Source organism: Pan paniscus, chromosome 15 (assembly GCF_029289425.2).
Source record: "Pan paniscus chromosome 15, NHGRI_mPanPan1-v2.0_pri, whole genome shotgun sequence".
Classification (NCBI taxonomy): domain Eukaryota; kingdom Metazoa; phylum Chordata; class Mammalia; order Primates; family Hominidae; genus Pan; species Pan paniscus.
Genome location: NC_073264.2, coordinates 317,567 through 389,655, shown reverse-complemented (window position 1 = coordinate 389,655; position 72,089 = coordinate 317,567). Strand labels below are relative to the sequence as shown.

Genomic DNA, 72,089 nt, shown 5'->3' with positions numbered 1-72,089 from the left:
ACCTGCAGCCTGCTAAGCGTTTTCATTGTTTCACAGATGGGTCTAGTAATGGTAAAGCTTCTTATTGTGGATCAAAAGGTAAAGTTTTCCAGACACCCTATACTTCAGCTCAAAAGGCGGAGCTTGTAGCTGTAATTGAGATGTTGACTGCTTTTGATATGCCTGTTAATGTGATTTCTGATTCTTCATACATGGGTCATTCCACACAGTGAATTGAAAATGCTCAGTTAAGATTTCATACAGATGAACAACTGATAATAAAAACAAAAAAGGGGGAGAAACAGGGATTATGGGATAGCCCATACACAATTGAATCTTGCATTATTAACTTTCAAATTTTTGAGCCTGCCCAAAGGCCAGATGTGACCAGCAGCTGAAGAGCATCTACAGAAACCAGCTGCAAAGACAGAAGCAGAACAACTGGTTTGGTGGAGAGATCCAATAACAAAAACTTGGGAAATAGGTAAAATTATAAGTTGGCATAGAGGTTATGCTTGTGTTTCTCCAGGACCGAATCAACAACTGATTTAGATACCATCAAGACACCTGAAATTTTATCATGAGCCAGATGCTGAGGAAGAGATAAAAAGCACAATCATCATTGAAATTAGAGCTTCTGGCTGGGCGCGGTGGCTCACGCCTGTAATCCCAGCACTCTGGGAGGCCGAGGTGGGCGCTTCACAAGGTCAGGAGATCGAGACCATCCTGGCTAACACGGTGAAACCCCGTCTCTACTAAAAATACAAAAAATTAGCTGGGTGAGGTGGCGGGCACCTATAGTCCCAGCTACTCAGGAGGCTGAGGCAGGAGAATGGCGTGAACCCGGGAGGCAAAACTTCAGGTTTTGCCAAGAATGATACTGTAAATGAAACAAAGCTTCTGAGCTTGTTAGTGAACACCAAATCAGCTACTCTCCTGTATTCAGAGATCAGGATGAAATGAAAAGAACAAGCAGGCCGGGTGCAGTGGCTCATGCCTGTAATGCCAACACTTTGGGAGGCTTAGGTGTGCGGATCACCCGAGGTTGGGAGTTCGAGACCAGCCTGACCAACATGGAGAAACCCCGTCTCTACTAAAAGTGCAAAATGAGCTGGGCGTGGTGGCACAAGCCTGTAATCCCAGCTTGGGAGGCTGAGGCAGGATAAGTGCTTAAACCTGAGAGGCGGAGGTTGCGGTGAGGCAATATTGCACCATTGCGCTCCAGCCTGGGCAACAAGAGTGAAACTCCATCTCAAAAAAAAATAAAAAATAAAAAATGACCCCCAACCTTGTCTAGACTGTGGGGTTTCAGTTTCACCCCAGGGGGGTCCTGGTTGGGGTTAGAACCCTGAATCTGGTTTGAGTTCGTATCCTAAAGAATAAAGGGAATAAAGACTGTAGCCACTGAGCTACTCAATCTGGTCTGGTTCTGGCTTTTGTGTGTCTGTCTGTATTTTTGGTCTAAATATTTGGCCCAACAGAGGTTAAAGGCTTTGATGTTCTCAGCAAAAGCCTTGTGAGATCTCTAGTTTATCTGTGTGCTCAACTGGAACAAACTGACTCCATAAACTAGAAAAACCTAAAGAAAATGGCACGCGTGAAAAAATGAGAGCCAACTCCTGTTTGTTGTTCTGTCCACCTCCCTCTCTCACTCCTCCTTCTGCCTTTGCTGTGGTCCCATGGTGTTTCTGTCTTTCTGGGGACCTGAGATTCAGTGTAGGAGTGAAGTCCATGATTTTAAAGCCTTCATGTCTCTGCTTTTTAACTCTGCCTGCTTTGCTGAGCTCTTATAATGAGAAATAAACCATTCAGAACAGAAACAACAAGGCATCAGAAAACCAACTTCAGGCAGCGCTCCGGCAAGTACCTCCCTAGAGGGGAAGGGCCTACTAAAGGAGATTTAATCTTGAAAAGGCCAAAATGAGAAGCTCTAACCTTAAGCTTGCTAGGTTTTCTGGGACTCGAGCTGGCTATATATTATGGACCATTCTAGCCACACACACACACACACACACACACACACACACACACACACACACACACACACACTTTTTTGAGACAGAGTCTTGTTCTGTTGCCCATGCTGGAGTGCAGTGGTGTGATCTTGGCTCAATGCAACCTCCACTTCCCAGGTTCGAGCAATTCTCCTGTCTCAGCCTCCTGAGTAGCTGCGATTACAGGTGTGCACCACCATACCCGGCTAATTTTTGTGGTTTTAGTAGAGATGAGGTTTCACCATGTTGGCCAGGCTGGTCTCAAACTCCTGATCTCAAGTGATCCACCGGCCTTGGTCTCCTAAACTGCTGGGATTACAGGCATGAGCCACTCTGCCCAGCCTATACACACACACAAACACACACACACACACACACACACATATATATAGATACACTTTTTTTCTTTGTCTTTTTGACACAGTGTCTTGCTCTGTTGCCCAGGATGGAGTATGGTGGTACAATCGCGGCTCACTGCAACCTCCGCCTCCCAGGTTTGAGCGATTATCCTGCCTCAGCCTCCTGAATAGTTGGGACTGCAGGTGCACACCACCACACCCAGTTAATTTTTGTATTTTCAGTAGAGATGGGGTTTTGTCACGTTGGCCAGGCTGGTCTCAAACTCCTGGCCTCAAGTGATCCACCTGCCTCAGCCTCCCATAATGTTGGGATTACACGCACACTTTAAACCTGATGGCCAACTTACATGAAAGAAAATTCAGAACTCAAATAGTTACTATTTTTAAAAACCCTAAAATGAAAAATTCTCAGTTCTTTTGCCTATCTATTTTTTTTCCCTGCCTACTTTGAATCTGCTGATTTGTCTACTGGTGTTGAGATAAGACTTACTGTCTGTGGTGTTACCAATTCAAGGTTACTTGGCTGAAGAAAAACAAAAGAATGAAACAATTCTTTATTTTTTTTTCTCTTTTTGAGACAAGGTCTCACTCTAAGGTCTCACTCTGTTCCCCAGACTGGAGTGCAGTAGTGGGATCATAGCTCACTGTTATCTCAACTTCCCAGGCTCAAGCAATCCTCCTGCCTCATTCTCTCTAGTAGCTGGGCCAATAGGCATGCACTACCATGTCTGGCAATTTTTTATCTTATTCTTAGTAGAGATTGGGTCTCACTATGTTGCCCAGGCTGGTCTCAAACTCCTGAGCTCAAGTGATCCTCTTGCTTCAGCCTCTCAAAGTGCTGGCATACAGGCATGAACCACTGTGCCCAGATAAAAGAGAGTTCTTTTATAAATACAAATAATTTAAAAAGCATTGATAAAATAAAAATAGAAATGTCTTCAGAATTGTCAGCATACATTTTTGACTGTGTTTTATATTTACATTTGCTAGCTATTTTAAGGTGCTAGGGTTTGGCATGAAGGTTATAAAACTATAAACACAGGAAAAAAAGAATATTTGTTTATGTGATTTTTTAAATACATAAGACCAATTTAATACGGTTTGTTGAACAACAATAATGGAATCTTCTGAGTTATTGGTAAAATACCCATGTATTTAACTTTGAAGTCCTCACTTACGTGAACACCTGATATTCACAGGCTATAACATGGTTAACAAGAGAAAAACCTAGAAGTGATGACTAGCTTTGTCTAATACCTCAGTTCTCACAAATACTCTAGATAAACTGTCAAAAATAAGTAAATGTAAATGGATAAATGTCTATACAAGACATCTTAATGTATTTTTGAAATTTTTTTGAGACAGTGTCTCTGTCTGTCACCCAGGCTGAAGTGCAGCGGCATGATCACAGCTCACTGCAACCTTGACCTCCTGCGCTCAAGGGATCCTCCCACCTCAGCCACCCAAGTAGCTGTTAATTACGGGTATGCACCACCATGGTCAGCTAACTTTTATTTTTTTTTGTAGAGTCAGCATCTCACTATTTTGCTCAGGCTGGTCTCAAGATACTCCTGCCTTGGCCTCCTAAAGTGTTGGGATTACAGGTGTGAGCCACCATGCCCAGCCTATTTTTGAAATTTTAGTTATATTAAATTAAATAATAGATATTCATTAAATATCTGGGTTATTTCCAATTTAAAACTTGTGTTTTAGCCCAGGCACTGTGGCTCACGCCTGTAACCCTGCACTTTGGGAGGCCAAGGCGGGCGGCTCACCCGAGGTCAGGAGCTCAAGACCAGCCTGATCAACATAGTGAAACCCCATCTCTACTAAAAAATACAAAAAATTAGCCAGGTGTGGTGCTGGGTTCCTGTAATCCCAGCTACTTGGGAGGCTGAGGCAGGAGAATTGCTTGAACCTGGGTGACGGAGGTTGCAGTGAGATGAGATCACACCATTGCACTCCAGCCTGGGCAACAAGAGTGAAAATCCATCTTAAAAAATATGTTTTAGGAACACATAATTCTAAATTATAAAATTATTCTCATATGTAAGATACTGCTATATGACAATTCAAGATTTCTTGCTTCCTAGATTTTTTATTAAAATAAGGGTTACTAAGTGTTAATATCTTGGTAGATATATGTGATTAAGACTACTAGATACAAGAGAAACAATTCTGTATGCAAAATGTATACCGGTTTTTGTTTCAGAAAAAGTAAATTCGCTTAGAGATTTTTAAGGATTATTTTAAATTAAAGGAATAAAAAAGATAGAGAAAACTAAATGTGTATAAAAAGTTGGGAAAGATGAAAAAATTATACAAGGTTATTAAAAGTTTATGTAAATCTTACATCGAGGTCAAAACTGATTGAGATCAGATAGATTGTTTATAAAGTTTATTTAAATTAGCTGTAATATTAAAAACATTAAAACTAAAAATTTTGGTTAAAACAACAAGGTTTTCTTAAGGTATTTATTTGCTCATAATAAGAGGTAATAAATATTGACTTTTGATCCTGAAATCTGTTACTATAAAAACTTTTCAGATTTGTATATCAGAAGTTCAACTTTTCCTGTACTTTCATGTTACACATGACTCACAGATCACATCATTGTCTCCTGTTCCTTCTTGAGAAGGAATAAAAGGCTTGGGTTTCCTGCTTGGCTGCGATGATAACTCCTTCAGGTTTTTCATCAGGTCTTATTTTGTACTCTTGGCTTTTAAATATGTCTTAATTACTTCATGTAACCAGGAAACTTCCATGCTATCATTGTGAGCTATAGATCCCCACTGCTCTATGCTCTGGTTTTCCTGTTTACATTCCTTTGTAATATTATGCTCACTCATGACCCTGGACACACTCTTTCTATGTCTAATTAAATTCAAGTCTCCTTATCATCGGAATTGACTTTCAAGTGATTTAAATTAGCTTCCTGTAAGAAGACACAGTTATGCCACAGGAGTTTTACTCTTTAAATGACTGGCCTGTAATAAAGATTTTAGGTTTTATCAAGATAATCCATGTGTTGCCTTTATTTTTTTTTAATTACTTGGGAAAACTGAGGGTTTTCAGTTTTCACGTCCATGTAACCTTCTATGTTGCTTTTGATGTCTTTTGGTTGTCATGCTAATTAAATGAATGACTGTTATTTAAAAATGACATGTGGCTGTGTGCAGTGGCTCATGGCTGTAATTCCAGCCCTTTGGGAGGTCAAGGTTGGTGGATCACTTGAGCCCAGGAGTTCAAGTCCAGCCTGGGCAAAATGGCAAAACCCCATCTCTACTAAAAATACAAAAGCTAGCTAGGTGTGGTAGCAAGTGCTCATAGTCCTGGCTACTTGGGAGACTAAGGTGGAGGATCACCTGAGCCTGGGAGGTTGAGGCTGCATTGAGCCATGATTTCACCACTGCACTCCAGCCTGGGCAACAGGGTGAGACCCTGTCTCAAAAAAATAATAAAATAAAAAACAATAAACTGTCATTCTGTTTTGGTCAAATGTTTTCAATTTTTTTACATCTTTGCTAAAACTTAGTTGATAACATTGTATGGGAAGCATTGGCAAAAGATAAGTCTAAATCTTCTTTTTTTTTTCTCTGAGACAGAATCTTGCTTTGTCACCCAGGCTGGAGTGCAGTGGCGTGATCTAGGTTCACTGCAACCTCTGCCCCAAGGTTCAAGCGATTCTCCTGCCTCAACCTCCCAAGTAGCTGGGACTACAGACACATGCCACCACGCCCGGCTAATTTTGTATTTTTAGTAGAGGCAAGATTTCTCCATGTTGGCCAGGCTTGTGTCGAAGTCCTGACCTCTGATGATCTGTCGAACTTGGCCTCCCAAAGTGTTGGGATTACAGGCATGAGCCACTGTGCCTGGTCTAAATCTTCTTTTGGTTACATTTATAGGTATATTATTAATATAAATATTTTAAATGTTATATAAATTATAAAAATCTAATATGGTATCAGTCATAATTTTGATGATGTTAAATATTCTCTAAAGTTGTATATGTATAGATATATTATTAATATAAATATTCTAAAGATTATATAAAATTTGTGGAAGTCTGATGGATCTGATGTGTTGCCGTCAGTCATGATTCTGGCTGTTATCTTAAAATGCTACATATAATAGAAATAACTAAATTTTCTCTCCAGTTGAGAACTTCCACTGGATTTTAACCAAAGGATATTCTAAGTTTTTGTCATCCACGGTGATTGTTTAAAGTTCTTCTCTAAAACCCTTTACAGGCCGGGCACGCTGCTGGAGGCTGTGCAGGGCACGGTGCTGGGCATGGTGCAGGGCATGGTGGCTCACGCATGTAAAAATCCCAGCAATTTGCAAGGCCAAGATGGGTGAATTGCTTGAACTCAGAAGTTTGAAAGCATCCTGGGCAACATGGTAAAACCCTGTCTCTACAAAAATACAGAAATTAGCCAGCATGATGGTGCATGCCTATGGTCCCAGCTACTTTGCAGGCTGAGGTAGGAGGATGGCTTGAGTTTAGGAGGGAGAGATTGCGGTGAGCCAAGATCATGCCACTGCACTCCATCCTGAGTGATAGAGCCAGACAATGTCTCAAAAAAAAAAAAAAAAGCCTTTACAATCAGCTATCATCTAAATTACTTTTAAAGGAAAGGACTCTGACAAGTTCTCTTAAATATGGTTTCAGATAAATTTGGGGATCATACTGTTGGACTAGGAAAATCTTCCAGGACTCTAAAAAGCTGAATGAGAATTTCCAATTGAAATCAAGCAAAACACAAAAAACTGAATGAGAATTGCTATTTGAAATCAAGCAGAACAAGATTTAGTTACATGGGATTGAACTTATAAAAGAAGGAAAAGATTTTATTCATGGCCCTTCCATTGGAAACATTGTTGATTCTCTTTATGTTTTGTTTTCCAAAGTCAAGAATTTTTTTCTTTTCAGCTATTTTTAACTTACAATACATTAGATAAACTACATTGTGAACAAAAATTTGAGCCATTTATCTGTCTCTCTAGCTGATTTCTCCAAAATTCAGAAGCCATTCGTGAGCATTCTTAAATTATGGCAATATAATTATTTGCATAATTTCAATAAGAATCTGTTTTTGGTAACAGGATTAAATTAGAGACACTGTTTGTTTTATCAAGGCTTTAACTTGAATGGCAGATACGACCAGACCACTTTAAGGAATTGAGGTTGACTTTATAGCACCAATACAAAGCCCCTTAGAATGACTGGCTTGATGTCCTGTCTACAAGGGTCCTTTACAAAGTTGCTGTCCTTGTGGTAAGAAGTAAAGAATGTCAGTTTCTGACGGGCCCAGGAACCTCAAGATATTTGGGGACCTTGAGAAGAGAGGACTACACCCACTCATTAAAGTATTACAGGAGAGCTGGCAAGATGTCTGAATAGGAACAGCTCCGGCCTGCAGCACCCAGTGAGATCAACACAGAAGGCAGGTGGTTCATGCATTTCCAACTAAGCCTCCACTGGTGATACCCATGCAAACAGGGTCTGGAGTGGACCTCCAGCAAACTCGAGCAAACCTGCAGCAGAGGGACCTGACTGTTAGAAGGAAAACTAACAAAGAGAAAGGAATAGTATCGACATCACCAACATCAAAGACCAAAGGTAGATAAATCCACAAAGATGTGGAGAAACCAGTGCAAAAATGCTGAAAACTCCAAAAGCCAGAATGCCTCTTCTCCTCCAGAAGATCACAACTCCCCGCCAGCAAGGGAACAATACTGGACAGACAATGAGTTTGACGAATTGACAGAAGTAGGCTTCAGAAGGAGGGTAATAACAAACTCCTCCGAGCTAAAGGAGCATGTTCTAACCCAATACAAGGAAGCTAAGAGCCTGAAAAAAAAGGTTAGACAAATTGTTAACTAGAATAACCAGTTTTGAGAAGAATATAAATGACCTGATGGAGCTGAAAAACCCAGCACAAGGACTTCATGAAGCATACACAAGTATCAATAGCTGAATCAATCAAGCAGGAGAAAGGATATCAGAGATTGAAGATCAACTCAATGAAATAAAGCAAGAAGACAAGATTAGAGAAAAAAGAGTGAAAAGAAATGAAGAAAGGCTCCAAGAAATAGAGGACTATGTTAAAAGACTGAATCTACGTTTGATTGGTGTACCTGAAAGTGACAGAGAGAATGGAACCAAGTTGGAAAACACTCTTAAGGATATTATCCAGGAGAACTTCCCCAACCTAGCAAGACAGGCCAATATTCAACTTCAGGAAATACAGAGAACACCACTAAGATTCTCCTCAAGAAGAGCAACCCCAAGACAGAAAATCATCAGATTCACCAAGGTTGAAATGAAGGAGAAAATATTAACGGCAGCCAGAGAGAAAGGTTGAGTTACCCACAAAGGGAAGCCCACCAGACTAACAGTGGATCTCTTGGTAGAAAGCCTACAAGCCAGAAGAGAGTGGGGGCCAATATACAACATTCCTAAAGAAAAGAATTTTCAAGCCAGAATTTCATATCCAGCCAAACTAAACTTCATAGTTGAAGGAGAAATAAAATCCTTTACAAGCAAATGCTGAGAGATATTGTCACCACCAGGACTGCCTTACAAGAGCTCCTGAAGGAAGCACTAAACATGGAAAGGAACAACTGGTAACAGCCACTGCAAAAACATACCAAATTATAAAGTCCATTGACACTATGGAAAAACTGCCTCAACTAATGAGCAAAATAACCAGCTAGTATCATAATGACAGGATCAAATTCACACATAACAATATTAACCTTAAATGTAAATGAGCTAAATGCCCCCAATTGAAAGACACAGACTGGCAAACTGGATAAAGAGTCAAGACCCATCAATGTGCTGTATTAAGGAGACCCATCTCATACACATAGGCTCAAAATAAAGGGATGAAGGAACATTTAACAAGCAAGTGGAAAGCAACAAAAAGCAGGGGTTGCAATCCTAGTTTCTGATAAAAGAGATCTTAAGCCAACAAAGATAAAAAGAGACAAAGAAGGGCATTACATAATGGTAAAGGGATCAATGCAACAAGAAGAGCTAACTATCTTAGACATATATGCACCCAATACAGGAGCACTCAGATTCATAAAGCAAGTTCTTAAAGACCTACAAAGAGACTTAGACTCCCACACAGTAATAGTGGGAGACTTTAACACTCCACTGTCAATATTAGATAGATGAGACAGAAAATTAACAAGAATATCCACGACTTGAACTCAGCTCTGGACCAAGTGGACCTAAAAGATATCTACAGAACTCTCCACCCCAAATCAACAGAATGTACCTTCTTCTCAGCACCACATTGCACTTATTCGAAAATTGACCACATAATTGGAAGTAAAACACTCCTCAGGAAATGCAAAATAATGGAAATCATAACAAACAGTCTCTCAGACCACAATGCATTCAAATTAGTATACAGGATTAAGAAACTCACTCAAAACCTCACAACTACATGGAAACTGGGCAACCTGCTCCTGAATGACTACTGGGTAAATAACGAAATGAAGGCAGAAATAAAGATGTTCTTCAAAACAAATGAGAACAAAGACACAACGTACCAGAATCGCTGGGACACTTTTAAAGCAGTGTGTAGAGGGAAATTTATAGCACTAAATGCCCACAAGAGAAAGCAGGAAAGATCTAAAATTGACACCTTAACATCAAAATTAAAAGAACTAGAGAAGCAAGAACAAGCAAATTCAAAAGCTAGCAGAAGACAAGACATAAATAAGATCAGAGCAGAATTGAAGGAGATAGAGACACGAAAAACTCTTTAAAAAATCAATGAATCCAGGAGCCGGTTTTTTGAAAAGATCAACAAAACAGACTACTAGCCAAACTAATAAAGAAGAAAAGAGAGAAGAATCAAATAGATGCAATAAAAAATGATTAAGGGGATATCACCACTGATCCCACAGAAATACAAATTATCATCAGAGAATACTACCAAGACTAAACCAGGAAGAAGTCAAATTCCTGAATAGACCAATAACAAGTTCTGAAATTGAGGCATTAATCAATAGTCTACCAACGAAAAAAAGTCCAGTACCAGACGGATTCACAGCCAAATTCTACCAGAGGTACAAAGAGCAGCTGGTACCATTCCTTCTGCAACTATTCCAAACAATAGAAAAAGAGAGAATCCTCCCTAATTCATTTTATGAGGCCAGGATCATCTTGATACCAAAACCTGGCAGGGACACAACAAAAAAAGAAAATTTTAGGCCAATATCCCTGATGAACATCGATGCAGAAATCCTGGATAAAATACTGGAAAACTGAATCCAGCAGCACATCAAAAATCTTGTCCACCATGACCAAGTTGACTTCATCCTTGGGATGCAAGGCTGGTTCAACATGCAAATCAATAAATGTAATCCCATCACATAAACGGAATCAATGACAAAAACTACATGATTATCTCAATAGATGCAGAAAAGGCCTTTGACAAAATTCAACAGCCCTTCATGCTAAAAACTCTCAATAAACTGGTATTGATGGAACATATCTCAAAATATTAAGTGCTATTTATGACAAACCCACAGCCAATAACATACTGAATGTGCAAAAACTGGAAGCATTCCCTTTGAAAATCAGCACAAGACAAGGATGCCCTCTCTCACTACTCCTATTCCACATAGTGTTGGAAGTTCTGGCCAGGGTAGTCAGGCAAGAGAAAGAAATAAAGCGTATTCAATTAGGAAAAGAAGAAGTCAAATTGTCTCTGTTTGCAGATGACATGATTATATATTTAGAAAACCCCATCGTCTCAGCCCAAAATCTCCTTAAGCTGATAAGCAACTTCAGCAAAGTTTCAGGATACAAAATCAATGTGCAAAAATCACAAGCTTTCTTATTCACCAATAACAGACAAACAGAGAGCCAAACTATGAGTGAACTGCCATTCACCATTGCTACAACAAGAATGAAATACCTAGGAATACAACTTACAAGGATGTGAAGGACCTCTTCAAGGAGAACTACAAATCACTCCTCAAGGAAAAAGAGAGGACACAAACAAATGGAAAAACATTCCATGCTCATCGATAGGAAGAATCAATATCATGAAAATGGCCATACTACCCAAAGTAATTTATAAATTCACTGCTATCCCCATTAAACTACCATTGACTTTCTCCACGGAATTGGAAAAATATATTTTAAATTTCACATGGAATCAAAAAAGAGCCAGAATAGCCAAGACAATCCTAAGCAAAAAGAACAAAGCTGGAAGCATCATGCTACCTGACTTCAAACTATACTACAAGGCAACGGTAACCAAAACAGCATGGTACTGGTACCAAAACAAATATATAGATCAAAGGAACAGAACAGAACCCTCAGAAATAACACCACATATCTACAACCATCTGATCTTTGACAAACCTGAGAAAAACAAGCACTGGGGAAAGGATTCCCTATTTAATAAATGGTGTTGGGAAAACTGGCTAGCCTTAGGCAGAAAGCTGAAACTGGATCCCTTCCTTACACCTTATATAAAAATTAACTCAAGATGGCTTAAAGACTTAAACTTAATACCTAAAGCCATAAAAACCCTAGAGGAAAACCTAGGCAATACCATTCAGGACATAGGCATGGGCAAAGACTTCATGACTAAAACACCAAAAACAATGGCAAAAAAACCAAAATTGACAAATGGGACCTAATTAAACTAAAGAGCTTCTGGACAGCAAAAGAAACTATGAGAGTGAATCGGCAACCTACAAAATGGGAGAAAATTTTTGCAATCTATCCATCTGACAAAGGGCTAATATCCAGAATCTACAAAGAACTTAAACAAATTTACAAGAAAGAACAATCCCATCAAAAAGTGGGCAAAGGATGTGAACAGACACTTTTTAAAAGAGGACAATTATGCAACCAACAAACATATGAAAAAAAGCTCATCATCACTAGTCATTAGAGAAATGCAAATCAAAACCACAATGAGATACCATCTCATGCCAGTTAGAATGGTGATCATTAAAAAGTCAGGAAACAACAGATACTGGAGAGGGTGTGGAGAAATAGGAATGCTTTTACACTGTTGGTGGGAGTGTAAATTAGTTCAACCATTGTGGAAGACAGTGTGGCTATCCCTCAAGGATCTAGAACTAGAAGTGCCATTTGGCCCAGCAATCCCATTACTGGGTATATACCCAAAGGATTATAAATCATTCTACCATAAAGACACATGCACACGTATGTTTATTGCAGGACTGTTCACAATAACAAAGACTTGGAACCAACCCAAATGCCCATCAATTATAGACTGGATAAAGAAAATGTGGCATATATACACCATGGAATACTATGCAGCCATAAAAAAGGATGAGTTCATGTCCTTTGTAGGGACATGGATGAAGCTGGAAACTGTCATTCTCAGCAAACTAACACAAGAACAGCAAATGAAACACCACATGTTCTCACTCATAAGTGGGAGTTGAACAACGAGAACACAAGGACACAGGGAGGGGAACATCACACACTGGAGCGTGTTGGGGGGTGGGGGCGGGGGGAGGGAAAGCATTAGGGCAAATACCTAATATAGGTGGTGGGTGGATGGGTGCAGCAAACCACCACAGCACATGTATACCTATGTAACAAACCTGTGCATTCTGCACGTGTACCCCACAACTTAAAGTATAATTTTAAAAAGTAGGTTAAAAAAAAGTATTACAGACACAGTCTGATGCAAATCTTTGACTTGGCTAGCCTCAAGGCTTTTAAAAGTCTAAGATTCCTTATTAAAAAGTTCCAACAAAGCCAATTTTAAGAAGCCTATATGGTCAATAAATATTCTTGCTGCACTTTATGCAAATAATCAGGCCAGGATAAGACTAAAACTTATTTTGCACAGAAATTTATCCTACTATTATTTGTCTTTGATAAAATGATGGACTAGAGAGAGAAAATTTATGTTCCAAAAGAAAACTGTGACATATGCTATTAGATTCCAGCCCTGATCATTTTTTCTGAGTTTTTATTATTTGCCTATAATTTGGGCTGAATCCTGAATTATTTCCTGGCTCCAAGTGTTCCCTAGTGAACCCAGATATAATATATTTTATAAAACTTGTTTTATCCTGTCAGGAATGAGATGTATTTTTGAAGGACTACTTAAACTAACAATTACAATTCGATTATTATGATTATAGAATCTCGGGATTTCTCTTCCTTCTTGTCAAGGTCTTTACCTGATGTTTGTCTCATTAAAAAAAAAAGAAGAAATCAGACTGATTACACTCTACTCAAGACTGAAGACATGTACTTTAACCTGTCTCTGTTACCAGTAAACCAAAGCCTTAAATTTCAGAATCCATCAGGGACCCTGTGTGATCCCTGGATCAAGCACACATGGGCTTATGAATGTGTTGACCACTGACATATGAGAGGTAATTGTCTATTAGGTTATGTGGCTCTTCCTTTTTCTATTTATAACTCCAATGTTTCTGAACGCTGAAGTAGTTCATCGAAATTATTTTCCAGGATTAGACAAACCGTACCTGCAAACCAAGGAGATGAATTTTGGCCTATGTTTGGCAGAAGTCTCTTGCAATGGTGGGGAGTAACCTCTCATGAACGTATAATTAGAAATCTGTCAACCACTCTAGGTAACTTAGCAAGTGAACTAGCTGAAGCCATAGCTACCAAATAAAGATCTTCAGACTCTCTAGCCAGGATAGTCATGGATGACGGAATAACTTTAGGCTATATAGTGGTGAAACAGGGAGAAACTCATATGGCAGCTAGCTAACACATCATGTTGTGTTTAGATCCATACATCTTCTGAAGTTGAAACACATGTAAAAAAATAAGACGATATGGGAATTAATTAAGACAAATCCTAGGGAAGAGGTTGAAACAGCTGTAACACAAACAGGGCTGATACATGCCGCTTGCTCACCACATTGTGGGCAAAGAGAAGGAAAGAAGAGCTGTGGCCTTTTGGGGAGCCCAGACCTGGGAGCTCCCCAAGCCAGGGCTGTGATTCCTTCTTTGGGGCCCTTTGGTTCCTGATATCTCCAAATTCTGGGTGCCACTGTGTTCCCAGTGTGCAAGTTATGGAAGCTGCTTGAGGTGCCCGTGGTCCAGCCACAGCCTTGTGGAGAGCTGGCGCCCGTGTTGGCACCTGGAGCCACCTGCCCCACTGCAGCAGCCAGCAGATCTGACTGCACAGTGGCCAGACCCCATGCTCACTCACACACCCCTTGCCACTCCACGCAGTCTCCCTTGGCAGGCATGGGATCCAACGTGGTAGCATGAGCTGAGCACAGCCTGCCAGGCTGAGTGTGCGAGGCCCAGCAAAACTCGGGCAAAGGTGCCACCAGCCATAGAGGTTTCTGTCCAGAAAAGTAACACCCCAAAGATCCCGTAACACCGCTACTCTTCCCAGCCTTTGGAAACTCTCAGTCTACTCTCTATCTTGATGAGTTCAGTTGTTTTAATTTTTAGCTCCCACAAATGAGTGAGAACATGCAAAGTCTGTCTTTCTGTGCCTGGCTCATTGTACTTAACATAATGTCCTCTAGTTCCATCCATGTTGTTGCAAATGACAGAATCTTATTCTTTTTCATGGCTGAAGAGTACTTCATTGTGTATATGTACTACATTCTCTTTATCCCTTCATGTGTTGCTGCACACTTAGGTTGCTTCCAAATCTTGTCTATTATGAATAGTGCTGAAATAAATATGGGAATGCAGATATCTCTTTGATATACTAATTTTCCCTCTCTTGGATATATACTCAGCAGTGGATCATATGATAGTTCTATTTTTAATTTTTTGAGGGACTTCCATATTTTTCTCCATAGTGAATATACTAATTTACTTCCCACCAACAGAGTAAGAGTGTTCCCTTTTCCCCACATTCTTGCAAGCATTTGTTATTGCCTGTCTTTTGCATAAAAGCCATTTTAATGGGGTAAGATGATATCTTATTGTAGTTTTGATTTCAATTCCTCTGATGATCAATGATATTGAGCTTCTTTTCATATACCTATTTGACATTTATATATCTTCTTTTTTGTTTTTGCTCATTTTTTGAGACAGCGTCTCAGTCTGTCACCCAGGCTGGAGTGCAGTGGTATGATGATGGCTTAATGTAGTGTTGACTGCCAGGGTTCAAGCAATCCTCCCACCTCAGCCTCCTGAGTAGCTGGGACCACAGGCAGGCATCACCATGCCCAGGTAGTTTTTAAAATTATTTGCTATGTTGTTCAGGTTGGTCTTGAACTCCTGGGCTCAAGTGGCCCACCCGTCTTGGCTCCCCAAAGTGCTGGAATTACAGGTGTGAGCCACTGCGCCTGACCTGTGTGCCTTCTTTTGAGAAATGTCTGTTCAGATCATTTGCCCATTTAAATAATTGGATTGTTAGTTTTTTTCTTATAGAGTTGTTTGAGCTTCTTATATATTCTGGTTATTAATCCCTTGTCAGATATATAGTTTGCAAATATTTTCTTCCACTCTGTGGATTGTCTTTTCACTTTGCCCATTGTTTTCTTTACTATGCAGAAACTTTTGACCTTGATGTGATACCACTTGTTCATTTTAGCTTTGTTTGCCTGAGCTTTTGGAGTATTACTCAAGAAATCTGTGCCAAGACCAATTTCCTGGAGAGTTTCCCTAATGTTTTCTTTCAGTAGTTTCATGTCTTTGATTTAAGTCTTTAACCCATTTGGATTTGATTTTTGTATATAGTGCAAGAGAGGGTTCTAGTTTAATTATTCTGCAAATGACTTTGGGAAGCCAAGGTGGTCAGATCATTGGGGCAGGAGATCGAGACCATCCTGGCTAACATGGTGAAACTCCGTCTCTACTAAAAATACAAAAAAAAAAAAAAAATTAGTCAGGCATGGTGGCGGGCGCCTGTACTCCCAGCTACTTGGGAGGCTGAGGAGGAGAATGGTGTGAACCTGGGAGGTGGAGCTTGCAGTGACCCCAGATCATGCCACTGCACTCCAGCCTGGGCAACAGAGCTATACTCCATCTCAAAAAAAAAAAAAAAAATCTGCCAATGAATATCTAGTTTTCCCAGCACAATTTGTTGAAGAGACTGTCCTCTCCCCCATGTATATTCTTGGCACCTTCATTGAAAATGAGTTAATTGTAAATGTATGGATTTATTTCTGGGTTCTCTATTCTGTTCCATTGGTCTACGTGTCTGTTTTATGCCAGTACCGTGCTGTTTTGTTTACAATTGCTCTGTACTATAATTTAAAGTCAGGTGATGTGATTCTTCCAGTATTGTTCTTTTTGCTCAGGATGGCTTTTGGTATTCTGGGTCTTTTATGGTTTCGTATAAATTTTAGGATTTTTTTTCTATTTCAGTGAAGAGTGTTATTAGTATTTCAATAGGGATTGCATTGACTCTGTAGATTGCTTTGTGAAGTATGGGTATTTTAACAATATTTACTCTTCCAATCCATGAAGATGAACTATCTTTCCTTTTTTTTTTTCTTTTGGTGTCCTCTTTAATTTTTTTGCATCGATGTTTTATAGTTTTCATTGTAGAGATCTTTCACTTCTTCTGTTATGTTTATTCCCAGATATTTTATTTTATTTGTAGTTATTGTAAATGGTATTACATTCTTGATTTTCTTCTTTAGATTGTTCATTTTTGTCATTTAGAAATGCTACTGACTTTTGTAGTTTGATTTTGTATCCTGTGACTCTGAATTTGTTGATCAGTTCTAATAGTTTTTTGGTGCAGTCCTTAGGTTTTCCCAAATATAAGATCAAATCATCTGCAAACAAGAAAACAGTAATAATTTTACTTCTTTCCAATTTGGATCCCTTTTATTGTTTTTCTCTTGTCTGAATTGCTCTAGCTAGGACTTCCAGTACTATGTTGAGTAACAGTGTTGGAAGTGGACATTCCTGTCTTGTTCCACATCTTAGAAGAAAGGCTTTAAGCTTTTCCCTGTTCAGGATGATACTGGCTGTGGGTCTGTTGCATATGGTTTTTATTGAGTTGTGGTATGTTCCTTCTACATCTAGTTTTTTTTGAGGGTTTCTTTTTATCACAGGGATGTTGAATTTTATTAAATGCTTTTCAGCATCAATTGAAATTATCATAAGGTTTTTGGCCTTCATTCTGTTGATATGAGGTGTCACATTCATTGATTTGCATATGTTGAACCATGTTGGCATCCTCGGTATAAATCCCCCTTAGACATGATGAATGGTCTTTTTCATAGGATGAGTTTGGAAATACTACAGTCTTCTCTGTTTTTTGGAATAGTTTGAGTAGGATTGATAGTAATTCTGCCTTCAGTGTTTGGTAAAATTAATCAGTGAAGCCAGTGAAGCCATTGAATCCAGGCTTTTCTTTGCTAGGAGATGTTTTATTATGGCTTCAATTTCATTTATCCATTTCTTCTAGGTTTTTTTTTGAGATGGAGTCTTGCTCTGTCACCCAGGCTGCAGCGTGGTACAATCTCAGCTCACTGCAACCTCTGCCTCCCAGGTTCAAGTGATTTTCCTGCCTCAGCCTCTGGAGTAGCTGGGAGTACAGGTGCATGCCACCGTGCCTGGCTAATTTTTGTATTTTCAGTAGAGATGGGGTTTCACCATGTTGGCCAGGCTGGTCTTGAACTCCTGACCTCAGGTGATCAACTGCCTTGGCTTCCCAAAGTGTTGGGATTACAGGCATGAGCCACGGTGCCCAGCCATTTCTTCCAGGTTTTTCAATTTATTGGAATATAGTCGGTCATAATAGTTTCTAATGAGTCTTTGAATTTCCGCAGTATCAGTTATAGTGTCTCCTTTTTAATCTCTGGTTTTATGTATTTGAGTCTTCTCTCTTTTTTCTTAGTCTGGTTAAATGTTTGTTGACTTTGTTGGTCTTTTAAAAAATATTAACTTTTCATTTCATTGATATTTTATATTTTTAAATTTCAATTTCATTTATTTCTGCTCCGATATTTGCTATGTTTCCTTCTACTAATTTTGGTTTTGGTTTGCTCTTGCTTTTCTAACTATTTAAGATGTATTATTACGTTGTTTATTTGAAGCTTTTCTACTTTTTTTGATGTAGATGCTTTTTTCTATAAACTTACCTCTTAGCACTGTAGTACTGTTTTTACTGTATCCCATAGCTTTTTTTTTTTTTTTTTTGAGACGGAGTCTAGCTCTGTTGCCCAGGCTGGAGTGCAGTGACGCGATCTCGGCTCACTGCAAGCTCCGCCTCCCAGGTTCACGCCATTCTCCCGCCTCAGCCTCCCGATATCTGGGACTACAGGCACCCGCCTTCACGCCTGGCTAATTTTTGTTTTTTGTATTTTTAGTAGAGACGGGGTTTCACCGTGTTAGCCAAGATGGTCTCAATCTCCTGACCCTGTGATCCGCCTGCCTCAGCCTTCCAAAGTGCTGGGATTACAGGCATGAGCCACTGCGCCCCGCCTGTACCCCATAGGTTTTGGTTTGACTTTAAACTTTTTCTTTTCTCGAAAACTCAGTGTCATGGTACCGGCTTCTTGTGCTTTGGGCAGTGAGACCCTTTTACTTGATAACAGTAGTAGCTGGGACAACTTGGCAACGTAAATAAATAAACGGCATCTATATTGGAAAGGAAGAAGTACAGTTGTCTTTATGTATAGATGACATGATCTTGCATTTAGAAAATCGTAAGAAATTTACTAAAAAGTATTAGGACTCATGAACAAATTTAAGAATGTAACACTATATAAGATTGGTATACAAAAATAACTGTATTTATTTATCAAGAAATCAAGAATGCAAAAATGGAATTACAAAAATAAATCTTGTTACAATAGAATTAAAGCTGGGGAAGCTTAAACTTGTACACTAAAAACCACAATACATGGTTAGCGTTGGAAACACCCAGATTTCATCCCTGAGCCTTCTCTCCTTGGTTCTGAGGGCTTTACCTTCACGGGGTGAGGAAAGGGGTTGCACTCTTGGCTTTTACATTATATTAGGTGGGTTCAGGTTGAGGTATCTGCAATTCAAATGAGTATTACAATCTCTACTTTTATGGATAAGAGACTGAGGCCCACCAAGAGAGGGAATGACAGTCCATATCCTGGAAGGAGAATTGTCAGGCACTGATTTCCGCTATGTAACCCCTGCCAATCACCGTGTATTTAAAGGATCCCCAGATACCATACCAATAGGTGTTCAAGAGAGAGGCCTGTAATCTAGGCGTCTGAGAAAACAAGGCTAGAGATTCCAATATTGGAGACAACAGGGCTCTGGGAAGATTAAGGTTGAGTTTTCTGGATCTGCAGAATAGAGTCACTGAGGACCAATTGCAAGATCAGAGGAGATGAAAGAACAAGTCAGGGCATGCTTAGGAAATGAGAAAACCAGGGGTAGGTTTTAGGCAAGAGTCACACTGAGGAAGGGCAGGTTCTTGGCGTCGCTCAGGAAGAAATCCAAGAGCAAGCCTGTGGTGGAAGAAAGCAGCTCTACGGAGGCATTGGCGGTGTTACAGCCCTGCGTCCACTCCGGCAGGGCAGGGAGCCCTCCGTGGGTTGTGCTCCCAGAGCAGCAGCCTAGGGGTGGCTTGTAGTCATTTTTATAATTCACTTTTAATGGCATGCTAATTAAGGGGCGGATTATTCGGAAATAGCTAGAAATGGGCAGCAACTTCTAGCTGTTTCTATGGCAAGGGTTGGGGACTTCCCGTAGTGCCATAGCATTGGCAAACTGTCATGGCACTGGTGGGAGCGTCTTCTGGTGATCTGAGCCGTGAGGTGCTTTCGCTGCCTCTCCCAGTTTCCTGTGTGCCTCTTACCTGAAAGCCCTTCACACCCCCATCTGCCCACCTACAAACGTCATTGCCCTTTCACCCCACCCCTGTTTCACACGCACTCCCACATCAACCCTGAGCATTCAAGCCTGAGTTTCCCTGTTAGGAACCTCAGTGGTAGCTGGAGCTCTGAGAAACCCCTAGGCAGAACTCCTTGCCTAGTTTGTGGCAGAAATCAGGGAAGGAAAGGCAAATTTCAGGTCTTTCTCACAATAAATAAATAAAGATAGGTAGATTTGATTGATTGATGGATGGATGAAACGTGGGAGTTTGCAGGCAAATATTTATCAGACACTGGAAGTGTAAGTTGTCACAAAGATTATGGAGTGCACCTGTCTTATGACCCTGTTATTTTATCCTAGTATATGCACTAGAGCATATTTTCTAACTGTGTAAATTGAAGGCTCACAAATTAGTTTAGTGAGAGAAAACATAACGGATTGGAAGAGAATTACCATATTCATTAGTTGTGTTTTTAAAATTTTAAAGTAAAATAGAAACATGATTTTTTTCATGCTTTCGAATGCATCTATAAAAAATAGACTTGAGGGCTGGGAGCAGTGGCTCACGCCTGTAATCCCAGCACTTTGGGAGGCCAAGGAGGGCGGCTCGCGAGGTCAGGAGTTGGAGACCAGCCTGACCAACATGGTGAAAACCCATCTCTACTAAAAATACAAAAATTAGGCGAGTGTGGTGGCGTGCGCCTGTAATCCCAGCTACTCAGGAGGCTGAGGCAGGAGAATCGCTTGAACCCGGGAAGCGGAGGTTGCAGTGAGCCGAGATTGCACCATTGCACTCCAGCCTGGGCGACAGAGTGAGACTCTGTCTCCAAAAAAAAAAAAGTTACTCATTAATAGCATAGACCAATTGGCCTCTATTGAAATTTCTCCATTATTTTCACAATGTCCCAGGCTGTGAAACCAGGATTTAATAAAGAACCAGAATGCCACATCTGTGTCACCTGGGTTGGGACCAGTCCTGATCCATTAAGTCCGGGTGTCTGGGTAACTGAACTCAACTGCTGGGCAAAACAGAATGTCCTGCGTAGGTTCCTAACGGGGGACCGCAGAGCCTCATGGGAAATGTAGTGTCACCTTCCAATGATGTTACCATCAAGGACCTTGGGAACCAGCTTTTCTCTCTGCGCTTGCGCCGCCCGGCCCACTCCGCCATTTTCCTCCGGAAGTGTGGCACCCAGAGGCGGCCCTGTAGCTGGGCCAGCTTGGGGCTTGGTTCTATGTCCCTGCGGGTCGGTGCGAGGGTGAAGAGGAACCCGTGGGCCTCAGGGAATCCCGGGGGGCCAGACCAGTGTTCCCTAGTTGTGGGAGCAGACGCGTGGGCGCATCGCGGGCGGGCAGGGCCTGAAGTGCAGGTGTTGGCCGCGGACCCTGGCGGGGGCTGGGAGGACAGGCGTGGGGTCCTGGCAGTGAAGCGGGTTCTAGAGGTGCAGGAGCAGGTAGGCGAGGCCGGTGGCCCTGGGCCTGGAGTCTGCAGGCCAAGCTCCTGTCCTGCCGCTGAGGGACCCGGTTACCAACCCGCATGTCACTCAGTTTGCCCATGTGTCCCGGTGCTAACACACAGTTCTCGGGAGACGTTCCCCATTCCCAGAGGAGTAGTGCGAAACGCGTGCGCCTCTAGTCTTAAACTTGCCATTTGTATTAGTTGGGTTTCCTGGTGTCTCTTTAGCAAGTGAAGTTTCTGGTTCCCTCCTTCACTGTGTGACCTGCCTAGTCCTCCTGGGTCGCATTTACAGAAGTTTGTATGAGACCTAGTTTCCAGGGAAGAACTCACTGATTCCGCGAGGGAGATGGTGTAATGGATGATGGTTGTCAGCCTTAAGGGTACTTCAGTCTTAACTGTGTGTTACAAAGTTTGAAAGGGAGGGTTCCCTATGAATAAGAAGCGCACTTGAAATAACAGCCATCTGGTCTAACCTCTCACTGGTGCTTCAGAGGAGGAAAAAAGGTCACAGGTGAAGATCCCAGTTTTCCTCGCTCAGGAAATATTAATTCTACTCCCTAGAATGCACAAGATTTGCAAAGACTAGGTGATAGTAGAAAGTTTGGACGAACTTTCAGAAGGTTGAGGTGAATTCAGCTGAGAAGAACTGTCAAGGACTTAGGAAATATTCCTTATTTGAAGGGGCCTGAAAGTGTGGTCTGGGGTACAGGAGTGACCTGTCATACTTGAGAAGATTAAAATACTCTCCAAACACCGTCCCATTCCTTCAACCTTAGCTCGATTTTTCCAGCGTCTGAGATATATTAAACCTAGTCCATCACCAAATTTAGCATTAGATTGCGAAGTTCTATTGATTGTATTTGATTTGTAATTTAAGATTTTCTCCCCCTACGTAATTTTGTTAAAAACACAGAAATGAATTCTGTTCACTTAGGTGTAACAGTTAATACTTGCTGTTTAAGGAACTAATTAAACCTTACTGGCTTATAAAAAACAACCACCATTTTATTTGTTTGAAGTTCTGTGGATCTGCATTTTGGTGTGGTGGGTTCAGCTGGGTAGTTGATATATTTGTGTTGCCTGGATCACAAAAAGGCCTTAGTCACCTGGTGACTTGACTGAGTCTGGTTGGTTTAAGATAGTTTCCTTCACAATCTGGTGGTTTGTGGTGACTCTTGGCTAGGCCCTGTGTCTCCAACATGGTAGCTCCAGACCTCTTCACAATTTGACTGTGTCCAAAAAGGGAAGAACCAATGGATATTTGCATCACATTTTCCATTGTCCATTCACTGGACAAGTCAGATGGAAAAGCCCAATTTATTCTCAGAGCATAATATGAGGGCTTGGATAGAAAGAAAGGTGTTATTGGGAAACATGAGTAGAATGGTGTACTGCAGGAAGTACATATTATGTACATTTTAAAAAACGTAACTGTAGACCAAAATTGCTGGTTTGCAAGATGCACTTTCCATAATGTTCAGGTATAGAAAAGCAAGATGTACTGTCATGGCAACACTCATATGAAGTTATTTGTGGAATCTACATACTAATAGGAAAATAGTTAATACAGCTCAGTATATTTCTATAACATTTATTTTAGTGAACTTATAATGTTTCTTTGTATTAAATTATTAGATTATATCTTTAGATAATATTGTTACTAAATTAGTAGGTAATACATATTTTTATTCAAAAATAAATTGTGCATCTAATGTCTACCAATTAATGTACTTGTAGATGTATCTTATCTTAACTTGAGTCTTTGCTGCCCCTAATGAGGCATGAAGGACTCTTCTCCCATGGAGAAGTTTTTCTTTTTCAGGAGGGAGGAGGGCTTTCCCAGGTAATGTGTCTAGAGTGTTGGGCAGAAGAATCTGGGAGCACACCACACCAGTTCTCTCCTTAATCCACGTCATTTGCCTTCTATCCCAGCTATGTTTCCAGTGTCCTCTTGGTGTTTCCAAGAGCAACAGGAAATGAATAAATCTCTGGTGAGTTGTTTATTTGTTCTTCAGTTTGTTTTACACTGTATTTTCTGAGTTTATGGGTGTCTGTGAATTAAAAAGGAAAAGTAGAAATAAGTAAAACTCAAGTTGAAGGAAATATACATAAATAAGATAAAGCTGACCTGTAGATATAGGCAGGTTATAAGAGCTTAGAGTTGTCTAAGTTGAGTGCAAATTTTCCTCTGATCTTTCTGATGCCGAGAGAAAAAAGGCAGTCATATTTGTTATGTGATTGGAATGGAATCCGAGAAGAGAGCATGCTGTGTTCTTGTGGGACAGGAAAGCTTGTGTGCACCAAGTCTGAACCACCACCTTCATTGGTGACATAGATTATGTGCTGGAACATATTTCACACCAGCCTGGCAGTAAGCACTTGTAGTGTTGTGCAGTGGAAATGGTCATCGGCCACTAAAGCACAGCTTCCATCATAAGGTATGCTCCTTGCTCAAAGAGTGTGGTCCCAAACAGCTTTTGGGAGGTCCTCCTCGATTCATGGATGAAACCTGGAACATATTGAGGACTGAGTTAACCATAGGTCCTTAAATAACTCTCCACACCTTTTTCTTAGTTTATCTGTACATGCAGGGTGTGCAGCAGCCTGTTCAAAGTCATATTTTCTGGGAAATATTTCCAGTGTTTATTTGCACTTTAGCTCACTCTGTGTAGTCTTAACTTATTTCTTCTAAACTCACCATTAACCTAAATAATAGTCAAATTTAGGGGGACTGTATTTGCCTTACTCGAGTCTTCTACCATAGTTGAAACTGTCATACCTGAGTGAGTTAAAGAGAAACGCCACACTTTGAGATGAATTCGGGAGTCCTTTATTAGCCGGTGACTGAGAGATGGCTAATGCACAAAATTCTCTTGGCCCCGAAGAAGGGAATAGATTTTCTTTTATACTTTGGTTTAGAGAGGGGACGGGGGATTCTAGCTGCAGCAACTTTACAGAAGAAAAAAACGACACAAATGTTAAAAATACTTATGGTTACAGGAAAACAAACTGTTCCAGGTGCAGGGGCTTTAAATTCACCACAAAGTGATAGGTGAGGGGGCTCTGGGCATTATCTGCTGGACAAATGTGGGGGCTTTATGATACTATCTCTGAGTAATTTGCTGGGAACTGTGGACATCGCTTGTCTCAGCACTTTATCAGTTAATTGTACTCTTTGATATGTTGAAAATCAGCTTGCACAAGTTAAAGTACTTGAGGAAAGGGGGTGGTTAAGGAGCCCTTGATGTCTTGTAAATGAAGGAGTCAAATGGAGTTTGTCTGGTTTTCTCAGCTAAGGGAGAGTCTGTTCATATTAAAAACAAGGTTAGCTATCTAAGGAAGAGTCTATTCATGTTAATACAAGGTTGGATATTACAAAACGTCTGGTCATGATCTGGAAATTCTTCTGTGTTAGTTCTGTTAAAAGGAAAACTTTAAAGGAGTTTAATTGAGCAATAAACAATTCACGAATCAGACAGTCCCCAGAATCACAGCAGATTCACAGAGACTCCAGCGCAGTCATGTGGTGGAAGAAGATTTATAGACAAAAGGGAAATGGCATACCGAAATCAGAAGTGAGGTACAGAAACAACTCAGCATTTGCCTTGTTTGAACAGTTTGAACATTTGGCAGTGCCTGAGTGGTTGAAGTTTGGCCATTGGGATTGGCCAGGATGTAGCTGTTGTTCCAGGTGCATACTCTCAAGTTAGTTTTTCATTCTTGTATACCTATTAAAGTAGGTTGCAGTTCATCCACAAGGACTCATATATATAATTATGGAGTCCTTCTCAGGCCATACTTAGTTCACTTTAACAATGCCTTCCCTTTGGTTATTTTCTCAATTTTGAGAGATTGGCCAAAACTTCAGTCACTGGTGTCACTATTACCCTTGCAAATGTACTTACTTGGTTTAGAAACCCCTTGGGAAATAGAACAGTGAGATTTGAAAAGGTGGAACAAGGACTTGAGTAGAAGATATCTTCTTATGCTGGAACATCCTGTTTACAGGAGAAAAACAAAACCTGGCTTCTTCTAGGATTTATGTGTTTCCTTAAAGTCTTAGTTTGATTATGTTACATTTAGCATGAGTGACTCCATTTTGGTTTGGTTTGGTCTGTTGGGACCTATTGCATGAGCTTAGTTCAAAACAATGGCCTCCCATAATTTTGCTTAAAAAATTCCTCCTTTTGGCTGGGTGCAGTGGCTCACACCTGTAATCCCAGCACTTTGTGGGGCTGAGGTGGGCAGATCACGAGGTCAGGAGATTGAGACCATCCTTGCTAATACGGTGAAACCTCATCTCTACTAAAAATACAAAAAATTAGCCAAGTGTGGTGGCGGGTGCCTGTAGTCACAGCTATTCAGGAGGCTGAGGCAGGAGAATGGCCTGAACCCGGGAGGCGGAGCTTGCAGTGAGCCGAGATCGTGCAATTGCACTCCACTCTGGGGGACAGACCAAGACTCTGTCTTAGAAAAAAAAATCCTCCTTTTCAGTCAAGTTCTCACTTAGTTGAGAGTGTGACCAAAATGTAGGGCCTTAGCATCACTCTTAGTTACCATTGTTTTGGGTTCCGATTTTAGCAAGTCATTCCCATTGTTTTGGGTTTCTGGTTTAGCACGTCACTCCCATTGTTTTGGGTTCAGGTTTTAGCACGTCATTCCCATTGTTTTGGGTTTCTGGTTTAGCAGGTCACTCCCATTGTTTTGGGTTCCAGTTTAAGCACATCACTCCCATTGTTTTGGTTTCTGGTTTTACACTCACTTCCATTGTTTTGGGTTTCTGGTTAGCAGGTCACTCCCATTGTTTTGGGTTCTTGGTTTAAGCACATCACTCCCATTGTTTTCATTTCCGGTTTTAGCACATCACTCCCATTGTTTTGGGTTCCAGTTTTAGCAAGTCACTCCCATTGTTTTGGGTTTCTGGTTTAGCAGGTCACTCCCATTGTTTTGGGTTCTGGTTTAAGCACATCACTCCCATTGTTTTCATTTCCGGTTTTAGCACGTCACTCCCATTGTTTTGGGTTCCAGTTTTAGCAAGTCACTCCCATTGTTTTGGGTTTCTGGTTTAGCACGTCACTCCCATTGTTTTGGGTTCCAGTTTTAGTACATCACTCCCATTGTTTTGGGTTTCTGGTTTAGCATGTCACTCTCATTGTTTTGGGTTTCCGGTTTAGCATGTCACTCATAGGTTATGGTGTCCTTATGGTTGCACTTTTTTTTAATCTCTTGTCATTCCAGTTGAAGAGATACCATTTGATATTTTAGAGATGCCTGCATGCAAACTCGTAAAACATTTGAGTAAGTACAGTGCACCAGGGAGACTCTTATGACTATTGGGATAACACCAAGAATTTGGTATATGCTCCTAACTCAGGGTCCCCATAAATCAAACCACCTAAAATCAAATAGATTAAAGAATGAATTAGATAAAGAGCTTACTTGCTTAACTCGTGGGTTTTTCTGTTAATTCCCTACAACCAAATCTTTATAATACCCCATGTTTTCTCCACATGTTATAAGTGTTAGCAGTTGCACAGATACTTCAGATAAGTGTCTCATGATAGTAGAGAAGTCTTGATCTGTGATCTTGGGAAAAGCTGTTCACATTAAGGATGCCATCTTCTTCTGGGGGGGGAACTGTCCTTGTTAGCTTTACCTTAAGGGTTCCAGTGGGTATATGGTTCCAAGTGTGGAAGGACCCTTCTGAGTTGTGAGACTATGAACCCAAAGTTTAAGGTTTTAAAGTTTTGCTGTCATGTGGATGGCAAGGGCAGTCCTTCTCTGATGTTCTCAGAAGATCCAGTCATCAGATTCTAGATTTTGCAGGGGTTGACTGTCTTCAGTGAACCATAAAAGGCTTTCTTTACCTGGTGAAAATACACTGCAGGGTAATAATCTACTATTTTAACATCAACTCTCTTGCATGGAAGAGCTTTTATACAATCAGAAAACATGCACTGAAAATGACAACTGAATGAAATCCCTTTATAAAATGTTTAAATGGCCCATCAGGTAACCAAATGTACCTGAAGTTTTGATTGTTTTCCTAGGAATATAGGTTTGACAAACCAAACATTGGTTATAAACTATTTTAGCAGTTTACAAATCACCACACCAATATATTTAATTTGGATCATTTTCTCTTTCCATGATGAGTTATGGAATGCAGAACTTTTAATAACAAAAGTTTTAAGGACTTAAGAAGGATAAGGTGGCCATCCTGGTTCTTCATAAGTCTGTGCTTAATTAACATTAGACTTACATCCTCTTGAATACCAGCTGCTTCTCCAAATTAGGTGCATGGCACTGGTAACTGATGAGTAGTTATAGGTGATTTGACTTAGACCATGGAGTTTATTTAAATTATATATCTAAACAATTTCAATATTGGTGATTTAGCTTGCAAATGTGGCAAAATATTTCCTTGGTATACAATTTTTGTTTTACTTAGGTTAGCAGTCTTATAAACCAGTTGGTCTTTTTATTAAACTTTTGGGATTTTTTTTTTGAGACAGAGTCTCACTCTGTTACCTAGGTTGGAGTGCAGTGTCACAATCTTGGCTCACTGCAACCTCCGCCTCCTGGGTTCAAGCAATTCTCTTGCCTCAGCCTCCAGAGTAGCTGGGATTACAGGCACATACCACCACACCCGGCTAATTTTTATATTTTTAGTAGAGGTGGGGTTTCACCGTTGGCCAGGCTGGTCTCAAACTCCTGACCTCAAGTGATCCACTGGCCTTGGCCTCCCAAAGTGCTGGGATTGCCGACATGAGCAGCTGCACCCAGCCTAACTTTTGAGAATTCTTAACCAGTCCAATTCTTGGGGTATCGGGGAACTTATGGGGAATTTTTACCCATGATATTAAAGTTATTAGAAATCTGTGTTCACGAGTGTTTTTCAGGATCCTTTTCATTCTTTCATGAATCTTCTAAGAGACACCATATTCTAGTGACAAAGGCCCATATTCTGTGACAAAGGCCCTGGAGGTGGGGCATGTTCTTTCTGCCTTCCACACACTGCTTCAGGCTGAACAAGGTGCTATTTTTTAACCGCTTTGTGAATTACACTTCTTTAAATTCCTGTGATAATTATTCCCTATTTCACAAGGGTGCCTTTCTGTAACATCTTGAATATGTTACACAAATAGTCTTTCTTGAGGCACCCTCTGGTGATAATACTAAAGATCACAATCAAAAACAATTGTGCCCAGAGTAGCAGGACCACTTTGCATTTAGGTTGTGATCTACAGAAAAGTAAATTAAACACATTAATATTTCTATTTAGGGAAATTCTGACAAGTAATTTTATAACAAGATCACTTCATTAATTATAAAGCTTCAAAAATACTTAGTGAAAAAAACTAACAGATCAGGTTAATTACATGAGACTTTTCAGGAAAAAAAGCCATACAAAAGCAAAAAAAAAAAAAAATGAGAGGAGAGACAAAAACTATCTTTGACTAACATTTTAAAGGTAAGATTATTTACTAACATTATTTTTCAAAATTACATTGTGAAATTAGCATTCACTTCCTTCTAATCTCATGAAGCCATCTCACTAAAAATTATGCTTTTGAAACAAATTAATGAGCTTAATTCATTTTCTATGAGTGTATATTTTGACTTACTTAGTTAATTTTTTTGACATGGAATTGTTAGCTTTCAACGCTGCTGCAAAGGCTTCCTTATATTCTTCTAACTCAGTTGTAACCTCTTCATAAGCAGTTTTCATTTTGTAGAATTTACATTCCACATCTTTAAGTGTGAGTTCCTTCTTATTTAGTGAAGCTGTATTATATCCTCGTTTAACTGCTCTAATTGTTTTTTATATTGTGCTTGTTCCTAAAACAGAGGAAAAGAATACACTTTTAAAACAATTATAACCTAATTATTATGTTTGTTGCCTTTCATTTTGCGTCAGTGATTCAAAGAGTATTTTTAATATGTTAAAAAAGAGGCTGAAGTTTAAAATATTTCAGCAATATCAAAACTAATAACTGAATTCAGAATTAAGTCTGATTTGTAAAAATTTGAAATCATAATTATGCTAGTATTAATGTAATCTGGTCATATAAAAAGTAATAGAATCCATTCATAATTTTAAAAAGTGATCAATGAACACTGTAGCTTAAGACCAATTCATAATTATCACATAATTTCTAAATCACAATTTTTTCCTTTGCCAACTGGTCTTAATCATCAAATGACTCCATAATGAGAATCATTACTCTGAAAGATTTTGTTATAATAATAATGGAAATTTAAATATTTAAAAGAAAAAACAGATACCATTTTTTTCTAGAACTCTACAAAGCAGATTGCTACAAGAGAGGCAGATGAAACACTATATATATATATATATATATATATATATATATAATCTCCAAAATATAATTTGCAGTGAAATAAATGAAAGCACATTACAAGTAAACTTACCTGATTTAAACAACTCACCTGTAAATGGATTTCTTCTAATTTTTCTACTGCCTGCATTGCCCTTTCATCTAGCTCTGATTTATATTCTTGTAGTTTACTAAGTTCTACCATACTGTTTTCCATGTGTCTTAAGATTTAATATTTCTTCTTCCAACATCTTTTTTCCTCCTCAAGTTTTTCACATTCCTGTTGTACTTTTTACATAGATAATAACTCCTGTTGAAAAACCTGATTCTCTTTAGCCAAATTGACACATTTTGAAGATACAGCTTCCTTCTCTGCCATAAGATCATCAAACTGCATGAATAAAATAGTATAGCTTGATAATGAAGTAGGCTGAGAATAGTCTAATACAAAACCAATAGCAAATTTTGAAATGCATTTACTTGCAATAAAATGTTATCTGTAATGCAGCAGATTCTTCAAATGTGAACCCTTAAATTACTCAGAATTTTAAGAACAAAGTTAAAGCTACCATGAGTCATAAAAATATATTCTTTACTATCATCATCTTTGCCATAGAATTTTTATACTTCATTTAACTTTTATTTTTCTGATAATTCATTTTTGTTCCTCCTTAAATGGTACAAAGTTATCTCCTAGTAAAAAGTGTCTAACCCCCTTCCTTCATTATCATTCCCCACAGTATGTCAAAAAAAGTTTCAGAGATATCATATTGAGTTATTTAGGCCAAAGTCAATAAATGGGTCTAGGAATAAGACTTTGAAAATAATATTACACTCTATATTAGGCATGGTGGCTCATGCCTGTAATCCTAGCACTTTTAAAAGCTGTGGCAGAAAGATCACTTGAGGCCAGGAATTTGAGATCAGCCAGAGCAACATAGTGAGACCCCCATCTCTACAAAAAAAATTTTTTTTAATTACCCGGGCATGGTGGCTCATGCCTGTAGACCCAGCTAGTTGGGATGCTGAGGCAAAAGGATGGCTTGTACTCAGAGTTCAGGGCTGCAGTGAATTATTATCACTGCACTTCTGCCCGGATGACAGACAAAAACCCTATCTCAAAAAAAAAAAAACACAAAATAATGAAATCTATGATTAAGGATTCTGATGCTATAAGCCTTTCCTTAAACTGCAAAAGTTTCGTGCTAATTTGAATTGCATTTTAAGAAGTAATGATTCTTGGGGTAAAGGCCATAGAATACGGCACCCAGAAATAAATCCACATATTTCCAGCCAACTGATTTTGGACGAACATGCCAAGAACATACGCTGGGGAAAGGACAGCCTCTTCAAATGAATGACACTGGGAAAACTAAATATCCATATGGAGAAAAATGATATTAGCTTCCTATGTAACACCATATAACAACATAAACTCAGAATCGATTGAAGACTGAAATGTAAGGCCTAAAATTATCAAACTACTCTAAGTAAATATAGGGAAAATGCTTGAGGACATTCGTCTGCACAAAGATTTTTATGGGTAAGACATCAGAAGCATAGGCAAACAACAAATCATAGACAAATGACACTACCTTAAGCTAAAGAGCTTCTGTCCAGCCAACAACTGAGTGAAGAGAAAACCTGCAGAATAGGAGAAAATATTGTCAAGCTATTCACCTAATAAGGGACTAATATACAAAATATACAAAAAAACTCAAACAACTTCACAGTAAAAAAAATCTGAGTTTAAAATTGGGCAAAATATCTAACTATACTTTTTTTTAGAAAAAGAAATACAAATAGCCAATAAATAAATTTTAAAATGCTCAGTATCACTAATCCTCAGGGAAATACAAATCAAATCTACAATGTGATATAATCTTGCTTCAATTTGGATAAATTGCTGTCATTGAAAAGACAAAAAAAATAACAAATGCTGGTGAGGCTCCAGAGAACAGTAAACTCTTACAAGCTGTTGGTGGGAAGGTAAATTAGTGCAGCCACTATAGAGAACAACAGGAGGTTTTCTCAAAAAAACTAATAATGGGACTGCCGAGGGATCCAGCAACCCCACTACTGGGTATTCAGGCAATAGAAAAGAAAACAATAGATCAAAAGGATATCTGTCCTCATATGTTTACTGTAGCTCTATCCACAACAGCTTGTGTATGGAATCAACCTACATGTCCATCACCAAATGAATGGATGAAAAACTGTGGCACACAAACACAGTGGAATACTATTCACCGTATAAAGGAATTAAATCCTGTTATTCGTGGCCACGTGGATCAGTCTGAGGGATGTTATGTTAAGTGCAGACACAGAAAGATAAATACTGCACATTCTTACTCATATGTGGGAGCTAAAGGAAAATTGAAGGCTGGGCAATATGGCTGATGCCTGTAATTTCCTAGCTCTTTGTAAGACCAAGGCAAGAGAATCATTTGAGGCCAAAAGTTCCAGAGCTCCCTGGACAACATAGGGCGATATCTCTACAAAGTCAAAAATCAGACATGTGCAATGGTGCATGCCCATAATGCCAGCTGCTCAGGAGGCTGAGGTGTGAGGATCAGATGGGCCCAAGAGTTTGAGGCTGCGGTGAACCATGATCAAACCACTGTCTCCAGTCTGGGTGACTACAGTTGCCCAGAGCCCAGACTACACTAGCAAGACCCTGTCTCTTAACAAAAAAAAGCTGACAGAAGTAGGGGAGGGGAGGCTGGTTAATGGATACAGAATTACAGTTAGATAAGAGGAGTGAGTTCTGGTGTTCTGTGGCATTGTAGGGTGAATATGGTCAACTATGACTTATTGTATATTTTTAAAAAGCCAGAAGATTTTGAATGTTCACAATTCAAAGAAATGAAAAATGGTTGAAGTAGTAAATGTGCTAGTTAGCTTGATCATTACACACTATATACGTGTATAAAAATATCACTCTATAGCTCATAATTATGTATATATGTGTCAATTAAAACAAAAGAGAAGCTTCATTCATCCCATTTAAAAAACAAAATATGGGCCAGCCTTACTGACTTCCTTCTAATGAGTAGAATGTAGTGAAAGGAATACCATGTGGCTTCCCTAGCTCAGACTGTTTTCCCTTGGAACCCAGCCCCAATTGTGAGAGCCATCAGGCCACAAAGAGAGCCTGAAAGTGCCTGTGTCAGTGTTTATGCTTCCTGTTCCAACCAAGTTTACAGCCGATGGCCAGCATCAACCATCAAACAAGTGGGTGACCAAAGCTTCAGAGGATTCCATTTCCCCAACTAATCAGCTGTTCCTAGGGAAGCTGAAGGGAGCAGAGACAAGCTGTCCTGGCCAAGTTTTTCCCAAACCACAGGTTCATGAACAAAATAAATGTTTTTCTTTCAAGCCACAAGACTCTGGGTAATTGTTAGGAAAATAAGTTTTAAAAAGAGACAACAGGAAACATAACTTATGCAGCAGAAAAGAGTCTCCTTTAAAGCAGGATCTAATAAATGTTGCTATTTATTTATTGATGTCAAACATTATTGAGAAGCAGCAGATAACCAGGAGAGAGACATAAGCTGCTGAGGAGGAATTTTCCTAAAACTCCTTCAATTATGAATTCTGATAACAAGGCAAGGGTGTCTCCTTACAATTTCCCCTCAAGTTAGGAAATAAGACTGGGAAGCAAGAAGATGTATGATTTGAAAAACAACTAGAAATACTTGGTGACATAGGCAAAATCAGACATTTACCTGATTTCAATTAACTAAAATTCTAAAAGAAGAAGCTTTGAGTGTTTACTAATCAACCTAGTATTCAATTTTCATTTTATTTTCTAAATGAGGAAATAAGGAGATTATTATGGAATGATTTTTAGTCTTCACAGAAGTAAAATAAGCATAGTATGTTTTGAGTGTTAAGACATCAAATGCAATTTCTCCTTTACCTTACTCCAAGCTTGTTTGTATGGAGAAGTTAAGACCATCCCATCTCTATGTTATGCCACAATGTCTGTCTGTAGCACACAACTTGGCTCTGAAATTTTGAAAGTCAAAATACTAATCTACTATGTGTCTCTGATAAATTGCCTGAACGTTACCTGATTTTGAAGTGCTGCACTCCTAAGACTTTTTCTTGGAATGAGTTAAACGTTTTATTCCAAGAATCCTCTACTGAGCTAGAAAGCAGAGCTGTGCATCTCTGTTTCAGTAAAAGGAGGTCAATACAGGGAACTGTGGTTTCTGAGAATGCAAGATCTGCACCAAGAAAAGGATTAGCCACAGTGCAACCCAAGAGAACCAGATACCAGGAGGAAAGAGGGTCTGTAAACTGCAAGATGATGACTTCACTTGATTTCCACTGAGGAAAGCTGGTGGCTCAGACTTAAACTTCTCCTTCCTAGATGGTAAACATCTATGGAAGGTTCTATGAATTATAATGAGTTAGTAAAACATAATGCATTAAATATTAGACTATATCAGCAGATCCTGTGACCAAAATTTACTGAAAATATAACTATAGCGGGAGGCAATGAAAAAGAGACTAAAGGCTTGAATGGAGAAAAAAAGAAATTAAGTGTGTCTTGTAAGCCTGGCGTCTGATCATGTCTTACAGGAAGTAAGGTATAAGCTGGCCAGAGACTCCTTTGTGACACAAAAGGTAAAGTTACAGATATTCCACTAAATTTAATTTTTATTATGACATAATACAACTGGTAATATGCAACATGATTGAAAAAAACTTCTCATTCAATTCGATTGGGCCTTGACATAAGAATAGACATAAACAAGCTAAGAATTGACAATCTAAAAATAAGCCTGCACATTTACAGTCAATTGATTTTATACAAGCTTAACGAAAGAACAAAATGGGAAAAGAATAGTCTTTTCAACAAATGGTGCTGGGACAACTGGGTATCCATAAGCAAAAAATAAATAAAGTTCGACCAAATATCTTATTTAAAAATTAACTCAAAATAAAATAGTTAACTGTAAAAGCTAAAACTATAAAACTCTCAGAAGAAAACACTGGCATAAATCTTTGTGACTGCATTTGCCAGTGTTTTCTTAGCTATGACTCCAAAGGAAAAATGGATTCAATGGACTTCAAAATTGAAAACTGTTGTGCCTCAGAAGACAGTATGAAGAAGTGAAAAGGTAAGACGCCAAGTAGAAGAAAGTATTTGAAAAGCGTGTATCTGATAAGGGACTTACATATATAGGAAATATAAATAACTCTTGCAATTAATAAATAACAAGATAAGCCAATTTTAAAAAATGGGCAAATATTTTGAATAGATATATCTGCAAAGAAGATATAAAGATGGATAAGCACATTAATAGATGCTTAATGTAATTAGTCATTAGGAAAATGTAAATCAAAACCACATGTGGTATCACTTCACACCACAGGATAAAATCTTTGTTCAAGAAAAAAGAGTAAGTGTTAGGAAAAATGTAAAGAAATTAAAACCCTTATCTAATGCTGCTGGGAATGTAAAGTGATGCAGCCACTTTGGAAAACAAACTGGCAGCTCCTTAAAGGGTTAAGCATGAAGTTACCATATGACCCAGAAATTCCAGTCATAAGTATATACTCCAGAAAAATAAAAACATACGCAAGCACAAAAACGCATAGATAAATGTTTACAGCAGCATTATTAATAGTAGTCAAAAGGTGGAAAGAACCAGAACGTCTGTCACCTTTGGGTGGGAGAGAACCCAAAGGTCCATCACCTGGCGAATGGATAAATAAAATGTTTGATGTATCCATACAATGGAATATTACTCAGCAATAAGAAGAAATTAAGTACAGATACCGTATTAGTAGGAGACAGCAAAATGCCTAGGCAGATACAGAAGGGTCCCCGGAGAATCTCCAACCAGCCCCACAAGTGTTTAGACCAGATGTTATGTGCAGATAAGGGAACCTGGACTTGTCTTGCCTGGACATGCCCGCAGCAGACCGGAGGCCCACATGCAGTGGGGGGATGGGGTGGGGTCACCAGGAATTCACGCCTTATGCAGAGGAGGAGCCTGGCAGCTTCAGCTCATGTGATCCTGGTATTCAATTGTGAGGTGAGAACCTCTTTGCAGGAACCCTCTCTTTGCTGAGAGCTGTCCTTTCACATAATAAATTCTGCCCTCCTCAATGTGTCTGCATGCTTAATTTTTCCTGGTCACGAGAGAAGAACCCAGATGTAGCTGAACTAAGGAGCAAAAACCCGGCATCAATACCTGCTACAGCACAGATGCAGCATGAAAAATTATGCTAAGTGAAATAAGCCAGTCCCAGCAGACCACTTGCTTTTTATTTCAGAGTTTTATAGGCAAATCTATACAAAGAAGGTGGGTGGTTCCCTAGGGCTGAGGGAGGAAGGGAAAACTAGTGAAGATGGCTAAATGATGTGGGGTTTGTTTTTAGGGTGATGAAAATGTTCTAAAATTAATTGTAATTATGACGGCATAACTCTCTGAAAATACTAAAGTTAATGAATTCTATACTTTAAATGAGTGAATTGCATGGCGTGTTCATTATTTCTCAATAAACCTGTTACCCCCCACCCCAAATTAATTTGGTATTAGAGATCTGGAGATAGGTACTGCTTGGTTTCAAATCACTGGCCAGGGTTCAAGGTCTAAGAGAATCAATAACATGTCCTTTTTATAGAAAAAGAGATTTATATTTTACAAGCTATCCTTTTCATTAGTATCAAGTCTGTAAAATTAAATGAAAAATCTTTCTTTCACTGCTTAAAGCACTGACAGATTTATATAGAGGAATAAGACCTTGTTTTCTTTGGCCCCAATTTCTATCTAAAGGGTCTGGGAAACACACCCTTCAAACTATCAAATCTCATCAGATGGGTTTTATTAACACTTATAATGTGGCTTCCTTTCTAATCTGATTCTGGTGCAGCATCACAGAGAGAAGAAGCTGAAGGAAATCAAAATATTTTACCCCAAAATATATTTTTTGACGTATTTTGAAATGGCTGCTGCAGGGCCAAGAGATTGAAATGGCCCTCATTAAGGTAGTCCAATCTCTCCCCTTCTAGGTCTTCGCAGATCTGGGGAAGATTAACTAAGTGCCTGAGGCATTTAAAGTTTGAAAAGATATATTTACCCTCTATTTTCTCAACATATTTTGGCAGAATTTGGATTTTTCCATTATCAATATTTTCCAAAATGCATGATTTTTAATACCAAAACTGATTTAAAATTACCATACTTTGGAATATAAATTATTCTATTATAAAGATACATGCATTTGTATGTTCACTGCAGCACTATTCACAATAGTAAAGACATGGAATCAACCCAGATGGACATTATCAGTGATAATGGGATAAAGCAAATGTGGTATATATACACCATGGAATACTATGGAGCCATAAAAATGAATGAGATCATGCTCTCTGCAGGGATATGGATGAACCCGAAGCTGATGTCTTCAGCAAACTAATGCAGAAAGAAAAAACCAAACACTGCATCTTCTCACTTATAAGTGGGAGCTGAATGATAAGAACACATGGACTCGGGGAGGGGAACAACAAACACTGGGGCATGTTGGGGTCAGGAGGGAGAACATCAAGATCAATAACTAATGCCCACAGGGCTTAATATCTAGGTGATGGATTGATAGGTGCAGCAAACCATCATGGAACACGTTTACCTATATAAAAAACTTGTTGGCCAGACTGGTCTTGAACTCATGACCTCATGATCTTCCTGCCTTGGCCTCCCGAAGTGCTGGGATTACAGGTGTGGCCACCATGCCTGGTGGTTATTTCTCTTTTTAAATTCTCTCAGGACTCCTAAAATCTCAAAACTTTGACCTAGATTCCCTAATCTACATTTCCAGCTCTGACCATTTTCTTGAGGTCTCTTCCTTCTAGTACACATATTATAGAAAATATTCTCAACCACATGCTCATACATTGCTAATTGGTGCAGATTACTTTTGTAGATAGTGAATGTTGTCTATTTTATGTTTGTTCTCATTAATGTTGCTTTGAGTGTACTGTTATTTTCTAATCTCAAAGGGGGACTATCTCACTGTTATGATAGTAACCAGTATACTTTGTCCTTTTTTTCTTGCTTTCTTCTTTTTTGGACCAGTATACTTTGTCCCTTTTTTGTTTTTCTTTTTTTTCTTTTTTTTGAGATGGAGTCACACTGTGTCATCCAGGCTGGAGTGCAGTGGCACCATCTCGGCTTACTGCAACTTCTACCTCCTGGGTTCAAGTGATTCTCCTGCCTCGGCCTCCCAAGTAGCTGGGACTACAGGTGCACACCACCACGTCTGGCTAATTTTTGTATTTTCAGTAGAGACAGGGTTTCACCATGTTGGCCAGGCTGTTTTTGAACTGCTGACCTCAGGTAATCCACGCACCTCAGCCTCCCAAAGTGTTGGGATTACAGACGTGAGCCACGGCATCCAGCCCTCTTTTTCTTTTATAATGAAAACTTTCCCATGAGAATCATATTATCAATTGTTTGCCTTTGTTTTCTTTTAAAGAAATTCCTTTTCCATAGAGATATGGCATGATGAAAGTCTTCTAAATTTTCTTTTGGGGGACACTTAACTATGTCATTGGGAAGCTTCAGTAAGTAGAGATCTCCCTTCTTCTCATTCAAGATTGTTCATCTCAAAATGGTGTCCACCAAATGTCTTAATCCAGGTAGTCGCTTGTTTAGAAATTCATGAAATAAGAACCTTCTCGAGAAGTTGGAGGCTATTGATTGAGATGGTTTAACGCTGCCCCTTATTATATGTTTTACTCCCAAGGTAGACATCAAAGTAGCTAATAATTCTATGACTGATGTCTAACTCACTTCTATGGGAATCTATACAAAACGTTTTATTTATGAGACAGTCTCCCTCTGTTACCCAGCCTGGAGCGCAGTGGCTTGATCACTGTTCACTACAGCCTCAATACTCCAAGCTCAAACAACCCTCCTACCACAGCCTCCCAATGTAGCTGGGACTACAGGCGTGCACCACCATGCCTCAGATAAGTGTTTAAAAAAAAATTTTTTTTTGAGACAGGGTCTCACTATATTGCTCTGGCTGGTCTCAAACTCATGGGCTCAAACGATCCTCCTGCTTCAGCCTTCCAAAACCAGGTGTTTAACTGGGGACTAACATGAAACACTTAGAAGACTACGTGGAACATAGTGAGCTACATAAAATATTTGCTATTAACATAATAATTTTATAGTATATCTTAACAAAATTGTGTATTTTAGGCAGGTGGCATGCCAATGGAAGTACTCTCCTATAGCTGCACTGAATCATTCTTACCACTGAGAGTTGCAGCAAATGGGGGACATAATTTATAACTTACTTTTCTCTCTGTATGACTCATTAGGCAATGACTATGTATGTACTACAATGTAAACAGCACCTCCTGGATTGAATAGTACATAACTGACATGACCAGCAGAGACAGGCTAAAGACAATGAGCTGAAAACCCTGGACTCTATTGTTAAATCAAGGCTCCTGAATCCGTTCCCTCTGAGCAACTGTTGCTGTGGTGCTGCCTTCACAAGCACTCTGCTGAGCACTCAGATTGAGGTGCTGTGCTATCCGTCATCGGACAAGCTGCACCCAGAACTGTTCAGCTGACAAACTGGTAGCAGTCCAGAAATACAGTTCTGCTGCATAGTGAAAAAAGGCCAATTTAGATTATTTTTCATAGAGAGAAAAACATAAATATGTGATTTAACAAGTCTCCTGTATTAAACTAATTGGTTTAGATTTGATATATAATTGCTAAAAACACACTTAGAATATAAATCTTACTGTGTCAAGGTCTCAAAGAAGAAATAATTGGTATGGTATAAAGTATTGAATTGTATGCTACAAACTTCTAAGCTAAAATATTTTCAATGTATGCAAGGATAGGTGGCATACATATTATATATTATTCCCCCATTAAGCAAATTTATAATGAGAGAAAATTATCTTCCATAAAAAAAAGCCATGTAAAATTAAGAACTAAGTTTTTCTGCACAGACTAGACAATGATTGCTAACACATAAGGTCAATGAGAGAACAGTCAGAGAAAGCTTCATGAAAACAATAATTTGTCTGCCACGTCTGAGTGAATGAGGCTAGATGAACACAAACTGAGAAGGTAGAAAGAATAGCATGAGCAAGACAAGTGGTGAAATCTGCCCAATTAACTCTGAGGATAAAGTCCAATGGCAGAGAAATAAAAACCCGTGTCCACATAATAACCTGTAAGAGAATGTTCACAGCAGCATTTTTCATAAGAGCTAAAAAGTGGAAACTAACCTAAAGGTCCATCAACTGATGAATGAATGGAAAACCAGTATAGCCATGGAATAGAATATCATTTAACTATAAGAAGAAATAAACTACCAATGTGTGCTAAAACATTATGCTAAGTGAATTCTGAAAACATTATGCTAAGTGAAAAAGCCAGTCACAAAGGACTACGTATTGTATAACTCTATGTATATGATATAAGCAGAACAGGCAAACATATGGAGACAAAAGTAGATAGATGGTGGGTGGGTGCCTACAACAGAGGTAGGTGGAGGGACATGGAGGAAGGCTGCAGTCATGCCTAGGAGATGTGGGGTTGCTTTTCAGGGTGATGAAAATGCTGTGAATATACTAATAGATACTGAGTTGTACATTTTAAATGGTTGAACTCTCTGAAATGTGAATGATATCTCAGTGAAACTGTTTTTAAAATCCAAAGGCAGGATCAAGATAATTTTCTCAACTCTCAATTTTTGATGTACATGTTATCTCAAATTTAATTATTTCCACAGTTTTATAGTATATTTTAAATAAAAGATAATAAAGAAAATACCTAACTTTTCCAATAGTTTGTAAATTAACCTAAAACATGCACTTTTAAAAGAATAGTATAACGGCCTTTCTGTACAAGTTAACCTAGAATCTGTGAAATAAATAGACACAGATTCTGTGTCCACTCACAAAAGTGAAGAAATAAGACAATTTTCTGGAACATTCCATGAAACATTCTTCTCTGATTTAATCTGGTCTGCCTCATCAGAGCAATACAAAAATTACTTAAAAATACTGTTTTAACAGGACAAAAGTCAGTTTTCTATGAGGAATGATGTATAATTCTCAACTTTTCCAAGGGTACATATTGTAAGAGAAAAGGTATGCAATGGTTTTTCAAAATGGTAGAATGAAAGTCACTATATAAAAAAATAAGTACATTATAGAGATAGTAAAATGGAAATAATTCATTATAATGAAAATAAAAAATTAAGCTTCTGCCATAATTAGTATCCTAAAACATGTTATGTAATTCAACTAGCTACAGAATAACAGTTGACATGCTAAGTTCCATACATACTTGACTTTCCACTTGAAATAATTTCTTCTTTGGGACCTGTGTCTCATCCAAATTAATGTGATAATGTGATATACCTTCCAGTGGAGACTCTAACATAGTTAATTTTTTTAGTCTGTCAGCCGCTTCTTGTTGAAGTTGTCTCACAACCTCCTGAGAAAATATTTTTGTTACTGATTTTATAAATTGTCTTATTATTAAATTATGTTAATAATATTTAACTCTAACATACTTACTTTGAAAATTATCACCACATATATCAATTCACCTTCTTTTAATCACATGTACACATTTGTATTTATTACTGAATTCAGTGAGGGATGCACAATATGTTCTCTTCCTGCCAAGTTGGTATTCTCTTACTTACATAACAGATTCATCCCACCATTCAATCACCTTAGAAGCTCAACTCAACCTCAAAGTTCCTGACATATTCAATCACCTGTTCAAATCCTTCCAACAGATTCCTATCTCAGAATAAAAGTAAAATTCCAATGGCCTTTGAGGTCCTAGGTAAACAGGTCTCTACCTCCCTCTCTGACTTCAAAGCTCCCACAACTCCCTCCTGTAATTACTCCATTCCCACTGTACGTGAAGCCTGCCACCCCTCAGTCTGAAAATAGGGATCTAATGCCTTACTCATAAATCACAGGCAGCTACAAGTATCTTTGTACTGAACAAAATTATATTCCAATGATAGTCATTGAGCCTTGAAATAAAAATTAGGAGCTAATTATTAATATAAATATTCAAAGTAAACTATAAATACCAGTGGGAAGACTAAACCAAATATAGTTTTGCTAAATATTACCACATGTATCCTAAATTATGATTTTATAACAAGTAGGTGCCTTTAAAACATTACATAGTCATAAAAATATGTAATTTGACATATTTTCAGATCTGTTAAATTAATATGATTAATAACAAAGATATACCAACTAAAATACATAAAAAGCTACTTAAAGCAAGGTATTACAAGACACAGCAATACACTTCAGTTCATCTGGGAAATCTAGAATTAAGTGTCAAAGAAAATCAATTAAATTTTAATTTGAAAATACTCATTTCAGGTGTAAACATTTCCATTTATACTTACATTATGGTCTTAACATGTGGCAACATAAAGTCATTAAAATTATTATTTCAGCAGTACAGAACTATCTACCTTAAAATATGACTCTGTGCCTAATAAAATTTCATAGGTGACACAATGTCTTTTCTCAAAGTAAATCATCTCTCACCTCTACCTTTTATTTCCTAGAAATGAGGCACGTTTCTAAGCTGGTATAGTAAACACGGTTTTCCTTTTTTTTATTAAAATAGCTTTGTTGAAATATAATTTACATACTATAGAATGTATCTGTTTTAACTTAAAGTTAAAAGATTTTTTAGTCCATTTACTGAGTTGTGCAGCCATCTCTACAATCCAAATTTACAGCATTTCCATCACTGCAAGATCCCTCAGGCCCATTAGCAGTCACTACCAGCTTTCAGCCCCAGCCCTTTGCAAACATTAGTCTACTTTTTGTCCCTATACGTTTATCTTTTCTGGATGCTTCATGTAAATGGAATTATACAGTATGGTAAACACACTTTTTATCCATTGATTTTTATATTCAACTAAGTTCAACACGTATCCAGAGCCAGATGTTTAAATATTCTTTCTAAAAGTTTGAAAATATTTATCTTCCTTGATACTTACTACTCTTTCTGCTTTCTCTCATATTGAAAGAGACTTTCTTTTAAATGATCACATTCATTCATTAGCTTCTTATTTTTCTCTTCTAGCATGAGGTCTTTCTTTCCACTCTCAATAAAGCCTCTTTGGATATTAGTTACTATCTCTTTATGATCCTCTTTCTGATGAACATCATCTAGTTGCTGTTCAATGCACGGATTTTCATGTTGGAGTTGACATATCCTCTCTTCTACACAGCTCCACTTTCCAGTGGAATTATTCACTTTAGCTTCTGCATTTTCATACATCTCTTTCATTTCCTTTATTTGCTGCTGTGTTTGGCTTAGGTCGTTTGGAGAGTTTCTAAAGCCAATGACTTTTTTCTGAGAGTATCTCTTTTCTTACGGAACTTATCTTTTAAGGTATTGAATTTAATTTGCATCTTAGAAAGTTGTTCAGTAAGAAACTCATTCTTATCTTCTACTTCGGAAATATCAGAACTCATTTTTACTTGTATGGAAACATTTTGTGTTCACTCTAATGCAAGTTTTAGGTTTCTTTCTGTTTTCACACTTTCACTGTGTTTACTTATAGCAGCAGTCAGTCTAGACTGATGATTCAATTTCAGCTTCCAGTCTTTTGTTGCTTTCTTCTTCCTTCAACAGTTCGGAATTGAGCCTTGTATTCTCAGCTTTGAGATCATTAAGCTCTTGTTGATACCGGAATGCTGTTTTTGTTGTCAATTCCTCATTGAGTTTTATATAATTTTCAAGGGCAGCATTTGTTTTTTTCACAATTTTAACGTCCTTAAGATATTTATTGTCTTTTTCCAGGTTGTCATTTTTCATTGTGCATATTTCCTGTCTGAGTATAGCAATATCTGTCTTCAAAATGCAATTTTCATCCATCAGATCTTTCATTTCTTCGTGACTATGAAAATCCTAAATAAAACAAAAGAAAGTTTTAGCTAGTACTCAATAAAATAACATATCATGATTACCTCTGAAGTTAAAGAATAACCTGCACATCCATATACTAAAAAGGTTACTGTAAGTGGATATCCAACTGGAGAAAATGTTGAAACAAGACTTTGAACCTTATAGAACATAAGTTCCAAAAAGTTCAGAAATTTATTTAAAGTCAATGAATTTATAAAAGTAAACACACACACACACACGCACACCAGAGAATTTTTAAGAATTTCAAAATTGGAAAAGCCTTTCCCTGAATTACAACAAACTCAAAAGCATAAATTAAAGCATTAACAAATTTGACTAAATTAAAATATATCAAAAAATTGCATTTACACTTTGATATCTAACCCATACACCACCCTGTAGTAAGAACCTTACTTCACACGTATTTGGACAGATAAAATTTCCCAGAGTTACTACAGTTCTGTTTCGCTGATAACATTCTATTTCAATTTGACTCTTTTAACACTTTTATAGTCAGTTGTAAGAATTACATTTACTAAATCATAAATCTAGACATTATACTAGTCACTCCTATATACATTCATTGATGAACTCATCAAGTTACCACAATTTTGAAAAAGAAATGTTAAAAATATAAGCAAGCTACAGGATTTTCCCCAGGACTTCTGACTCTACTTCTAGTTCTCTGACAGATCACAGTTACTTCTGTGGTGTAAATGTATCAATAAGAAAGAAAACTTTTATTTCAAAACACCAATGTTAAATAAGATAAAATTTATAGAGCTCTTCTTAGAATATCATGAGATTATTTGTGATTGCAATAATTTGTTTCCTCTTTATAGTATTAGGTACAGTAATCAATATGAAATAGCGGGAAGTACAAGGAACAATTTTTCTGGGAAAAAATCTTTATCAATAGGTTATCACTAAGTATATATTATGGCATATTATTGTTTTCAAAAGCTCTTTGTAATAAAATAATATCCTATGTGGATGCCAAGATTTATAATAAATATCAATAATTGTACCTGTAAGTGTCATCATTCATTTTTTGAAAATGAGATAACATTTCTGGTTTGTTTTAGACCAAAATATTATATATTAAATCAAGAGGATATTATAAGTAACATTGATAAAATAAAGTTTAAAATATAGAATTTTTACCAAAGATTGATTTATCTGATTTGGAGTATTTCTTGTAGTCTTCAGTTTCATCTCTAGTGATTGAACAGTTGGTTCAAGTTGTTTTGCTTCAACTACTTTCTTATATTGTTTCTCTTTCCTTTCTTATTCTTCTCTATTTTTTTGTACAGCATATTAACATTTGTTTTTTCTTCACTTCCTTGTCTTAAGATGCATCTTCAGATAAAGACATTTATCTTAAAATTCATTTTGTTAAAAAACAAAGAGATCATCCTGTGATCTACCTCTGCAGATGCTCTTTATCATCCTAATAAAATTTCTATGTTCTGGATTATTTTTCCTTTGTAGTTCTCAGATATTTAATTTCTCACTTCAACATCTTCAAACGAATGTATATACTTGAAAAGTAGTAAGGAAAGAATATTCTGCTAAAGTTTTTGTTACTAGTCACTCTAGTATGTATTATAAAGAAGGATACTGGAAATAATTCAGTATAGTTAGAAGTTCAAAATTACCTTTTCAAATCACACAGTCATAATTACTCCCCGATTAGAAAAGATCATTTACAATCAACTAAATTTTTAAAGTTACTATTTATTGACAAGCGTATAAGTTCACTAGAAATAAAGTTTCATCTCTATGAAATATTGTAGGTGTCTCTCCAAATGATTTACAAAGTAAGATGTCTCTCACACAAACTATATCTGCAGATGATTGTCATCTTAAACTAGGCTAAAGAGTCTAACATCTGTCACCCCACACTTTTTATAATTCTTAATACTTCCAATTCACCTTCTTATTTCATATATTTTATATATTTATTAAGCTATTGTTCATTATGCGTAATATATAATTAATGCCCTTAATAAGTGTGTGTATGTTTACACAAGTTATGTTTTCCTGTGAAATCTAGTCCCAGAAGTGGAGTTGTTGAGTTAAAGGGATGTCAGGTTATTTGAAATTTTGATACACAGCACTAAGTTACCCTTCAGAAATAATTTACCAATTTCATATACCAACAGTGTATGAGAATGCCTTTTTCCTCACATTTTCAATGGTAGTAATTACTTTTTCAATATCATCATGACTTTACAAAATATATCTTATTTTATGTTAATTTGCATTTTTCTGATTACCAGGCAGGGCTAAATATCCCTGGTAAAACTATAAAACTTGTTAATCATAAGGAACATTTGTCAAATTTTGAATTAGTTTATAGCACAATGACAATTATCTGCTGAGAAATACTGCTATAGGTGGCCAGGCACGGTGGCTCACTCCTGTAAACCCAGCACTTTGGGAGGCCGAGGCGGGCAGAACACCTGAGGTCAGGAGTTCGAGACAAGCCTGGATAACATGGTGAAACCTCATTTCTACTAAAAATACAAAAAATTAGCTGGGCATGGTGGCACATGTCTGTAATCTCAGCTACTAGGGAGGCTGAGTCAGGAGAATCACTTGAACCCGTATGCATAGGTTGCAGTGAGGTGAGAACACACCGTTGCACTCCAGCTTGGGCAACAAGAGAGAAACTCCATCTCAGAAAAAAACAAACAAACAAAAAACAAACAAAAACACACTGCTGTAGGCTTACTTACCTATCATGCTCTTCCTTCAGTTTCTTGGGAAATTGCTGAGGATACGTTTTCCCAACCTTTCTTTGTTTGGTTAATCTGTCAGCAGCAGAAGATGTACTATGACATACATTTTCTGATAGTTATATTTTTTCACTTTTGTTTGTATTATTTCCTTCTTTGACCTTTAATAAAAGTAATATGAATAATAATTATTATTTTATTCAATAAAAAAACGTTTTCCCTGATTTTTTCACTTGATTCAAGTTAACTATCACCATTTTAATAATAAAAGTATTTTGTGCTTACTTTAATTTTATCATTATACATAATAATTATAAGATACTTATCATTTTATCATTGAAATTTTTGTCAAGTCTGCTCATTTCTGTTTGAGTGAATGGAATAATTTTCCAAAATTTCAAAAAGGACTCTTCTCCATTTTGTGCTTTTATTCGCATCCACTCTTTGCTATCTGATATAAATGTTTATGCTATCTGACTGGCAGAAACAGAGAAATAAAAAGACACAGCCATAATATATATCTTCTGTCATTGCCACCTGGATTTTACATGAAATAGCCAGATTAAGAGGATGTGACCTTGTAGGCCTTCAGGAAGAGTAAAGAAGTTTTCCCTTTTCTGCACTGAGCTATTCTTTTCCCCACTGCCTTTTATCTCTTTTTTTTTTTTTTTGGATCCTGGGATATCAAAAAAGTGAAAGTTCTCCCTGAACTATGGGAACCAATGTTTGCCACAACACAAGAAGCAGAGTGAAACTGCTGAGTTTCTAGTGCAGAATTCTGGAAAATGAGATGCTTCCCAGATTTCACATTCAATTACCACAAACATTTATAGGTGGAAAACATACAGTACAGTTATCTACTTTAGCCCCATTATCTACTGAAAATGGGAGTCAAACCAACCAAGACATGTGAAATGTTTCATCCAGAGCTCTTGAGGTGGCATTCCCTAGCATTTCACGGCACCAAATAACATGATACAATTCCATATTGCTGAATGACATAAATTACCAGATAAATTTATCAAATTAGTCAGATATATTAAAAGTCTAACTTGAGCAAAGCAATTTAACACCTCAGAGGGTGGAAAAAGGCCTCATCTGCTTTTACTTTGAAAGAAGAAAATCTCTAGATTTTTGTCTATCTTTAGAGCACAATGTACAGAATTCAACTTTCTACTAAAGAGTCAAAGGCTAAATTTTTAGCTAAGAAATTATGCTTCTTTCTTATATGATAAAAATCATACATGCCAAAACTTACCATACTTTATTAAACAACATAATGTAAGGTCTGATTCAACAGAAATATTGGAGTGGTGATTTTTTAAAATATGTGGAAGTATATATTTGTTTTCAAAATATTGGAAATAACCATGATGGAACTATAAATTCAAACAGTTTGAGCTAAGCAGATAAACTGGCGTGCATGAAAACACATTAAACAGACTCATTTGGCTGGGAATATTCATTGCAACTCTCAAGGCTAGATGTGTTTTTGTGGCTCATCTCAGTCATTGCTTCCCTCCCATTGTATTCCCATTCTATCATTAAATAAATGTAATTTATCTCTAAATGAATACAGAAAAAAGAATCTAGAATCTAAAGCTTATTTCTTTAGCAATTTCTTTATGTTGATCTGGTTCAGAAGGTCACATGGTATATGGCTGAATTAGTTTCCCAGCTCATAGGCCACTTGGAAGACTGAGAGTGAGACTTAGGTTGATTAATGAAGAAACATTATGAGAACATTCTCCAGAACCGTTGTTTAGATAGCAGGACTAATCTACTTTGACACATAATTACACATTTAGAAAACCCCGCTGTAACTGTACACATGAGATTTTCTTGAATAGAAAATTTGCCTAAATCAAATAATTGATAAAGAGAAAAAAGAAGCAGCAAGTGAACCTCTGTCTTTTTGAAGTTGGACTTTCTCTTTCTCCAAAGCCAGGAACTCTACTTGTAACATGCCTACCTCATTCTTTTTACTATTATTATACTTTAAGTTCTGGTACATGTGCACAATGTGCAGGTTTGTTACATATGTATACATGTGCTATGTTAGTGACCTTGGAATATCTTGCTGTAAGTCTTCTAGCTATATTTTTGATGTTCTCTCACTATGTGGCAAAGAATAACCCGCATTTTATAATTCAACATTCATGCTTTTGTAGTTATTAACACTGGGATTGTCATACAGCGGCTTCTGGAATAAGCACTGTGTTGGTTTTCTGTTTTTATAAGTATCTGTAGCAGCAGAAATACTGTGACTTTCTATCTGAATCATATGCTTCATTTCTTTGGAGTGGGTAAACCACAAATCAAAGAGACTTTCTGGATCTCTAGACTGAGACCAATGCCTAATGTCTAATTTCCAATTAGTGGTATTTGGGTTTATATATTTTTCCATTTGCATGTCAAACTCTTAATCATTTTTCATTTCAATCATAATTACTGGGTTCCTTACTTTTTCAGTTTCTATATCATAACAAAAATTTCCATCATCTGTGTTAGAAACAAGCTGTGTGTCTGGTTTGTTATCATTTTTATAGTCTGATTTATTTTATTTTAAATGAAGCTTAGAAGATGACTGGTAAGTGTATTTCAGGGACCTGGAGTGTGAATGGAATAAAAAGACATTTGACATGGGCTTCCTCTGTTCAGGCGCTGCCTGGACTGCCACAGAGCTAGACCCTCCAGATACATTTTTCTCCTCACAATCAGGGACACGATTCATCAGACTAGAGGGCACTCCTTTTTTGTTCATCCCTCTTTAGAGTTACCATGTAGGAGCTCTTCCTCAGGGCAAGCAGTAATTTTGGGGTTTTCAGCAATTTTACCAATATTCAGCTTGAACTTGTTTGTAATGAATTTTAAAGAAAGTCATGAATATATAGATTGATTCCCTTTATCACTGTTCTTACCCAGTTCTGGTTCTTGAGACTTTTTTTGGGAGGGGGCAGGTGCAAAATGGAAAACAAATTTGCTTGTTTTGTTTCTCAGATGTCTTTTCTGTCAGAGTGCATGTTTTAAAATTAGCCTTAATCAAGTATAAACAAAGAAATATTAGAAAATATTTAAAATTTAACTGTGAAACTTAATCTATGTGTTGCTACTCTTAAATTATGGGATTGTAACTAAAAAGTGAAAAATAATTTGCCTTGGCTTAACATAGGACAGAAACATGAACCAGCAAGCTGAACTCTCAGTGTCTGTTTGGACTAAACTTAATGCATTTGTGTAAAATCTACCAGAAATGAATTCAAAGATGATAGGTAGTATTATAAAAGCTTCCTCTCTTACGAAGACTTTACCTCAGCATACCAGAAAGAGTGAGCCCCTACAGTGCATGTTTATTTCTGAAGATTAACTAGAGCACTAGGCAAACACTAAATTATTAAGAGCTAAACTGAACACCAATAAGAAAGAGAAGCAAAATTTTAAATTCTAATTCAAATGATATACTATGATAGTGTTATGTATCTAGATAGAATTTCTGCTTATATCCACTTCTAATATATTTTAAGTTCCGGTAGTGATAGGGTTTGGATTTTTTAAATTTTAGTAATGTTTAGTATGTATTTATGTTGAAATAAAGTTATTGTTCACACCCTGACACCAAAGGTCCCATTCTGCAAGGTAGGATTCTCTTAATAGGCAACTGCATTGACTTTTATGACCCCATTCACTCCCTGAACACAGACACAGAAGTCAACCGGTGACCACAAAACAGAATAAATCTTTAACCTCGGCACTGGTGACCAGCAATATAAAACTGCAACATTTGAAGCACTGGCAATGATGACTCCTTTAACACTAGTTTAACTCAGTGGCCATTGGTGTTAAACTGTTCATAATTTCTATTCCTCAGTAATATGACCCAATACTTCATGTTACCTTGTGTATTATGAGTAAGGTTATATAAATAAAACAGCAAGATAATTCTGAAAATTTCTTGCCTCAGTTCCAAGGGTAAAGACAGCTATGAGTTAATAGAGATACTAAGAATTACAAAAATAACTAATAGTTACTAGAGATAGTAAGAATATCTTAAGTTTCATAACTGGTTAAGATGTTTTAAAAATTAAATATAAAATTATGATCTATTGGATTCTAAAGGTATAGTCTGAAAGGTCATGTCATTTGGACTATGCTTTGTTAGTAAAACAAAAAAAAAAACCTAATATTAAACAAGAACTTAAATTTTCATATACCTGTGATTGCTTCTTTTCACTTCTTTCACACCTTTCTTGCTCTTCCTCTAAAGCCACTGATAAGGTTTGTTCTGTAGACAAATTCATTGATTTAGTTCAAATGAACTAAGAAGAGTTAGATAAAGACTATAATCTTTATAAAAATAAATAGAGAATAACATTTCTTTGTATTTTATATTTTGAGAGTTTGAATGAAACAATGTTTACTGAAATATTTACTTCTGTAAGAAATACTTCTAATTATCCAAAACTTCAACAAACCACTTGGGGAGACACCAGATATCACCAGATTCAAGCCATGCAAAATCTCAGGGTCACTCACAAATTGTTCCACCCAACATAAGTCAACAAAACTGTTGGAAACAAAACAGATATTTGAAATACAGTCAAAATATACAATGTAATGCTTTACTATACTTCATAACAGTATCTTTTTAACAAGACATTAATTGAGTTGGCAGTTACTAATAATTTGCAAAATTATTGTTCTTTATACCTCAATTAGTGTGCACCCCATTTTTTACATCACAAATGTTTTCCCCTGCTATTCTGAAAAATTTATTTTCTTATTTTAAGACTCAGAAAGTAGGCTGGGCATAATAGCTCACATCTGTAATCCCAGCACTTTGGAAGGCCAAAATGGGAGAATTGCTCAAGGCCAAGAGTTTAAGACCAGCCTAGGAACCATAGGTAACCTTGACTCTACAAAAAATTAGACAGGTATGGTGGTATGTTCCTGTTGTCCCCTCTACTCAAGAAGCTTAGATGAGAAGATCCCTCGAGCCCAGGAGTCTGAGGTTTCAGTGAGTCTCAATCATGCCATTGCACTCCAATCCTGGGTGATAGAGTAAGAACTTGTCTCCAAAAAGAGGGAAAAAAAAAGGCTCAGAATGCTATGTGAAATCTTCCTTGATTCTAGCTATCTTTCTCCACACACACAGGTGTCTGCTTCGTTGGGGTCCCTTAGTACCTTGTCAATTTTTCTAGTGTCACTTTACCACCTGACCTGCACATCATGTCTTTACATGTTGACCCCCTTTGCTGCTAGACTGTAGAGGACAATCTTTTGAATCATCTTTGTATAAACAGTCTTAATTTTGCTAAATAATTACTTAGTGAGTTACTGCTAAGTGTTAGGCACTGGGGAATAAGGAAGGAAAATAGAAGCTGTCAGGGATGGCTTTCCTAAAGATCATCCATTAGCTGAGACTTAGAGAGTGAGGTTAGCCAGATTAAGCGTGGCAGAGGGCAGGAAAGGGTGAGCACATGCCAGGCAGCAACAAGAGAGGAAGAGAAGCCTCCAAGAGAGTATGTATTTCTCTGCAGAAGAGGAATGGTGAGGGGGCCATTACCAGCAGCTCAGTAATTCCAGAGAAAAAGGCAGATGGGGAAAGGGATACAGATGGAGATTTGGGCAGAAATCAGTTTCCTTTTCTTTTCTTTTTTGGGACAAGGTTATACTCTGTCTCCCAGACTGGAGGGCAGTGGCATGATCTCAGCTCACTGCAACCCAGCCTCCCAGGTTCAAGTAATTCTCCTGCCTCAGCCTCCTGAGTAGCTGAGATTACAGGAGCGTGCCACTACCACCTTGCTAATTTTTGTATTTTATTAGAGATGGGGTTTCACCTTGTTGGCCAGGCTGGTCTTGAACTCCTGACCTCAAATGATCCACTTGCCTCAGCCTCCCAAAGTGCTGGGATCACAGACATGAGCCACCATGCCCAACCCAGAAGTCAGTTTCTGAAATCCTTATATAAACCTTTAAGATGCTTGGACATTAGGTATTCAGGAGTGGTTCACGGATCTATTTGCATTAGGGATAATTCACTCTAAATACTGTGAGGAGCATAAAATTCTGAGGCATATAAATCAATGAACAAAGATAAAATGTAAGGCAATGTTGCAAAGATGATGCAGGCCTGAGGAGATGTTTTCAGAAATATTTAGGATATAGGTATCAGTGGCCATTATAAGAATGAATTTCTATTGAATAAATAAATGTATATATCTGGGTCCCTGGAGAAATACACTCTGCTCATTACTTTACAAATTTTATCAAATGAGAAGTAAAATAATATACATAAACTCTTTCAGTTACTTGTATTTACTTTACCCTTTTTCTGTTTCAGTTTTACTGTGCCAAGGAAATGCATTTGGGTTTTGTGGTGGTTGTTGTGGTTGTGGTTGTTTTTGTTTTTTGAGATGGAATTTCACTCTTCCTGCCCAGTCTGAAGTGCAGTGGTGTGATCTCAGCTCATGGCAACCTCTGCCTCCTGGGTTCAAGCAATTCTCCTGCCTCAGCCTCCCAAGTAGCTGGAATTACAGGCATGTGCCACCATGAACAGCTAATTTTGTGTTTTTAGTAGAGATGGGTTTCTCCATGTTGGTCAGGCTGGTCTCAAACTCCCAACCTCAGGTTATCTGCCTGCCTCAGCCTCCCAAAGTGCTGGGATTAGAGGCACTAGCCACCACACCCAGCAACATATAGGGATTTTGTTTTAAAAGTTCTGTTTCCTGGATCTACCAAGCTCATGAGAAAATAGAGCAAACAAGTCATTTGCATAGGTAAGAAACTTTGGATTTATAGCTTGTCCTCACTACTCTAGAAGATTATCATCATGTTTTGCAAAGCAAAATGTTAAACACAGACATAAGGGGAAAAAGAAATTAAAACTGTAGGGGTGGCTGAAAAAATATTGCATAATTTATTACTGTTGACCTCATCATATGACTGATTAAGGGCACTGAATTTAACTTGGATGTGAAGTAGACCTCATATTAGCTGCAGTTAATCAGTAGACCAGGCGTCCTAGCAGAATTAAATTTGATGCTCCTGTGTTATCTTTAAATGACACAGCTTTTCTGAAAACCCTTACTCATAGTGCGTGATTATCCATTAAGAAAAGGTGATGGAATATGTGAATATAGCTGAGGAGACACCACAAGGCAAATGCTCAGTGGTTCCCATTAATATTGGGAAAATCAACACTATAAAACAATAATACAAATTGTAATAAGGTGTAAAAGTTCTTTCTTCACTGAAGCAGTACCATGTTGTCCTCTACCCCACAAATGCACTACTCCCCCGTGTTCTAATGTATTTTAAAAGTCCTGTAATTGCTATTAACTCAGACAAGTTTACTTAACTTGTTCTAAGCTTCTGGTATTTACTACAGTTTACTTTCAATCACTCAACCATCTCTGTTATATATGTTGTTTTCCATGAGAAATTTGTTTATTAGTAATTAAGATTCTTCAGGGATAAGAAAATATTTGAATAACTAAGTTTGTGCATAAACACATTAAGGTCAAATACCCATGACATTATTGTGTGTTTCTGTGTACTAGAGACAAAAACTTCACAAAAATTTTTAATGAATATACGTTAAATTAAAAACTGCTTTCATTAAACTGAGATAATCTTCCCTCAATGCATGAATACCTTCAGAATTCACATAGACCAAAGAAATGTATAAAATATAATAGCCTTAAAAATCTTATTTGTAGCTGGCACAGTGGCTCCCACCTGTAATCCCAGCACATTGGCAAGCCGAGGTGGGCAGATCACCTGAGGTCAGGAGTTCAAGAGCAGCCTGGCCAACCTGGTGAAACCTCATCTCTACTAAAAATAGAAAAATTAGCAGGGTATGGTAGCATGTGCATGTAGTATCAGCTACTCAAGGGGCTGAGGCAGGAGAATTGCTTGAACCCGAGAGGCAGAGGTGGTAATGAGCCAAGACTGAGCCACTGCACTCCAGCCTTGGTGACAGAGCAAGACTCTGTCTCAAAAACACAAACAAACAAAAAACCTAATTGTTCCCATATAAGTCTATGTTCATACAAGATCTCAAGAGTACACAACACCGTGAGACAGGACAGACATATATTTTAAAAGTTATATTCCTGGTTTCTGTAAAAATAAAATAGTTGAATTTAAGCTTTCAAGACAAGTCAACGAAAAGAGCAAAAAATGCAAAAGTGAAACTCGAAAGGTCATTTTCCCATCAAGGGCTCATGATCACTGGACATTCACAAACTATACTGTTCAAAACATTAGATCTGAATTTTGATCCGAGTATCCCTTTAGTAGCAGTTTCATTCAAGGATGTCCAAGAGGTAAAATAAGACAATATCATTTGCTATTTTCAGTTTTCTTTTCTGAGAACAGCCCAGCATTCTTCTTCAGAGAAATGAATTGTCCTAACTTCATAGGCTAAAGTCTCATGAGTCATAGTTCTAAGGGCATTAATAAAATATGGTGATGCATGCTTGTATTCTGAACTTTTCAGGTTTAAACTCTCATATAGTAAATGCTAATAGGTACAAACCAATTGAAGAAAAGCCTTCTTAATCTGACATTATTTTTCTTTTTATTTCTTCATTTATCAGCAACAGGAGAGTCTAACTAAATGTGGTAAAGTGGTATGAGGGAATACAATGAACGGTGTAAAATGAATTAAACCAGAGATAATCACACCAATGTGGGTACGAGTGGAAAATATAATACAAAACACACCAAAGAAAGTGGCAGAAAGGTATATAAAGTGTATAACCACTCACATACCATTTTAGGACACAAAAAATTCTGCATATTATTTCTGAGCATCACAATGTAGTTAAAGATTTCAAAAGGGCATTGAAATGAAAAACAACCAACTTATGATGTTGGTAGCCTCTATGCAATCATGTTTTGAAAACTTTAACACCAAAAAGGCTCAAAATCACCATTTTAAAAGACTGTGTCTACCAGTCATAAATGAATCATTACTTTCGTCATTTGTAATAGTCAAAGATGCCACAAGTGCACGCATACACACGTCTATATATACACCTACACACACAGTCTTGCTCATTAGAACATCTGATAGGCTTCAGATCATCAGTGTAATAACACTAGCAGCAAGCCTCTGAAGTTAAAACAGAAACTGACACTTTAATAAGTAAAGCTTTCCTCTAGGTAAAGATCGGAACTCCAACTAGCACTTAACTCACTGGAAATATCTTAAGAGTCTCAAAATTCACTGCTTTGAATCCCTGACAAGTATAAAAATTTTATACTGTAAACTTCATGCTATTCAAAACATTAAAACAGAAACATCTGACTTAAAGCTTACATTTTTAAAATCTTTTTTATGCTTCTAAATTTGTTTTTATTCAAATATGGATACCAACAATAACATTTATGTCAATGCCTTCTATTCAATATTGAACAAATAGAATTAGGAATAAGAATAATATGAGTACATCCAATCATTGAATGTACTTTATTTCCAGTATTCCATTAAATGTACCTGCTCTCAATGTCTGTACATTCTTTCTTTGTACTGCTCCTTTCACAGCAGGATCTTCCACTTCAGTGCTAGGCTGGATGGGTTTTAAAAGAAAACGATTCATAAATCATATATATTTTATACAACATGGAGTTTGTGATTCAAAAATATACATAATTAATTACCTTCAAGGAAGGATGTTTTGCAGGAGGCCCTACAGAGCAAAGGGGATATGTCATCAATTATATGTAAGTATGACAGGGCCAACCAAACATTCATGCAGTGTTACTGTCGAGCTGAATTCTCAGGCCTGGCTATAAAATAATTACTTAAGGTTTTGAGGGTTCTTCTTGGCTTCTACTTTTCATTGCCTAGGACAGCAACATGACAGAAACACAATGAGGAAAATAGGAATATAGGATTCCCAAAATGCACAGTTTACATTTCAGTAGTGAGATTATGTTTCAAATGCCTATACTTAAAATAGAAAAGCATTGATATAACCGTGAACACGTGGACTGATGAGGAGAAAAGGGACCATTAAACAGAGGGGTAAATCAAACCTGAGAGAATCAATGTCAAAGCTGATGGTGAATGTACAGAGAATTTTAACTCCACACACCAGAGGCATTGCTGCCAGCACAGCACAAATAAATTCCCCTTGTCTTGTCACTGAGGAAATACGCAGTTGGGATGACAGTTCAGGTGAATGTGTGATTCACCTCTCATCAAAGAAAGGGTTCTACATTGATCAGCTAGGATACACACTTATGAAATAACAGCTAATCAAACTACTCATTTTTCCCATGATCACATGGGCTACTGCAGCACCTACATTTCTCCTATCCCCTCATTTGGCCTTGAATTAGAGCTCCTTGATCCACGCATGCAAGGTGGTCCATAAAACACATCAAATAAACCATGTCAAATAAGCTTCTGATATCAAAATATTTATCAAAAAAGAAAACATTGAATGACCACAGACTTGCTGGATATTAATACATATTTATATTTCAAAATCAGTGCAGTATTTATTGAAAATGATAATTTTGGTTTTCATGGAATGAATTTTATGATTACTTCTAAAATTAACTAAGTTTGGTATATTATCTTACACTGTAAAGGACTTTTATAAAACAGCTATCATATCAAAGAACTGGCTGTCTCAAAAAAATTTCGCCAAAGCATCTATATGCAACTTAATCATATCTTATTCACTCATGTCAGTGAAACTTCTCTCCCTGAGGCCTGACAGTTATCAAGTGAAATGAGCTGCTGTGGTTTACCCCAACTCTAGCACTCCCTCCTGTCTCCAGTACTCTCCACAGCAATAACCTCTTTTGTGAGACTGGGCATATGCTGAAGAAACTGGAAGTGAGTTGTCTCAAGTTTACTTGGCTTTAACTCCCAAGACCCCAGCAAATGTCTTTCTTTCCTCCTTTTGTGTCCTTTCGCCATCCCTCTTCCTTTGAAAAAATGATTATCAGACTGTCATCCTGATGCTTCCCTTCCTAACTGCTTTTTATGGATGATTGTGACCACTTTTTTCATCTGTATTCAGCAGTAGTATACACCTGTAATCTCTCTTTTTTCATCTCATTTTCCTTCTCCTGTGGCTAGAATCATGCTCAGAAATAAAAGGAAATTAAAGCTTTCCCTGGATTCTGTTATTTTTTAAATTGCTCTCCAGTGGTTCTTTTTCCAGATTTCTCTAAAGGAAGGCTATTCCCTTGCTATTCAGAGCTGTGTCCAAGGACCAGCACAAACATCACCTGAGTGCTCATGAGAAATGCAGACTCCAATACCTGCTGAGTCAGCATGTGCACTTTCCAGAAGCTCCTCAACGAATTCATGACAATTTGAATGCCCTGTTCTACACTGGTGTGCTTCCATATTGGTTTACCCTAATTGGCCTTTTTGGCCTAGCCTCAACTTCTTTCCTATTATGTCCCTGAATTTAATAGTACGTTATAAGCCATAATGTTTCTAATGAACTTTTAATCAGGCAAAGTTTCTCTAATTAATTTCTTCCCAATAAATCACCCAACACTATTCTTTTCAATTATGTTAATATGATACTATCCTATGAAGTTACAACATTTTCTATAAAAACAAATTATAGCCATACATGGCTGACCATTTACGGTGATGTTCATCTATGGTAGATAAAATACAGGTCTGCATGGTAAAGTACCTCAATCCTTAATGCCTCCCCAGTAGCGAGAATGACAGCAAGAGAAGGAAAATGTTACTGTAATTATATGACACATTTTGGTACTGGAAGCTCACTTTATCTTCCTTCCTATTTCTAACACCCTGTTCTTCCTTCTTCTACAGATCAATTTGACTTTACGACCCTCCATTACATACATCCACTTTTTTTTTATTTATTCCATGTACACTCTGCCCTCCTCATTCTTTCTTTCTCTTTTATTCATTTCCTCTTCCCTCTCTCCTGACTTGCCTCAGGTCTTAGGGTATGTTAAAATGGAACTCATAACTCAGCTCCTTTAGTGGTACTTCCAATAGAATCAACTGCTGACCCTTGGTTAGAGACACCACTTATCACCATTTCATTTCTCTTTTACTTATGATACAGTTAATAGGACATTTTCTTTAGCTATTAAACTCTATTAGTGCTCATATTTTAAAAGAAACATTCCATCAATGCCTTTTTTTTTTTTTTGATATGGAGTCTCACTCTGTCACCCAGGCTGGAGTGCAGTGGCACGATCTCCGCTCACTGCAAGCTCCACCTCCCAGGTTCACACCATCCTCCTGCCTCAGCCTCCCGAGTTACTGGGACTACAGGCACCCGCCACCATGCCCGGCTAATTTTTCGTGTTTTTAGTAGAGATGGGGTTTCACCATGTTAGCCAGGATGGTCTTGATCTCCTGACCTCATTACCCGCCCACCTCGAGCTCCCAAAGTGCTGGAATTACAGGCGTGAGCCACCGCGCCTGGTCTCCATCAAATGACTTTTTAAATAAAATACGGTTCTCACCTTTTCCTTTTCCATTGACTATTCTGTTTCCTTTTTCATGAGAAGGTCCACGTAAAAGCTCTGACACTTTCTCGGGGACACACAGCTAAGGTAATATCAAGAATTAGTTTCCATTTAAAATTATAATGAGTTGCATCAAGAGTTTCTTATCAATCCCTTTTTATGAAACTGGGTCTCACTCTGTCAACCGAGGGCTAGAATGCAGGGGCCTGATTATGGCTCACTGTGGTCTCAAACTCCTGACCTCAAGCAATCTTCCCACCTCAACTTCCTGAATAGCTGGAACTACAGGTGCATACCATCATGTCATGCTAATGTTTTTATTGTTATCTTTGTAGAGACAAGGCCTCATTATACCTCCCAGGCTGGTCTCAAGCTCCTGGGCTCAAGCAAATCTTCCACTTCTGCCTCCCAAAATGTTGAGATAAGCAGTGTGCACCACCACACCCAGCCCTAATCAATTTCTTTAAATCAATCTCAATGTTGCCCAGGCATGGTGGCTCACACCTGTAATCTCAGCACTTTGCAAGGCCAAGGTGGGTGGATTGCTTGAGTTCAGGAGTTGGAGACCAGCCTGGGCAACATAATGAGAACACATCTCTACACAAAAAATACCAAAAGGAGTCAGGCATGATGGTGTGTGCCTGTAGTCCCAGCTGCTTGGGAAGCTGATGTGGGAGAATCACTTGAGCCTGAGAGGTGGATACAGCAGTGAGCCAAGATCATGCCACTACACTGCAGCATGGACAACAGAGCAAGACCCTGCCTCCCCAAAAATTTCAATTTAACATGTGAGAACAAAGAGAGATACAAACAAAAAACAAGCATAATTTGTCAATGAAGTATGAGCTTAAGCCAAGAAAGAAAACGAAAACCATGAAGTACAATAAAGTACATGGGGAAATAGATCTATAACAGAGCCTTCAGTCTTTCATAACTCTGATAATACTAATTAATATTTATGCTGCAATTAGTTTTTTGTAAGTACTTCTGTGATAGTGTTTCTTACTATAAGACATTCAATTAGCTAAATATGGTCATCTACCATTACCTGAAAGAACATTATTATAACAGAGAGAGAAAACTGGAACTTTCCATCAACTTTCCACCCAGAAAAAGAATTGGTCACCAGAATTCTAAAGAGTAATGTATGGCAGACACATGAAAAAATGCTCATCATCACTGGCCATCAGAGAAATGCAAATCGAAACCACTATGAGATATCATTTCACACCAGTTAGAATGGCAATCATTAAAAAGTCAGGAAACAACAGGTGCTGGAGAGGATGTGGAGAAATAGGAACACTTTTACACTGTTGGTGGGACTGTAAACTAGTTCAACCGTTGTGGAAGACAGTGTGGAGATTCCTCAAGGATCAAGAATTAGAAATACCATTTGATCCAGCCATCCCATTACTGGATATATATATGCAAAGGATTATAAATCATGCTGCTATAAAGACACATGCACATGTATGTTTATTGTGGCACTATTCACAATAGCAAAGACTTGGAACCAACCCATATGCCCATCAATGATAGACTGGATTAAGAAAATGTGGCACTTACACACCACGGAATACTATGCAGCATAAAAAATGATGAGTTCATGTCCTTTGTAGGGACATGGATGAAGCTGGAAACCATCATTCTGAGCAAACTGTTGCAAGGACAGAAAACCAAACACCACATGTTCTCACTCATAGGTGGGAACTGAACAATGAGAACACTTGGACACAGGATGGGGAACATCACACACCAGGGCCTGTCATGGGGTGGGGGGAGAGGGGAGGAATAGCATTAGGAGATATACCTAATATAAATGACGAGTTAATGGGTGCAGCACACCAACATGGCACATGTATACATATTTAACAAACCTGCACGTTGTGCACATGTACCCTAGAACTTAAAGTATAATAATAATAATAAAGAGTAATGTATGGCTTGAAATGGTATATTTAATGGAAAATGAGTTGGTTCTAATAAAAAGCTTAAGAAATGTTAATCTAAAATCTCAATGTTAAGATTCCAGTTGAATGATACTAGAAAATATATTGTAACCCTCTTTGCTACCGATGACCTATTTCTATTTTATTTCCTTTTTAATTATGGCATAATTTCTCAACATAACATGTCAAAACTTATACACCCTTAAATATTAAAAAATAATACAATGTAAGCAATATTTTAAATACAATATTTAATGATTAGATACATTAGGTTTATTATATTACTTATAACATTCCATTACATAAAAATTAATTTGTTTATTTATTCAGATTAAACAACTATTAAGGCTGAATATCTCATGTCTGTAACCCCAGCACTTTGAGAGGCTGAGGCGAGCAGAACACTTGAGCCCAACAGTTAAAGAAGAGCCTGGACAACAAGGCAAAACCCTATCTCTACAAAACTCAGCCCAGCATGGTGACACCGCTCTGTGGTGACATAGCTCTATTGTTTCAACTACTTGGATGGCTCAGGTGTGAGGATCACCTGAGCCTAGGAAATGGAGATCGGAGTGAGCCAAGATCTCACCAGTGCCCTCCAGCCTGGGTGACAAAGTGAAACCCCATCTCAAAAAACAACAAGTAAAATGCTTCTTACATGTAAGACTGTATTCTAGGTACTCCAGGATACACACAAATATGTTTACTGACCTCCAGTAGCTTATGGTATGCAGGAGCTTCCAATGATTATTTAAAAAACTAAATAGAAAACCTTCTGACATTCAAACTTTCAGAATATGATATAAGGACTTTGAGTGGTTATTTTATTTTATTTTATTTTTTAAGATGTAGTCTTGCTCTGTCACCCAGCCTACAGTGCAATGGTGCGATCTTGGCTCACTGCAATCTTTGCCTCCTGGGTTCAAGCGATTCTTCTGCCTTGGCCTCCTGAGCAACTGGGATTACAGGCATGCACTATCATGCCTGGATAATTTTTGTGCTTTTTTTTTTTTTTAGAGACAGGTTTTCACCATGTTGGCCAGGCTGATCTTGAACTCCTGACCTCAGGTGATCTACCCACCTCGGCCTCCAAAAGTGCTGGGATTACAGGTGTGAGCCACCACGCCTGGCCAAGTAAATATTTTAAATATACTACAATGACAAAATTATGATGATAAAGACTTACCATATTGGTATTAAGAGTCTCTGCTTCTAGAACTGGTTATTTGCAGGAAAATACATGTTATTCAATTAGATGAAGTGTTTTATATAAACTCTTCATGGACAACTCATAAATCACATAAAAATCCCTTTGCAATACAAATCTTGAGAACATAAATTTAAATTTCTACATTTCCACAACTTATATTTTTAAATCAGATACAATGTTGCCCAGGCTGTTCTCAAACTCCTGTGTTCAAGCAATCTTACTGTCTCAAACTCCCAAGTAGTGGGTACTACAGATGTACACCACCAAACTCAGCTATTTTTCTACAATTTTTAATACTTTTTAAGTCTCACTACAGAACCAATAATATAAGTAGAGAAACAATCTCTCCTAAAAACTATATGACACCAAAATGATAAGTTTCCAAGAACAAAAGCTATATGCTATGTGCTGAATATTTCTGCCACTAAAAATTACCAGGAGGATTCCATGATTACTGCAAACAATTTGATCCACTGAAGATTTATACAGGAATAAATATTAAGAAAGTCACACTCATATGATTTAAAAGTCAAAGTATTAGTATTTATCCAAATAAACTTTAACCAAATTTCATATTTCCTCTATTGGAGAAAGCATTTCCTAATGTGATTTTCCTGTGACTACTTATTTTCCAGTTCATTTATTTTTCAGCTCCCACCTTGTCACAGTACTTACCAATCTTTATTAGTTACCAAAGTTAAACACATTTTTTGAATCAACTAGCCATGTGTACGTTTTTCTCTGACCAGCTTTCCATTACCACCATAAAACAATGATAGGTAAACCACTGCTAAATTTGAAAAGTAAATACTATGCAAAACTACACTCAGAGTGAGAAGATTAATTTTACAAGAGACCACTTTACCTTAGTAGCAACACTCAAGTCTTCATCATCCAACGTAGGCAATGAATCCACACACAGTTCATGGAAAATGCTTGAGAGCAAAAATACACAATGAAAATGAGAAAGTTGATTTCTTTACAATTTTTTTAACTGCCAGTTTATATCCAGCTTCCCCCTCAAATAAAGGAAAACATAATCTGGGAAAGGTCAGTGATCTATATATTAAATTATGATTCTTGATATAATTAAAATATGTCCTCTGTTCTAAAAATAGATTTTAGTTACCTATTTCTACCTCTACCTGTCTAAATCTATCAAATATTCAATGAAAACTAACCTTGAGGTTTATAACAAATAGTGACAGTCAATATATTGGCAGAGCCTGACAATAATGTGCCCTCAAAAATTATCTGTCCTGAAGCTGAACTTAAAATTCGATTCATGGATGACATAAATTTTGTTCCCTAAACTGGAATAAAACTGATGACCTAAAACAAGGTAGAAAGATCCACTGTCTCTTTTCCGTGATCTGTCTCTGGATAAAAGACTAATCTACATCACTTCAAAATGGTAGTCTTGATTCCTCAGCATGGATCCAACTTAGGAAGGTCCTATTGCTTTCCTTTACCCTAAATTGGTACAGGAAAGCCCCCACAATATTTGAAATGTATGAAAGCTAAATGTACAGAAGTCAAATAGCAAAGGTGTATGTTCTTATTGAGAATACTTTTCCCAGAAAGATTAAAATATTAACAACTATAAAATCGCATTATTTTCACTCTATAGGTCCTACCTTATTCAGGTCTACATGAACTAGCAAGCCCTTAAAAATTTTCATAGGCACTCAGACACCCAAGGAGAGAGACTGCCAGAAAAGAAACAGAGTCATGATAGTTGTACCTCTATTTCCCTAGGTACTATCTAAGTATATTTCTTCCTATGGACACCCACTTCCAGATTCTACTTCTGCAGGGTTCCACAGAAGTCTCCAATCTTCAAATCTTCAGTGTATGAAAGCACAGATTCCTGAAAGAATGGCCTCAAATGACCAGGAGTAGGAGCTCTCTATATCCCTGCTCCTGAAAAACAAGCTAACTGGAGTCTCCATCACCTGCCACCAGCTATACACACTACCAACTACCCAACTGAACTCCATGACTGATTTGCCAGCTAATCATGCCCCTGACCCAGCCCACATGGACATGGGAAGGACATCAGTGAACTGTGAAAAGAGGCAGAGGTGAGGAGACACCTGCCCTGTGCCACACATCTATGTAATTCCGCAATTTCCAGCCCCTTAGTACTCCAGGGGCTCTAAGCCACTCCTTTGTAAGTCAGGATGGAAGTAGATGACACCACATTTCTATCTGCTCTGGACATTCTTCCCAGTGTCTCAAAATGTTTTGGCATCTTTCAGTAAAAATCTTCAAGTTTGTCAGTCCTTGATTAAAAAAAAAAGCAGCAAAATTTTTAGAGCTCCCTTGAACCTTCTATTTTAATGTGCCTTTGTAGATAATTCCCAACATCTTGTGTCCTTCATTTTTATAATTTATCTTTATCAAACTTGTCATAAACCCCAATACTTTGATCTCTTGTAGAAGAGTCCGTACTCCTATCCATTCCAGTGTTGTTTATCTTCAAACTTGGACTTCCCCTGCTCATTCCATTCTTATCTACTTCCATTGGGTTCACCAGCTAATTCCATTCTCATTCTATCCACAGACTCACTCCCGTTTGTATTATTAAAACACACGCCAATAGGACATAAAAAGAAGCAAGAGTACTGGGCTTTACTATGAGTTCAAATCTCATTTCTGCCAATTCCTATGTCTAAAAAAAAAAAGCTTCCTAATCTCTTTGACCCTCACATTCTCTATCTAGAGAATCACTTGACCAGAATGTTCAACGCAGATAAAAATACTAGAAGGTATTTTAATTCATTCCAAGATTCCTTAAAATTCTGTAATTCTATGTCTTCTTGATTCTGTCTATAGAAAAACTTGGAATACATAGGCAGCAGAGTTTGAAAAAATAATAGAACAAAAGAAACACCAAGAAAAACAGAGAAGAAAGTTTTAAAAAATGAAGACAAGATTATATAAAAGTCATGGAAAAAGCAACAAGACTAAACAATGTATTATGGAAGTAAGCAGAAATACTTGCCTAAATGGAAAACCAAACTGGGAAGTCAAATAATTTGTCTCTAAGACTTGCCTAAACTTGCTTTGGTAAAACTTACAGTCCTATGGCCCAAGCTAAGTCAGATCTGCCCTAGAGCCTTTGAAGGTAAAAATAAGATACTGGTTACCACTGAAATCGTCAAATTTATTAGGACTAACCACATTCTAACAATAAACTTAAATGAGAGTTCAAGGTATTTAAACTCTCATTAATTTAGAAGTTAATCAAATTAATGAATCCGATTGATCTGATTGAGACCTATACTTTGATCCAAGGGCTGCACAGATATCTATCAATCTATGCTGAGGAGCAAGAGAAAGGACTTGGAAGGCAGGCAGGCTGATGGTCAAACTGTAGGCCAGCTACTTTGTTAACTATGGGATCATGAGGCAATTAATCAGCTCTAATTCATAGTTGTTTATTTAAGAGTAGGTTATAGGAACACAGATGTTATGATGGCTTTATGAGATGATAAATGCATAGAATATATTAGCATGTCTAGCCCAGAATACAACACTCAACAGATATTAGTTTCTTCCGTCTGTATTTTCTTAGTTAACATAATTTTTTAAATCTATGAAATCTTACCTGAGTGCAGATTCATCAGAAATTCCAACATCTATTAAAGAAAAAGGTAAAATGCATTTTAAATCAATAATAAATGTACAGAATATTAAAATCATAAGAATGCACAGTGATGCATGCCTCTAATCCAAACTACTTGGGAGGATGAGGCAGGAGGATCACTTGAGGAGCCCAGAAGTTTGAGACCAGCTTGGGAAACATAGTAAGACTCTACCTTCATAAAAAAAATTGTGCACACTTGTGTGTATGCTTTAGATCCTGTTTTTTTTTGTTGTTGTTGCTGTTGTTGTTGTTTTGGTTTGGTTTGTTTTTTAAAGCATAAGACTGACGCTTTGTTACAAAGCATTCCTTTGGGAGCATGCCTGGGACCTTATTAGAATTAACATTCATTATATGTATTGGTAGGTAATTAATGCAGTAAGAACTCTTCCCTCTGTATTTATTAGATGCAAAGAAGAATAAATTTATTAAAATTTGGTATCTACAAGTGAACTGCAGTATACAAGTCATCCTAGCCAAAGCCTATGAGATTGAGTAAAAATGGTATTGTTAGCAGAACAGGTGTGATGAGCCAACAGTGTCAAAGAGCATGATTTCTGGACCAAAATATGAGGGGCCATTACAACAGAGTATACACTAGTACCCCTTATCCACTATATGCGCAGAAAGACATACTTGACACGTTTTTCTCTGCTGTCACACCACAGCAACAATCATCAAAAAAGAAGGCTTCTGTGACCAAATGTGTGGAGAGTTTTTCCCCACCAACAAACAAGCAATCATTCCTGCTGATGACACAATTCAATTCTCACACCCTATCTACAGATAACATCAGATTTAATTTAATTTATAAATTAAACTTTGTCATAGATATGTATGTATAGGGAAAAACAGCTTGTGATTCAGTACTATTCATGGTTTCATGCATGCACTGGGGGTCTTGGAATGTATCTCCCACAGTTAAGGTGTAGTTACTGCACTTATTTTGTTATAACACAACACAGCCTCTCTAGCTCTTCAGTTCAAACTGTTTAGTTTAGAATAAAACATGCTATCACCAGAAACCAACAAAACATAGGAATCAGACCAGAAACAGGAATCCTTGCAAAGACTTTCCAGCCACCAGTGGAGAAGTTCTCAAGAGAGATCAGTGTGTTACTCTGGCTAATACTCTTCTGGGTAAGGTGCTCGGTGGTTTCCTTAGTTGTAGCTATTTGCTCTGGCCTACGTATAACACGGCCCAAATTCACCTGCCATTTTACCTCCCACAGAAAGAACCACTGGAAAGATCACTCCTTTAAGAGCTTATCCACATTCAGAGAGAAGCTGAATAAACACTGGGGAGGTATGGCAGGCTGCCGGGCAATATTATCTGATGTGAAAAAATATATAGAAAGAAAACTATCAACGCCCTTTTACTACCAGAATGTTCTAATGCTTGCCCATCTCCCTAGTAGGAGAAAAAATTTTTTTCACCTCGCATAAAGCAAAACTCCCTTGTCATCTCTCATGACAGAATCTAGTTGTAGGTGAGTCGTGTCATCATAATACAGGCTGTTGTCAACCTCATCCCTCAAAGGAAGAGGATCAGTGAGGAACTTATGTATTTACCTAATAGCATTCACTGCCTGGTCTTATTTCCAACCGAAGGTAAGTATGAAAGACTTTGTGATTCCAGTTTTATAAAGCACAACCCTTTGCACTTGTCCCCTTCCATTGCTAAAGAGTCTATCTGGACCCACCTCACAGAGCAAGATGCTCCAGGTTGTGCTGTGTAGTACGGCATGGTGTCCTTTTCCTCAACCCTTTCTATTATGTGCCACATGTCTATACAAATCATGTTTTCTAAGTATGTAAATCATATCTCATCAGAATACATCATTCTTTACAAAGATAAAGAAGCAAAAGAAAAACAAAAGGAAAAAGAACATCTTAAATGACTACATTCAACTGCCATGGAGCTTTAATTTTTTAACTGCTCAAAAAGATATCCACTCTTCTTATTCCAACTATATGACTCTTCTGAAAAAAGTAAAACTATGAAGACAGAGTAAACATCAATGGTTGTCACGAGTTGCTAGGGAGAAAGGGAGAGATGAACAGGCATAGCACAGAGAATTTTTAGGGCGGTGAAACTGTTCTGTTGATAATATTACAGTAATAGATACACATCATGTCATTATACGTTTGTCCAAATTCACAGAATGTACAGCATCAAGAGTGAGGCCTGATGTAAACTATGAACTTCAAGTGATTATAATGTGTCAATGTAAGTTCATCAGTTGTAACAAATGGACCACTCTCTGGTGGAAAATACTAATAATGGGGGAGGCTATGCTTGTGTGGGAGGCATGGGATATATGAGAAATCTCTGTAGCTTCCTCTCAATTTTGCTGTGAACCTAAAACTACTCTAAGAAATAAGGTTATTGATTTAAAAAAAATATTCAGCTGGGCTCAGTGGCTCATGCCTGTAATCTCAGCACTTTGGGAGGCAAAGGTGGGTGGATCACCTGAGGTCAGGAGTTCAAGACCAGCCTGGCCAACATGGCAAAATCTCATCTCTAATAAAAATACAAAAATTAGCTGGGCATGGCAGCTGGCACCTGTAATTTCAGCTACCCAGGAGGCTGAGGCAGGAGAATCGCTTGAGCCTAGAAAGCAGAGGTTGCAGTTAACCAAGATCACACCACTGCACTGCAGCCTGGGAGACAGAGTGAGATTCTGTCTCAAAAAACAAAAAAGATATTCACTGTCTATGCATCCCAGGATCTCCAGAACAACAATTAAAATAAATAAATAAAAAAGATGGCTGGGGGCAGTGGCTCATGTCTGTAATCCCAGCACTTTGAGAGGCTGAGGTGGGTGGATCACCTGAGGTCAGGAGTTCGAGTCCAGCCTGACTAACATGGTAAAACCTCATCTCTACAGAATATAAAAAATTAGCCAGGCATGATGGTGCATGCCTGTGGTTCCAGGTACCTGGGAGGCTGAGGCAGGAGAATCATTTGAACTTGGGAGGTGGAGGTTGCAATGATCCAAGATTGTGACATTGCACTGCAGCCTGGTCAACAAGAGCAAAACTCTGTCTCAAAAAAAAAAAATAAGTAAATAAAATTAAAAATAAAGATATTCACTGAACCTGTTACTATGATATATTTAAGCAAGACACGGCGACCCTAAAAATTAGAGATCATTGAAGACCAAAGTAACAACATGTGGTCATTATTTCTCAAATTGAAGTATATAAATTATATAAAATAAATAAATTTAATTGCATGCTTAGGTAAGAAAATATTGATAAAAATGATTGAATATTTTATCTTATTTCATAATTCTAAGCAGGGCTTTAGCACAATATGAAAACTAGATTATTCATGTAATCCAAATAAAAGACAATTTTTATTCTAATTTTAACTCAGAAATTATTTTGCTTATTTAACAATTTTACTGAAAGGTAAATGAGATAAATAGGACAGATTATAATTACCTAACATTGCTATGGTAACTTACGTACAAATAGCTGTTCATCACCGAAAGTCAAAAAAGTAACCAGTGCTGCAACTTAAAATGGATCATACAACAGAAATTAGTACCAAGTTACCTTATCTTATAATATTATGTTATTAAAATGAAATTTTAAAACAACACCAAAAATTAAGTTGGGGCTATACAAAGTGTGCAGAAAAGACTTCATATAACAGGCAAGAGACTGCCATCCTTAGAAAGGCCTGCATGCAAGGCTGGCCCTTGGCTAGTGTTTAGGAAATTGGAATTGGGAGGGTTTCCACCATTCCCTGAGAAGAGTGGCTCACTGTGTCTAAAGTTTTTATAGAAACCGCCAGTGGGTGAAATCCAAAGCAGCAGCTGGTGTATCCATTAACATTCTCAAAACAGGATGCATCTGGACCCCTGAGTGCAATCTTCATAGGACACAGACACTAAACAGAAAGGCAGTCATTGCTGCCAAACAGGACCCAAATGCCACACACAGTGCAATGAAGCTATAAGCTCCCTATGGAGAGAAAAGTAGACAAATCAAAAATATTCAATATCCAATCCAAGTCCACATTAAATCTTTATTCCAGAAACGTGCATTAACCACTTCAAAGACTAAAATTTAAACCATCTTTTCTATAGCGATTTCCCATTTGGTTGGCAGGCATACAGGAGTGGAGAATGATTTAATTTACTTACAAGTATTCAGAAAAGATAGTGACCTCTACATTCAACCAGATACAGCAGCTTAGCACCCAGCCAAAGCCTGCATCTCTCCCACCTTAAGATTTAGTGGTTGGCTAGAGTTAGCAGCATCCAGGCCACATCTATCTCTGCATTCTAAGTTTGCTTCCAAGATAAAGATACAAATGCAGGCTGGCTCCAACCTAGCCAGAGATCCCAGCCCCACTCTCTGCATCCCAAAATCCCTCAAAGACCCAAGAGACTTTCCAGATTTCTACAGTCTCCTCACAGGTTCCCTTGACAGTTAAATGCCCTCTCTTTACCTCAACTAGCTGCAGGTAGAATATAATGGGTACAACAGAAAATCACTGTAAGTGTAATATGAAGATACACAGCCCTTTTAAGCATTTCATTATATTCCATCTAGCTTACTTCTAAGTGATTTATTCAGATGTGACTGAAGAAAGTCTAAAGGGAAAAAAAGCAATTTAATTTGATGAATTAAATTATCAATTATAGCCAAATTATTTGGCTATAACAAATTAAACATTTTAAGCAGACAGAAGATGTAAACATTTTAAGTTGACAGAAGATATAAAATGTTCACTATCAAAATGTCACAACTGATAAAAATGTTCTAAAATATTTCTGTCTCAAATTTGCATTGTTCATTAAGGAAGCAAAATAGGTGAGACATACACAGCAACAACATCCCTCAAAAAACACCTTGGCTTATTCCTATAAGCCAGGCAGCAAACACATCATCCTTACATATGTTAATTATCTTCCAATTTCAAATTCTCAACTGTGAAAAAAGGGCCATTTTATTTGGCTGCTTCCAGTTCAATATGACTGTTTTTATTAAAACATCTCTAACTTGAAAAATATTTGGTGTTTTCTAAAAAACTGCAAATTGCCACAAATGGCCAGATAATTTGGAATAAACGCCCTACAGAAAAAAATATATATTCAAGTTGCATAAGTCACTTTGAGCAATCCTTTGAGGATATTTCATTTATATCTAAATGAACCACAGGTTTAGCTGCCTTTTCCGGAAAACCAGAAGCAAATAATGTATGATTATAATGAAAACCATCTCAAGCAATTTGGAAATGAAGTACCATATGTCTTATCCTGTCCCTTCCATGCACTTGACAAAACAGCCTAGAACAAATTGTTTGAGATTTAGCAGGAAAATTCCATGAGGTTTAAATGAGATGACTACTAATAAGCCATCTACCTTTGACTCTATTCCAATTAAAAATGGGTTAGGAAAGTGCTTTGAAAATCAAATGTGTTCATCAGGGAATCATTTACCTAAGTCTTCTTAACACTGCTTAGTGAATATTAAGCCTGATGTAGTAAATACACGCTAACCACTAAATTGAAGGGGAAAGAGGGAGAACAAAGAGGCATGTAAAGTACACTTAATTTTTCTAGTAGGAAAAAGCCAATTAAAACTATCACCTATTAGTTTTATTGGAATCAGTCTTACAGGAGGTCAAACTTCATACTGTCGCTACCTATTCTCAATATTTTTCTTATTTCTTCCTAAACTTCTAGAGCCGTGCTGTCCAATAAATATGTGAGCCACATATGTAATTTTAAATGTACTAGTAAGCCCCATTAAAAGGTGAAATTAATTTTAAATATACTTAACTCAGTATGTCCCAAATAGTAATCATAGTAATAATTTTAACATGTAATCAATATAAAAAATTATCAAGCAGATATTCTACGCTGTTCTTCCCACTCCAATGACAAAATCCAGTATATTTAACACAACACATCTCAATTAGGACTAGCCAGGATTTCAAGTGCTCAACAGTTACAGGTGGCTAGCGCCTACTGAATTGGACACTGCAGTTTCAGTGCATTGAATTTCTATCCCACTTAGCGCTAATTAAAACTTCACCCTCTCACCTGATAATTATGCTAAGATCTCAGAAAGTAACCCACTACAGGCAGTTTCAAGCCCTAATTTACCTCTAATTACTCTTACAGCAATGCAATGAATCATGATTTAAAA

The 72,089-nt window shown here is 37.6% G+C and overlaps 2 pseudogenes; both read right to left on the bottom strand.

Moving 5' to 3' along the window:
* Positions 1-28,721: 28,721 nt before the first annotated feature.
* LOC129393854 (ankyrin repeat domain-containing protein 18B-like) lies at positions 28,722-30,316 on the bottom strand (annotated as a pseudogene).
* Positions 30,317-42,915: 12,599 nt separating this feature from the next.
* On the bottom strand, positions 42,916-66,037 carry LOC117978398 (putative ankyrin repeat domain-containing protein 20A2; annotated as a pseudogene).
* Positions 66,038-72,089: the final 6,052 nt, after the last annotated feature.